Source organism: Carassius auratus, chromosome 22 (genome assembly GCF_003368295.1).
Source record: "Carassius auratus strain Wakin chromosome 22, ASM336829v1, whole genome shotgun sequence".
NCBI lineage: Eukaryota > Metazoa > Chordata > Actinopteri > Cypriniformes > Cyprinidae > Carassius > Carassius auratus.
In genome coordinates, this window is record NC_039264.1 from 13,277,322 (window position 1) to 13,349,410 (window position 72,089).

The following is a 72,089-nucleotide window of genomic DNA, read 5'->3' on the forward strand; positions in this document are numbered from 1 at the left end:
ATATATTACAGAGATGTGGAATTACAACTGATACACTCTTGATTGCACTTAGACTCACTCACTTGTGTATTTTTGCGCTTTATCGCTATATTTAACTGGTCCTTTATTGGTAAAATAGGAATTGAACTTTGATAATATATAAATATATATTTTTTTAATTTTAGAAAGTTGAAATCTAGTGCAACATTCTTTTTTTATATATAATTTGGTTTAGTGAATAAAATAAAAATGATTCAGCCTTAGGTTAACTGATTTATGACGACAGTATAACTTTGAAGACAAAACGATAATAGATATGGATGCAATTATATAAACACAACATTGCGCCAAACTCCTGAAGCACTTGGCCTCTCGAGCAGTTCAAATATCTACATTTGATCTGAGATACTCTTGCTTTTATTGGCAATCAGCATTTAGCTAAAACTAAACTCAACATTTGGTGTGAATCAAGGCTCTTTACTGTGTCCGTTTATATTTAGCCTTTATTTATACCTCAAAACAATATTATCTTCTAATATTCTCATGAGTAATGCATATTACACTGTAGTTACACTTAAACATGCTGCTACATATCTCTAGATAATTCTCTATTTTGGCCATACACTTTTTATGTTTAAATGCATCGAGAGTATTAATCATAAATGTCACAATATATTTAGCAAGAATAAAAGAAGTCCAGAAAGAGAAACTGAAACACTCATTAAAAAAACAACAACAATGCATTATGAGAATTACTTCAGAAAAGCTTTTTATTGTTTTAAAAACACTGTCAAAGTACATTGTCTCAGTTCCACTCACGAACACACAGATATCGATGCATGCCTTCATTACTAGCAGACTGAACGCCAGTGCTCCCCCGTACAGTTTTCTAACAAAAGACTAGACCACGCATTATTCGAACTGCTACAGCACAAATAACAGAGCGGGATCATGCATTATCATTTCAGCATTACTCCACAGACTTAAGAGAAATTATATAATCCCTCAATTCACTTTTACTGTATTTAATTATATAAACATTCAAAAGTCTGCATGTACAAATCTGCATGAACAAAACTAAATATATATTCTCTTTGATTGTGCTCTTTTTATTTAACTTGTGTTGTTTTTTGTTCATGCAAACCATTTTCTTTTTCTTTTTGATTGTACACATATTTTGATTGTACTCTAAGTACAATGGACATTTATGAATTTGAGGCATGTGATTCAAAGTTGGTTGCTAAACTAACACTGAAGATAAATAATATTTAAAATAAATATAAATAAATCAAGGGAGGAGAAATGAAGTTATAGTAATTTTATGTGTGAAAAACAATGCCTAGAATGTAAACCCACAGTAACAAATTAAATAACCATTCAGCTGTAGTAGCAGAAGTAATAACATTAGGCTACTAGTAATAACTAGTAATAAAATGTTACTACTGCATTATAAAACTTTAACAAAATACTGTTAATTAAAAGAACTCATTTACATCTGATACAGTTTATATGTTTAAAGGAGGCCTCAAAATCGCTATCTACTTCTCTTACCAGAAGTTAGAAAAGGCAGAGAAAAAGCGGTGGGATTTGAGTCTGTGAAAAAGAGATGAACAGAATTTTGATGCGCACAAGTAGCTACAACATATAGCCACTTCATGTAAAACACATTTTAACAGTAGTTTTAGTGCCATATCATCAATCAAAACACGCGCAAAGAAAAAAAAAAAAAAAAGGATCAGAAAGGCCAACGTGGCACATCTGAAGCGTTTCGCCAAACCTTTAACAATCCCCTCCTGTTTTCGGCTCCAGATTCAGGAACTGTACTTTTAGACATAATAAAACGATCACAGTGATTATTTAATGTAATATATTTGTGCGTGCAAGTATTAAGCTTTACTTATAGGCTACTGTGCTACAGCCTACTTTGTGATAAATCTCGCAATAAAGCTTAAGATATGCTTACTGTGGTAAAAGTGCAACTCTGATAATTATTAAAATAATACGCGTGTGCACATTATAACATGGAATGTTTGCAAAACAGCATAAACATTAGGTTTCTTGGTTTCCACGAGTCTGAAGACATGCACGCTCTCAGACCCGCAGAGCGGCGCTCTCACCCTGCCAACTGCGCCAGATCGCCAGGGGGCGTGGTCCGCGGAGTGACTGACAGCTGATTCTGAGCGGAAACTCCTCCCCCCACCGCCCCTCTCTCTCCCTCTTTCACTCTTTCCTTGATTTCAGAGCAGCCGGTTTTCATTGCAGCGCGCATGGAGAGGCAGAGGAGCAGGAACGGTCAGCGCTCGCGAGGTGAAACGCGCTCAGGGATTTTACGCGTAAAGCCGCTATAAGGTGATTATTATTATTATTATTTTTATTTTTTATTTTTTGTACGGGACGCGCTTTATTATTGGACTACAAAAGAATGCTATCTGAGGAGGAACGGACATTTAAACAACTGCTCTCCGTGTAGCGATACATCTAGAAACGGACACACACGCTCTCCAGTCATGAATGACACACACTGGAGGAGCGTTGACCCCCTGGATGAGTTTTAAAGAGCTTTAGATATTTCTCTGGATTATACAGAAACACGGCTGCAGTTGCGCTTTATGGAAACAGCTGAGAAGAAGACAAGTGAAGTTGGAGAAGAAGGTCTCTGAAGCTGGACTGAGGGTCTGAAGGATTTTACAATCCCCTCCTGGAGCTCCACTTTCATGTCCGAAGTCTCTGGTTTATGACAATGGATTATTTGCTGTTTTTATGCGGCTTTTTGCTGCCTCTAACCTCGGCTGTTGAAGGTAAGATTGTCTCTCTCTCTCTTTTTTTTTTTTTCTCGCAATGCTTATCAACCCAAGAGTCTGGGAGGCGAGTCACGGGTCGATCCTATCGATGCGCGTCTACAGGAGTTGCGCTTCGGACCCCGTCAATGATAACCGGGATTTAAGCGTTTAGTTTCTCCGTTCTAATCAATGCAGTAACACGCGCCCGCTCCGATGCTCTCTTGGGGATGAATGACACCAGTACACATGCGACCCCACTGCAGAACTCCTTCTCCCTCCTGATTGATGTTTATTTTCTTTCACAAACACAATAGTTTCTGTCTTTCCTAAAGGAAACGTCCCTACAGGGAGCCGCACTGTCAGACAGACGCAGATCCAGGGCTCCTCAAAAGACACATGGCGAATTTGGAGCGTTTTATTTTTCCATTAGACGTTCGCGCAACCCATAAATTGACCAAAACGGGCTTTTTATTAGCGCCTTTGTATCTGGAGGTTGCTCTCGTGTTGTGAATCAATTACGCGTTTCTTTTAATCACAATTAGGAGTCGTTTATTTGATATTAATGACTCGGATCGGTAGTGCAGTTGGCTTTTGATTCAGTTAATTCTTCGAAGTCTGGACCCCTGTTAGACCGAGGGACCTTTTGACACCAATAAAGATTTTCAGGGAGAACAACAATGTCGATCTATTCATTTCTTTATTGGTATTTTTAACCACACAATCGCCGACAAGCGTGAAATCGTGAACACTTGCTTATTTGTACCGCTGCTCAGACTCTTCTATTGTGAGTCAAACCTTTAAAACAGCATTTATTATTTAATAAAACTCGTATAACGATATTATTAATGCAGATATTATCAGATAGGCTATGACGACAGCCACTTTTGCCACAGTTAATCTTTTATTATTATTATTATTATTATTATTATTATTATTTTATTATTATTATTATTATTTTTTTTTTAGATGTAAATGCTTGCCTTGCGTTTTACTGCTCAGTGTTTATTATACTAGATTAGTAGCCTAGTATATTATTTCTAACTAACTGCGAGGATCTATCTCTCCCCTTGTTTATTTGATATTTATGAACGAGTGAAGTGGACGGATGTTGAGTTGTTTGGAGTTCATCCGGGTTTGTTTAGTTAAATGTATTTCTTTATTTTCTCCCGCCGCCTTGGTTTATATTTCTATATTAGCTTTGCAAAAGTCATTTACATAAACTTAGCTTACGTGACTTGTAATTTTGTCCGATAACATATCGGAGCAAAATGCGTGGATGTTTCTGTGAAAGGCACGCGGGCCTCGTAATGGCCTCTGATATACTACTGTTACTCGTTTAGCTCGTGAATCAAGCAGAATATTAACTGCCCGCTAATTGTTGTCAAGTATCATACTTATATTGTTTAATGAAAAGCATGATTAAACAAGTTGCGTGTAATAACAATAAATAATCCGAATGACTCGATGTTTTGTTTAGGGTTTACTCATCTAATGTGTCCGTTTATACTAATAGATTTTAGAAGTGGGTACGAATTTAATTTAGGCTGACCACAGTCATGCCATATTCCTGGTCCCTGGAGATCCTCTGATAAAAGGTCTCTTGTCAAAGCTGTCCAACACGCTTTAAATGTGATTATTAATGCACTTCTGATTTCTTCTATAGCCCAGTGCTATCTATAAAATTAAATACGCGTCACTTTGAATCTGAGATCACACGCGTTTTAGTCTTTTCTTGTCCAATTAAGTCAGGTCTGATTTTAATTGTAATTGTTATTTATCACATACGTGCTTGATAAACCTATTTTGTCTTGTAGACTAATTTAAGAGATGTGTAAAACTGTATTACGCGAGAGAAATGTAGACCATTTGACCTCAAATAAAGGTGCAGAAATACTGACTTTACTCTTGGTTATCTTTTCCCCCTCTTATACTGTATTTACAGTATTTTAGTCGTTAAAAGCAAGCGTCCTGCGCCTGTGGGAACATTTTCTGCTTTTTTCGGAGTGTATTTGCCCTCATGTCCCATTGAAGTGGCTATTGAGAGGTAAACGCAGTTAACGCAGACAGAGCCCTCACGAAACAACAGACTCATTATGGGGGTAAACAACATTAACATGAGAAACAGGAGAATAATAACAGGGCACATTCACTGCAGAAGAGCCGTAACGTGAGCTTGAAGAAAGGCCTGAGCGCGCAGCGTAAGCAAACCATTTATTTGTATTTTCAGAAAACGATTCAATCCACTCTCACACATTTTTCCACGCCAGGAGGTGTCCATTTGATTAAAAGCATTTTGCACGGACTGAGATTGTTTGCGCTTTTCAGAAGCGTCCATCAAAGCGCAGGACAGGCCCGTTTAAAATGGAGCTGCTGATGGCAAACGAGAAATGATAATTAATGTCAAATAAATAGTGACAGTGGAACATGCACTGTATCCTACTTTAAATTTAAAAACCATATAAAGTTTAGTCTAGTTTTAATTGTGTAATTTTATTTATTTTTTAATGTTTTTGACAAGTTACGCGTCAACGACAGTAATTTATAGACTATGCTATGTACCGCTGTTAGCAATTTTATTTCGCTGCTACTATTTTAATATCCTGTAAATACCATAACAAAGTAATAATAGTAATAATAATAATAATAATAAATATTATGATTAATAGCAGTATTAGTAATAGTATTATTGGTCTGCATGTGTTGAGCGCAACACCCGAATTCTGCAAATCGACGCGACTTCATCGATCTGTAAAATCTGCGGTCAAAAGGTTTAAAAAGAGGTCAAAGCATCGATCTGTTCTTCACACCGTACACAGGGCCTACACTCCTCCGAGAGGCCCTTTTCTCGACTGATTCAATTACAGTTTCAATCTAAACATGAGCACAGCTCGGTCCAGGAAAGTAAACAGACACAGTCACACGCAGATTTTGTATTTATTTTGTATTTTTTGCTAAACTGTTTTCACCTCTTATATAGGCTGAACAAAGCATGAATTTTAAAGTTTTGAGTTTGAATAATATCTATTCATATATTGCATCCAGCACTTGATCTAAAATATCAAATCATATATATATATATATATATATATATATATCCTCACCTACATACTGTACCCCCCAAAAAAATCTAAATTGGAGAAGACCAAATTTTAAAAGTTTAAGAACACCCCATTCTGATTATTGGGTGGGATGTTTTTCCTTGTTTTTCCACCAAACTTTAGTGTGCAGCCTTCTATTAATTCCCTTTGTGTAGTAGATTTAATTGCTTAATCTTTTATTTTCATAGATGTTCTATTAATTTTTGCTTTTATATATTAGTCTTGCGTGAGAGCTATGGAAAGGTCATATCTTAAACAGAGAATAGGGTGAACAGATGTCCACTGGCTTTGTTTCAGACTCTCGTAAGGAGCTCAAAGGGGTCTCAGACTCGGGCTTTAAGATGCTATGAAAACCAGGAAGAATCAGGAGTGGCTTGCTGTGACTGTGGTGGTCCGCGTAAGCTCGCACCGCTAGCCTATAAACATTAGTGCTGATAACCTTTTGAACACAGGAATGCTTTGGCTGTAAAATTCAGCGGCATTCTGCGTGGAACAATAACGTGCACTGAAGGCCAATATTTAACCAAGTGCTCTGTTAATTGATGAAGAAGTGGACGGGACGCTGACTGGAATGTAGAACTCGCTCCTTTTGGAGTGTCCACTCAAAAGGCCCATCCTGGCAGCTGACGCAAAGGCCTTTACAGAAAAAATAGGTCTTTGACACTCACGACAGTGTGAGGAGAGAATGTGTCTGGGCCCGAACACTGCCAAAATCCCCCCGGTGCTGTCTGCAGCTACTGAAGCGGAATGAGAGAGAGGGATCGAGAGCAAAAGAGAGGCCGAAAGAAAGAGGGACTGAGAGAAAAAGAGACATCGGAGCTTGGTTTCTGTCTTCGGTTGTCCAGGAGCGAGATGGGTGGCGCTGGCAGGGAATATATCTGCTACCAAACGCCCTCTGGAAAAGGGGGGCGGCAGCGCAGAATACCCAAACAAAGTCACATGATGACAGGCACAATAAAATTTCCTTTCCATCTGAATGGTTTTCCCTCTCCAACTCAGCCACAGGGATTTTTAAAAGTTTTCAAATTTTGCTTGCGTGCATTGGTTCAGTGAGTTTACAGTCAGAGCCAATTTGATTAGAAAAAAAAAAAAAAAAAGAAACAGAGCGGAGAGTTTTTTTTTTACATTTTTGGAATATATAAATTTTTTGAAATATATATATTTGAAGCTTTAAGTGATATAGTGTACTGAAACTCTTAGGGAGAGACAGTGTTAGTTCTCAACCCTAGTCCAGTGGGGGAATGTGTGATGTTAGAAGCCCTGGAGGAAACGGCTAATGCTAATGCTAGGTGCAAATGTCGGCTTTGATTAGCAATACGGGCATGTGCGAACAGGGTGGGGAGGGGGGGGTGTTAGGGCTAATGATGGCTTCTAAACTCCATGCTACGAATCAGCCCAGGCCTCTAGATGGTTAAAACATGCTCCCAATCTCCACATCAAACACAGAGAGCCTCGGGCAGGGGCCCAAAAGCAAGCTGGCCCTTCACCCTCTCTGTTAAATCTAGACTCGAATTTGCACTTTAGAGTCATGCTGTTCAATTACACATCTGTGGACTTTCTTAGCCATTCATTTTGGTAATCTACAGATTTGAGTTCTGACTGGTAACATTTTTGCCTTTTGGTATATCTGAGGAAGAGGAAAAGGCTGGAATCTTTAAGTGTTGTGATTTCTGTAAAAAAAGATCTGTAAAAAAAAACAACAACAACAAAAAAAAACACTGCTATTACTATTCTTACAATAAAATAATCATAAACTTAAATGGTAAAATCTTTAAAAAATTGCCAAAAAAATAAAGTTTCAAAGTTTTATTTTTACAACAATATCTGCAATAACTATATTGGTGGTGACACTTTCTTTTAAGGTGTCCTTGTTACAGTGTAATTATTCATTTAAAGACGGAGTAATATTAATTAACTACATGTACTTATGTATCTGGTTAGGATTAGGATGATGTTTTGGTTTAGGTTTATTGATAATTCTATAGTAAGTACATGTAACAAGGACACAGTGAAATGAAGCGTTACCAATTATTTATTCATTTATTATTAATATATATATATATATTTTTTTTTTACTGTGGCATGCTTGTGTGAGCGTAATTTGTTTTAGCTGACAACACAAAACGAACTGGTGTTAGACAGGAACTCTTTTAATGCTTACGTGATCTAACACCTCTCCATTTGGTGTTCGAGGTGAGAGCAATGGCACTTCGGCACGGTGCAAATGCAGGTACTTGTGAAAAAGGACGTGTTGTAAAAGTCCCTGAAGGCATTGCAAGTCTGTCTTTTTGAGCTGTACTTGGGAGTGTTTTGAAATTCAGCTTGCTGGAAGTGGATCAGACGGTTCATGTAAATGCGAAGCAAGTGCCACGTATGCCTGTACCACACTTTTATTTGGCGAATTCCTTCAAGACGTTGATGGCGATCTCACTGTGCAGATAACATTTTTGTTTGAATGCCATGCATGTTTGAGTTAATTGCACAGTAATTTATTAGTGATTTAGCTTATAGAAGTATAAGCATGCATGCTTTTCCCACACCACATCCAGTTTCAGCAGGGTCACCATCCCCATCCAATCAGGGATTCTGAATGAATATTTTGTGGCTGATTCATTTATGGCTCGTTGTCAGGCTTGATCGATCACACTTCCTTCTCACTTAGCCTTTCTGGCAACTGCCCTTTCGAAATGTGCCAAGCTTTCTAGAGCCTCTCATTACCAGCATTTTAAGACTGACAGGATTGAAGATCCAGTGAGTTGGAATATAGTATCTGTCCAGTGATCTTCACGTCAACTTCTTGTGTAGCTGGCATAGGCCAGAACTGCCATGGAAAAAGGGCGCTCGTCACGTCTCAAGAGCAACCTTGGAGATGAAATGACATGTTTCTGCAGAGACCTCAGAACTGCCCTTTTCTAGTTGTGTCCAAAGTCTAGAGAATATTAGATGCATTGGATATAAGGCAGGCAGTCATGCTCCTGGTGAACTACTTTTCAATTGAACCCTTAACTATACACCTAGCAGCTGAGCTAGATAATCAAAGATTGGAGTGTTGATTAAAAAATACAGTTGTGTTACAGTCTCCAAGAGGAGGACTGAATACCCCTTGATATAAGGTACGGCACGCACCCCCCAAGTCACTTGCGAGGCGCGACGAGTGGCTTATCTGTTATTAAAGTGCCCTCAACCTGAACGGGATAGATGAGGACATAGGCGAACAAAGGGACAGAGAAAGACTGAGAGAATTGTCCGGTATCCGAAAGGCACTTGGTACAGTATTGGTTGAGCAGTTCATCTGAAAAGGTGCTGAGAGGAGAGACAATGGAAATACACCGGAGCTGGTCGGATGGGGTTATGAATGCAGTGGGAATTTAGGCCGAGCACAGCGAGAGCAGAGAGTTTTCATCTTCTGTCTTGGACAGCTGCCACGGATCTATCTCTGCATCTTAAATTTGACTTGCTCGGCCTAGCTATGCCTGAGAGGAGATCATTGTTTCTGCCTTTTCTCTCTGTCCGTATTTCTACCTATCACTTTCTTATTCTGAGCTAGCCTAACAAACTCTTGATGGGCGAGGGGTATGCAAGGTGTTTTAATGAATCTGAAAAGCTGGCGAGCATCAATCAATGACGGCCTTGAGCCTGCACATGAGATCAGGTCCACCTGACGGCAGGAAAGTAGAAAAGAAGGATACAGTCTGCATACAGAATGAAGAAGCTCTCGAGGCTGGAAAAATAGCTTTCCAGTGTAACAGACAGATGTTATCTCTTATATCGCAACAGTTGGTGGCTTGAAACTGCCACCCCTTTCATTGGTATACTCATTTGTAACACCATCTAGATGAATGTCGAGCGTAAAAGGGATGACAACCTGGTGAAAACCCAGAGGACAAGTGTGGGTTGCATAGAGGCCTCTCCCCACAACAGGTGGGTTTTATCCAGACAGAGAAGCTAAAGACAATGCACCTCTTTCTCTGCTCTGTTTACTGTTCCCTGTTCCACATCCCTGTCACTTCTTTTCTACACTTTCCCTCCATCTTTTTACAGCCCTCCCTCTCCCCTACTCTCCCTGGGCACCTTATGTGACCGTTTCTTATCAGGGAGATAATTCTAATTGTTGCATTATTTCCCCCTATCTGTTATCTCACTCCTTCAGTGATATCAGAATCCCAGAACAGGTCTAGAAGCTTGGGGACAGGGCCTATTTACCCACCTTTGTTGTATCCAGTCAATGATAAGAGTTGTGACTATGTGTGTGTGTTCTTACAACTCTATCCTGTCATAGTTTCCTATGGGAGCTAAGGGCTATGTCTATAAGCAATGTAAGTCAAGCTCTTGCGGGATAGATTTGACAAGTTCAGTCTCTTGATACTTTGATGCCCGTGGCTTTTACGAAAATCTCAGCGCAGGTTCCCAGTCTTGACATCTTATGTAAAATAATGAAGGTGCGGAAGCCTCGTCATCAAACCATCGTCATCTCATACACGGCTTGGAGGAGAGTCAAGCAGAGGTCTCTAACTAAGAACAGGAGCAGAATCAGCATGCTGACATGACGCAAAGTCTCGTGGGGTGTGAAAGCAAGCATATTGACGAGAAATGGAGCTGGCACTAGAAACAAATTAAAATATCCCATGACCAGATGGGGATGGTGAACCGAGGGGCCATATTTGTATCATGAGTGTGAGACGCACCACAGTGAAACAGCTTCATTGCCACTTTTGCCCCGTTGTGTCCTCTGGGAAATGACCTAAAAGGATGCTGATGATTAGCGATTCAATTTAGCCAGCCGTCGGTCAATATAGCAGTCTGAGGGGAGATGGTTGTTGATACTGCCCTGCCATCAAAATAGGTGGCGATCGAAATGTCTAGGGACTACATTTGCCTTCCTTGGTTAATTAAGGAAGCAGTTTGTCACTGTTCTTACTTATTCATAAATCTTTCCATCAATTTGAGACAGCTTGGTTTGAAGGAGCTAGCTAAGTAAGAAAAGCACTTAAGAGTAATCTATAGAGTTCAACACCGGGCACAGCTTTGTGCCTGCTTAATTAATCAAGACACTGCAGTGGTGCCCTAAAACACGAAGACACTTTCATATATCAAGAGGGTAATATCTAGAGATTTGTTCTTTTAGCTTAAGCATTTTTGCCACTTGTATTGATTCAGAACAGGAAATGAGCCATGAGTGAATGTGTTGTACAATGTTTTGTCTAACTGCTATGTCACCACAGCAACTAGAAATGTCCCATCATCCATCCATCTATTCTCCAAACCGCTTAGACTTTGTAGGGAGCGGGGATGCTGGAGCCTATCCCAGTGTCTCAGGCCAAAGGCAGGGCACCACCCTGGACAGATGGTCAGTCACAGAGCGAGCAACTTGTTTGTTTAAAAGTTTGAGTGTTCCGGACTGCAGAAATGGTGGGGAAATACATATCCTACCACACTAGGTTTCTGAAAACCAAAAAATCTAAACATTTGCCGTCAGCCCACTACATAGATGTTTATCATTAAAGGATGAGCACTTTGTTGTCCGATCTCTCTGTTCTTTGTGTCATCTGTTTGCATCTTTGTTACTCACCTGGCCTCAGGTTATGAAGTTCAGACTCAGGGAAGCATGTACATTCATGAAACACTCGTAAGTACAGGGTTGTCACCAGTAAATATGGTCAGTCCTCCAGTGATGGAAGTCCTGTACAGCTGACTTGTTGTTATGAGTAAACTACGCCAAAGTTCAGTACACACCCTGTGGTTCTTTTGATGAGCACTTCCATGTCGACATCATCTTGCTCTGAGACCACCAAGAGATGTAACATACCTGAACTGCAGAAGTTCATGTGCAGGTTCCAGGCAGTCAAGGTGTGGTTAGCAGGCCTGTAATTAGAGTTGAGGCCGCAGAGTCTCCGTGACGGCATGTCTATCTTTGTGTGTGTGCTGGATTAAGTGCATCCATGTGTGTGTGTTCAAGTGTTCAAGTGAAAGAGATCAACGGCAGAAAATTCCCAGACTTCTCATTATCTCTCTACCTGTCAATTGCATCTCTTAGCACCTGCACTTCCTAAATTGAAGGGCGTTCTCACATAAAATATTCTTTCCCAGTCGTTGTCTTTGCCTTCTGCGCTTCTCAGGCACATCACATCACTGCAACAAACCAGCGCTTGTAGATTTATACCACAATACAGAGACTTTATTGGTTCAGTGTAGACACCGTTAAAGCCACCGTGTTTGATTTATCAGTCAATGATTGACTTTAGATTGCTTTTGCCTTTCATGTCCCCTGCACTGTAAATAGACGCCCAACTGCAGCCCTGCTGGTACACTCTTCCTGTTTATTCAACTCTGTTATCTCATGTGTCCACTGGCCTTAGTTCTTCCATCAGCGCCACTGTCTTCACAGTGTCATTTTAGTGCGATGGCTCCAGATACACCCACATTGGTCTTTATAGATTTGATTATACAGATTATGAGTGGGAAGTGTTTCATAACCCAATATGGGCCTAAAAGTGTTTTATATATTACATAACCTCATACTGAAAGCATATATTGGAATAAAGAATGAGACCCATCTCATGTCTAACTCAGACCTCTCTCCATCCTTCTCTGCCTCCCTCAGCCTTCTCACCAGGCCCTCTACTGAGACCCATAAATCAATGGAGCTCAGTAGCCTGTCGGGGGTTTACCGTCTGTGGGGGGTATTGGTGGCCCAGGCTCCCCAGCCGCTGGCTTTAGTTACACATCAATGAAGGGTGAATAATACATTAGTCAGCCCCTGACAGTACAGTTCTAGGCGGGCAGGCAGACGGAGCCTCCCCTGGCCCTTCATCAGTGCATCTGTGCCGTAATCAGCCTCTGGGGATATACCTCTTAGCTTTGGCCTACCTCTCTTCCACCTGATTTACTTACTGTCTATGCAAATATAGTGATGTTTAAACACCCGCTCTGGGGGTTAAAGGTACAGTTTTCTCTAAAATAAAAACTCTGTCATCCGTTGTTCACCCTCATGTTCATCCAGTCTAAATCGTTGTTAGGATGAACTATAACCCTATAGAATATGGAATGCAGATGGCAGTGAAGGTAAGGTAATAAATGCAAATAAATTGCACCATTCCTTTCGTTGAGGCGAGGAACTGCAAGTGACACCCATAAAGTCTAGGTTAATGATTTGAAGCAGGCAGGAAGTATTTCGCCTGACCCAGCATGGCCAGCAAAGACTGTGGAGATGGATTTTTTTTGGAATAAACGGCCCCAGAACTGTAGCCTACTCAGCACAGTTGCACTGTATACTGATTTATATCCGGAGGTTTACAAGTGGCACATATATATATATATATATATATATATATATATATATATATATATATATATATATATATATATAAACATTCACATGCATCAAGGCTCTTATTTAATTGTTCGGAGACATCTAAACCCATGGCCATATGGGGCACCCTAGAATTGGGTGTCAACAGGTTATCAACCTTCTCCAGCATAATTGCCCAGAAATGAACTTCCATCGCTAATACCTCCTGTCACAATCTGTGAATCACTTTGCTGTAAGTGAAACACTTAAGTGCATGAATGTGTGATCGCCAATGACCTAGACGCCCATGTGTCCTAATCAGGCAGTTGTTTCTTTTTGTCTCGGGGATGGAGTCCATGAATAAAGAACTCAGATGACCATCTTCCATACACTCCAGGCAGCCTGTGTCTGTGTGTTAAAGAGCTGAAAACCAATTAGAGAGGTCTAACGAGTCAAGTTATTACTGCAGCCAAGTGTGAGATTAATTAACTGAGCAGCAATTAAGAACATGCCTGAAAAGATCTAACAGATAAGCAGTAAGAGGGAGAATCACAACCAACATTTTTATAATTTTTTTGCTTTAGCCAACAGGGAGGGTACAAGATAAACAGAAATAACAAGCTATTACCTTCAATTAGAATCCAGGCGCATTGGAAAATCATGCCTGTGGTGACATTTCTGGAAAGTTATATTACGTTTTTTTTCGTTTGTTTCACGGCACGTTCATATTGAAGTATTCACGTAGTGGCGCTAAAAGCATGTGTTTAGTTTTTGCTGAAACAGGTGATATCAGGTAAGTGGTGCTTAAACGTTAATGCTTCATTGTATTTTGGATATATAACACCTCACCTACGCTAAACCTGACACTAAGTCTAACCAATAGTGTTTACAAAAGCAAGAGCGCCATTTTTTTTTTTGTTTGGATCTACACATTTTTGAGCTCATTACTCATGACTACTGTTTCAAAGGACATATCTGACCACTTCTACTAGAAAAGCAATACACATGGTGTTGGAATAAATACTGTTGGTTTTTCAGTCACTAGTGTTAATTTCAACTGGAAACTCCAGTGATTTTTGTAGTTAGAGGTATGTTTTTCCAGTGAGCTTATGTTGCCAAATTAGCAAATAATACAATTCTTGGTACATTATTATGATTCACCTAGTTAAGACATACCTGGATCAGTCCCTGAACAAAATTCCCACCGAATTATCAGTTTTCTGGCTTGAGTGGGAAAATGTTGATCGAGGCACATGCTTTATGGGGTAACATAACCCTGTGCTTGTGTATATACATGTAAATTCAGCTGTGGGAGCTTCTGAAATTTGCATAACTCTGCGCCCTACTTTCTTTTATTGACATATTTCCAAAGTGCCAGAGCTTGGTAGAAATTTCCAAAAAGAGTGTTCTCAAATATAGCATGAATGATGGTGTCCCTTCCACTTAGGACAGTTCCAAACCATGCTTTAGTCATTGAGCATATTCAGAGACTCCGTGTGGGTGTATATTTGTTTTTGTGCGACTATTTGTCGGCTCAGCAGTCATAAAGGCCCTACCCATCCACAGTTTTGCTTCGGTAACTGCCTAACCTTCCTTTGTTGCTGCAGTTCTGACCTGAATCAGATAATAAGTGGGCAGGTAAACATTAATGAGTGGCTCTGGGCTTAATGAGCTAACGTGAGAATAGCTAGTCAAAAGAAGCCTGAACTGCCTCAGGCTAATGTGTCATATGTAGCAAGAAATGTCAAAAAAAAGTCCAAAAAACTTAACATAATAACTCCTATTACGCTGTGGTTTAGTTGGAGCCATTAGACATGTTTTCTTTGTTCTGGCAGGTAAACCACAACATATCCTGATAATTAGCATGCAGCATGACAGCCGAAACTGAGCTACAGATTTGTTCCCATGTCTTCAGCAGTTGCTGCCAATGCTAATATGTGACAGCACTGGGAAGTTAGCAAGGTTCTTGTCCTCGCAGCTTGGGTTTTTTTCCCAAGAAATGAAAAGGAATCGCAACCTCCTTGGCTGCCCCAGATGGTATATTTGAAACATTACGAAGCGATCAAAAGCCACTGGAATGTTGGAAATGTGGACCACATCAGTCCAGTAGCTGCTAACAAACAGCTGCCCCGTGATGCAAAACAGAAATCTCATATTTGACAGCCATTAGAGGTTATTTGTATGTTTGCATAGTAAGATGAGACTGTATATTTTGCTGATGACTATATCAGGAGTAATTTACCCCAGACATATATCTCATTAGATAATTTGAAGCAGAACCATAAAAAAAAATACAAAAAATATATTCTAACCAAAGCCTTGATGTTTATACATACTACATTTTTAGATCCTTCCGGGAGACTGCAAGGATGAACCCTATATTTTTAAGCTTTCCTCATTTTTGGGCATGCTAGACTTGAACTATTTTTGCTATATTTTAATGTTTTTTTGTTTAGTTTTTTTATTTAAGGGTCGATCGATTATTGGCCTTGCTGATTATCGGTACCGATATTAAGCATTTTTATGCTTCATTTCATTTTCAAAACCAATTTGCCATCAGTGCCAAATTTTTAATTTCCATTTTTACACCACATATATATGATCAAAATGTTGATTATTGCTCTACTTGGTCTGTAGTAATCAGTATCAGCCTTAAAAAACACATATTGGTCAACCCCTATTTCAAATGTCTTTTATGTAGGCTATATTAGTATGTTTTACACCTGCCACTCAGTATAGAAAAGCTTTACTTCCACCTTTTTGTCTCTAAAAATAAAAATTGTCATAGGAAAAGAAACAGTGATTTTTATAATCCCCATTCACTCTTTCGCATTGTGTGCAAGCCATTATCGGTCAGATACCGAGATGTCAAGTCTGATGTCATCCACAGCATCCTTTCACAAACATCTTACCTCAAGGTAAAAGTGGTTGGAAAAAATGAGGGTTTGGGGGCATTTTAACTTCTGCCCTAGTCTGAAGTAGCTCCTTAGTGTTATAGCATGGCAAATGCCTTCCGGTGGTCCTGAGGGATCGTGCTATTACCATATATTTAGCCTAGATGTCTGTTGGCTGCCTCCGCAGTGGCATAATGAACGTGTCAAAGGGAGGCGAGTATGGCAAACGGGCTGTTGGAGGATGGAGATGAGTCCCTGGACAGCAGCTACAACAGACAGCTCCTCTCTGCAGCTGACAGGAAAGGCCAGTGGGCAGCGCGGTGCCAAAATACCTCCATAATGAACCTGGAATGGAGGTATGGGGAAGTCAGACATGCCTCCTGCCTCGTTCTTTGGCTTGGATTACAAAACACAGGAGGGGGATACAAAGATATCTCCAAAACCAACATATTCAGGATTTTGAGGAAGGGCGCAAGGCTCTCTGGAGACCGGGGCTAGTTGTCACATTCGTTTCTCCAGTGAAAATTTCTCAGGGTTGGTTTCTTTTCAAACTTCTGGTTGGGCATTTCTATAAACAAGATGTGTTGACCTTTCATGGCAACATGCCTCAATAGCACTATATGAATAATGCTAGTGCACTCAGGTTGTTTTTGATTTATGTAAAAACATCTCCATCAGTACCGTCTGCCAGATTTTGGGACAAAGCTTGACTGATAATATGAGTTGTGGGTAATGATGCATTGAGCTCTCTATTGAGCGTGGAGGCATATTTTAGAGTTTCAAAAAGATTTTTGATGTTTTTTTCTGTAGTATTGGCAGACTTGCATTCCTGGCAGTTTATTACAGCCAGAGTTGAATTTCAACCAGAACGAGAAAATCAATCAAAACATAGTTATCGTGATTATGGTCCTTTTATACTTTTCGCTTGAGGAGAGGGAGAGGTGTTTGACTGTTGGTTAAAATGTGCTTACGCTAGTCTCAGCCAATGGCATGATTCATCATGCTCAACGGATTGCAATTTTCTCCACTTATTTTGAAAATCATTTTTTTTTCTTGGAGGCTTTTGGTTTGTTTTTCATGAAGCTACATTACTGTTCAAACTATTTCCAACTCTTCCAATTCTGATGAGCAATGTTCAATGGCATCTTTTATTTATTTACAAGTATTCCATTTAATTATTTATTGAACATTTGTGTCTTTTTAGAAAGCTCTATTTTACATTTAAATGGAACATATAAAGGCAAAGTTATTAAATGCAAAGGTCTCTAAAAGTTACTCGTGTTTTTTTTTTTTTTTTTTTATATATTTCTGACTCCGAGTTATTTATTTATTTTAAATAATAGAGAGATGACACCATGGTGACCATTTTTGGACTGAATAGAAAGCATTTCTGTGTATAGAGCACAATAAAGCAAATTGGCACTTCTGCTGAGCTCTTTGCTTGTGTTGCATGACGGTGACCTTTTGTGACCTAAACATATGTTTTATTATTTTCTCAGTGCCATTTACAAAATGCTTTTGGAGTCAAGGTGTGCCTCCGCTTCTTCCGTAAACCTGTTTACTCTCACCGGCTTGCATTTTTCAACTGGCTAGTTGAGTCATCTATATTTATTTCAGCTGGCCCTGCTCCCCACTGACAGTAATGGAGACCTGGAGAGCATGATGGACAGGGAGAAAAGAGAGAAGGGGTTTCAGAGATATGGGGGGAATGAAAGAGAATGAAGTGGATGGAAAGGATGGCTGTGATCAGCGTCGGCCTGTCAAAACACTTCCCGTTGACTGATACACCCTCAGACACTTGGGAAAAGAAGACCGAGATAGAAAAGGTGTGAATGAAACATTAAAAAGGCAGAAAGAAAGAGCAGTTGAGATCCCAAAGAAAGAGCAGTTGAGATCCCAGCAAATGATGGCTAGTTTAAAGAACCTAAAAATGTAAGAGGTTGCTATATCATTCCATCATCACATTTCTTTTCTTTAAGTATTTGCTGACATTCTAAAAGGCAGACAATTCTAACATTATAGGATGATTCAAATATAGGGAATTTAATATCTGTAAATCCGTTGAAAAAGTGTTAGTGCTGTCAAACGATTAATCGCGATTAATCGCCTCCAAAATAAAAGTTTTTGAGTGCATACTATATGTGTGTGTTCGGTGTATATTTATTATGTTTATATAAACACACACACACAGTGTATATTCTGGAAATATTTCTGAAATATGTATGCAGTTAATCCTGATTGATCATTTAAAAGTACTAGATTGTGTTATGTCACAAAAGTTTGCATTTCCCAGAGAAACTTTGCACTTGTGCGCATTTGTGTTTGCGGAATGTTTTCAGAGTCGCAAAAGTCACAAAACATTTGCACTCAATGAAGAAACTTCGCGTTCCCCTGAGAAACTCGCAAAACGCGACAACTGAGTTTATAAGGTAAACACGCTATATTTGCGACAAAATACAAAAGCATTGAAATATAATTTCTCCTGTCATCTCATATTTTGTTCCATAACCACATCCCTTGTGTGTCTAAACTATCATTCTAGAGTTTTTAATTCTGTACAAACCCCCAAACAGAAGTCTTACTTAGGTGTCATAAACATGTGACCATTAATACGATACTGAAACATGACTGTGAGTAGAATCACATACTCTGACGCATGAATTACGTTCATGCTAGTGTTTCAGATGAGGAATCCACACATCATACATCATAAAAGTACAGCTGTGATCGGCAAACACTATCATTACAGTTGTGTAATAATGCCTGAAGAGTCAGTGGTAGCAAAGACGCAATACAGTAACTTTTTTAAGGAAGAACTACAGAACCAAAAAGTACACGAGCTTTTACATTTTGAAACCCTTGCTAGATGTTGATTAGTGGAGAACACATTTGTGTCATATCTAACCAAAAACACCAAACTAACATTATAAACACAGATGAGGCCTATGCTTTCCTGTTAACACAATAACTCGCCTCTAGAAGAAGAAACATGAACGCATTGATTAGTTGTACTCCTGCAGCAATGTGAGTCTAACAGACAGCTCCCATTTAGTGTGAAATCTGTAATCGGATCAGCGTTCGGTATCGGAATACGCCAGCGTGTTAGCTTAAGTGCTCATTAATAGCTGATCGTGCTTTATCTCCATCTCAACGCATCTTGTGTCCTATCTAGCCACAACAGAGTAACTGATGTGCAGTATCGTAACTCTTTCACTAAGTGCTTTAGGGGACACATGCCCAATTCATGGTGATTGACCACAATGGGCGAAGGTGGTCAGGGCATTTTATACCATGACTTACGGTTTATATACACTTTCAGAAAAGCTCTCATTGGGGCTGTAGCATTTCAAAAGGTACTTATATGTACTTTTAGTTCTTAATATATACCTTTAAGGTACTAATATGCATCTTTAGGGGTAAATAACTTGAGTTATTCACAGGGAGAAGGGGACATTGGAAAAGGTCTCACTGGGTATGCCAGTAATAAGGACATGTATTTAGACACTGTGTACGCATAGTTGTGAGCACACCTGGTTAGCAGACAGTCACCCCAGGGGCTGCCTGTTCATCAGATTGACTGCCCTCTGTAATTACAGGCCTTGGAAAAGGGAAGAAACGAGAACGAATGTGCGTAAGGAGGGGTGCAGTGCCCATTTCTAGAGCTGAAGCTGGAACTGGAACGCACTACGGGGTTCATGCAAACTGGAACAGGGCTTGAATATTCATCTCGGTCGTGGCTCGTCTTTTGCTCACCATATGAACCCGGCATGCTCGTCTTTGTGCTGTCTGTGAGCGTCAACGACATGTCTGACTCGGTTTGATCAAAGCAAACGGGCTCGTTTTCAACAACCCCATTTCCCTTGATGATGTCAACTTCAAAATCAGACCCCCCTAAGACCTCGCGCCGATCCCAACGTCTTCTAATGTCAGCTGAAGAACTAATTAACACAACAAACAAGAATGTAGCAGACGCACTTATGCTCTTTGTCACCTTCCTGTCAAATGCTGTCATCGTAACCAGTGTTGTGACAGTTAAAAGAGTCTTTGAGATTTCCACGACGACCACATGCAATGCCAAAAAAGAGAAAGAAAAAACAATTAATGAAATCAGTCAGATCAGTCCTCTGTGGAAAAGTACACATTAGCATATTTTTTTTAAAATGGTACTTATTATGTGAAATAATATGCTTTAAAAAATACACTTAAGTGCGAATTGAATGTATTTTTTTGGACACTTAATTGAAAAATTATTACAGTGTAAATGTATTTAAAATGCAATTATATGAATTTTTGTCTGACCCACTTAAGTAGGATTTTAAGTAAACTTTATTTGAATATACTATACTTTTTGGTAAGCCAATTTTTTTTTTTTTTTTTTGGGGGGGGGGGGGGGGGGGTTAAAGGGTTAGTTAAAGGGTAACTAACCCAGTTAAAGGGTAAGTTCATCCAAAAATTTAAATTATGTCATTAATAACTCACCCTCATGTCGTTCCAAACCCGTAAGACCTCAGTTCTTCTTCCGAACACAGTTTAAGATATTTTAGATTTAGTCCGAGAGCTTTGGACAGTAGACCGTACACACAGCTTCAATGGAGGGACAGAAAGCTCTCGGACTAAATCTAAAATATCTTAAACTGTGTTCCGAAGATGATTATTGCAAATTTATGATAGTTTAAATTCATTTTAAATGCAATTAGCTGAACTATAGAGTGTTTTCTGACCCACTTAAGTCGGACTTTTAATGTACGTCTATTATCTTTGAAATATGGTTAAAATTTAATATTGAATATACTGGTAAGCATTTTTGGTAAACCTATTTTATTTTTTTTATTTTTTGGACACTTAACTGCATGTTTCAGATTAATTATAGCTTAAATGTTTTAAAAATGCAATTAGCTGAACTTTGAAATTAGTGTGCAAAATATGAATAAAACAATGACTTAAAATGTACTTTTAAGTGTACTTAAGTATCCTCTTTAAGTACACTTAATTTACCTTTTATTTGATTAATATTTGATATCTACAAGTGTACAAGAAAAAATTGGGTTAGGGTACACTACAAGTGCGCTTTAAATACAATTAAGCATACTTTCCTCACAAGTAAATTCTCAAATCTTTGAATAAATCGATAGCTTGAATACAAGTAAAAGATATATAGTGCACAAATTTTAAATGTTTTACATGACAACGATAGTCAAGTGGCAGAAAGCTGCGATTTCCTAAAATTTTCAACGATACAATTACAAATTCAGCAAAGACTTTTCAGGCAATTTTATTAGATAAAAATGAAGGTAAATCCACCATGAAATGAGCACTACATCTGCAGCATTGACAGTGTGCCTTGTTAGTACGTAAATGACTGGGAGAGTGACAAGCATTGTGCCGTGACTGACAGCAAGTGGACGGATGGGGATGAGCAGGCTTCTTTCATGGCTTTCCCATGGAGGATTCAGGGTGTTGGAGATCCAGTCACCTACATCAAGAAGCGTCGACCAATTAGAGGTTGCACGCCAGCTCGCCAAAAGCAGCCTTCTCCTCTAATCACCACACTCCAGTGTGGCACAAAAGCCCGGGCCGCTCACCACATTTCAATTTAAATAGGATCCCCCCTTTCCCCCTCCATCCTCTTTCAACGACTTTCCCCCTTCTCCCATACCCCCCCCCCCCCCACACTTTCTGCTGCTTCACCTAACCCCCCAAGAGCTAATAAAAGCAGCAACAAAAGCCCACACAAAGCAGTCCGTCTAATAGCTTTAATAAGTCTAATGCAGTGTTGTCCTCTCTCTGTTGACACATCTCAGTGTTGGGTGGCAAAACAGAGCTCAAGAGTTTGGAAACAGAGAGGGACATTCTTTTTTCGGTCGCTGGGCCTGTCGTTCGGTCCGATTTCACAACGGCACAGCGGGAGACGAAACTAGCAAACCTTTAGACGCAAGAGGGAATGCACAGATCTGAGAATCCCAGAGAGTTAATGAATTATTCCTGAAAATTAATGTCTATACACATGGGAATGCAATGAATACATTATGTGTTGAATACTTTTATGTGCGTGTGTGTGTGTGTGTGTGTGTGTGTGTGTGTATATATATATTATTGCTGTCAAACGATTAAGCATGATTAATCGCATCCAAAATAAAAGTTTTTGTCTAATTAATAAATATACACAGTATACAAAGATACAAACACATGAATGCATATATTTAAGAAAATTATGTGGTGTTTATACATTAATAACAAAATATATGCTGTATCTGAGTGTATGTATATGTACATAATAAATATACACAGTACACATACATATTATGTTATTATACTATGTAAAGAAAAACTTTTATTTTGGATCTGATTTATCTATATATATATATATATATATATATATATATATATATATATATATATATATATATAGAGAGATAGATAGATAGATCTATAATTCCATTTTAAAGAATTCTGTTTTAGTTTAAACTGTCACATTATATTCTTCCAATACCTCAACCAGCTCATCACAAAAACATTGGATCAACCAAATAGCATGATTTTGGGGGCGGGGCTTTTTGGTTCGACTGACCAATAGGGAAGAGGAGAAAACTGGTTTAACAACATTTTTTATATATATTTATACTTGTAGCTCCATTTGGTGATGGTAATGGTGCAGAAAGTACACACTTGGCCTTTAATTTTCATGAAATGCAAAATTCTATGCAAAAGCAGTTTTTTCAGCCCTCAATCTGCAAAGTTTGTCTTACTCTCCAAATCTTCTAATCTCCAAACGACACGAACAGAATAGGAGCGAGTAAAGCTGAGAGCAGAAATGATGCCGTAATCTCTCACCTGTCTGCCCACACGCCACTGACTCGGTTTCTAAATCCACCGAACATTCTTTGTATCAATAGAGCTGGTTTTGTTCACATACCCCTCTACAAAACCATTGCTTACTGGAACAAAGAAATATTTGAAGGCGCTCGTAAACCCACAGAATGTGTGTGAGTGTGTGTGTTGACTCAAGTGTTTCTCTGTCTTCCTCTGTTATTAGCACTGCTCTGTCATTAGAGGATTAGAATGGAAGAGCTGACCTTTCTTACATCAATATACGTGTGTGTGTGTGTGTGTGTGTTTTAACATGCAACTCTGAGAATGGGAATTTGCCTTCGAATGTGTGCAAGTCATGCAACATGTACCTTTAGTGTTTAAACCAAAAACACTGACTTATCATTTTATGATTGTCACAGATTTCCGTATTTACTTCTAAACATCCGGCTACACATTCATGTTCCTTCAGTGATGGTGTTTGGACATTATATTTAAATGTTTATGCTATAATATGTTTGAAAAAAAAAAAAAAATACTGAAAGAAAAATGACTGAATATAACAATAAAAAAATAGCAAAAAGTAATAAAAATTAACATATTTAGAACTATAATAAATATGTGTGTATGTACGGTTTTTATAGTTAAAATAATTGTTTTTAATGACTGTTAAATCAACATGAGGTGGGATAAGTAAACCTGCGTTCATTCATGTGTCGGGCCTGTTCTCTCAAGTTTCATAAATGTTCTGCCTCACCGACTGAAGTTAATGGCGTGTGCTTTATGTCATCGAGTTTATAGCCTAAAGTTTGCCCAAGCTTCACACTGAAACATTCAGGTTTAGCAAGGGCGAGTTTTTGTCCCTGCACTCGTCAGTCAGGTTCCCGTCCTGCCAGAAAGGCCCATATTCTTAGCTTTTTCCTCAGAACTGAGAGTAACAGGAAACAAACTGTCGTCTCCCGGCCGGCCAAACAAAACTTTCCCTGTGTGGAGCCATTTTAACAGTAGCGCGGCGTAATGGAGGCTCGGTGCCGCTGCTGGAGCGTGAATGAATCGTCGCATTGAGGGCATGGCCTCTTGCCCCCCTGACTGCGGCGGGATGGGGTGCGTTCGCTCTCTCATTGAGCTTGGACTTGCCTCCTCATCTAAACGCGCGCTCAGCTGACACAATGCTCGGCTTACAAAACGCAAACAAAACAGAAGCTGGCTCCCGAACGTTCACGGTTCGCTCGCGCTACGCTGCTTCTCTCTGGGGTTGTCTTGCGTTTTATTTGCGCTAGCTTTATCTCATCTGGCAGCTGACTTGTGCGTTTCTTTTAAACGGGTTTGAATATGGTTAGACCTGTCAGTCAGTGACACAATATGACGCACCGCGTGACATCCTGACAGGAAATCAATGGCCGGTTCTGTCTGAAGTATAAACAGCTGCCTCAGACTCGGTGTCTACTTATCGTACAAACACCTACATGCTAGAAACTTCTCAACTTCAGCTTCATATTTCCTGTATATATATCTATTTATTTATTTTTCTTCTGTGGTGCATCACACAAGTGAACAAAGATGAGTAGAGAAGATAAAAATGTAAACTTGGTATTAACATGTGTCTTGAGTGATATGATCTCAGTCAAATCAGACTGAGTGCTATGTGTGATTTTGATTGACAGGTGAGTGGGCGGTGCTTCGCTGTCTTCTGGGAAGCATCAGGATGAATTGGCAATGCTAATAATAATGTAAAGTGGTCTGCACAATGAATCAAATCAAAATCGCGATATATGGTCAAAGTACTGTAAGATGGTTTAATTTAAAGCTTAATTTTATTTCCCTGCCAAAATGAAAGCTTTATGGTTTAATGTTTGAAAATCAGACAGCCATTTGTATTCATGATGTAATTTTACAGTTAAGTGAAAAAACATTGTTATTTTTTAAATGCAATTTTCTTTTAATGTTTTTATTTTTAATGTCATAATTATAATGAAAATAATGGATATTGTTATTACATATTATTATAGTTGTTATTGAAAATAAATACTCAAGTAAACATTTTACATTTTACAATAAATACAATTTTATTTTAGATTATATTTAAACAAACAAATTATAAAAAAATGTGCAGCAGGGTTAATATATATATATATATATATATATATATATATATATATATATATATATATATAGTTAGGTGAAATAAAATAATAATAATAATAATAATAATAATAATAATAATTAAAAATGAAAATAAAATATGAAAACTTTTATTTTATTTGTTTATTTTATAAATTATTTTATTTCAGATCTAGTTTCTAAGGCAATATTTCTCATTTTTATTTTTATTTTTTTATTTAATTTACTAAAACTTAAATAAAAATGTATATAAAAAACTATATACATATTTAAAAACAACAGAAATAAAAAAAACCCTAATAAAAATGGCAAAGACACCGTAAAATTACTAAAACTTTACCTTAAATTAGCCCGAAAACACAAAAACTAAAAAACATCCAAAATTTTAACACAAACTATAATAATTATCTCCATGACTCTTAAAAAACAATGATGTGCAGATACTATTTACAAGCAAGCCAATCATAAAATCTTCTTATTTTTAAACCTAGAGCAAATTTAGAGCTGTTTGGGGGTATAAATAATAATAATAATAATAATAAAAAAAACACACAATTCTACATGTAGTCACAACCATTTCAACTATTTACACCCTGAATGAATGTTAATATCGCCTAACCTGATTTTACCAAGTGAGACATGTTCCTGGGACAACATCGTAGTTGACCTTGGAACAACATTGTGATTAACCAATCAGATTTGAAGAACCAGTTTATAGATTTTGTGAAGTTTATGCTTAAAATCAGTGTTTGGTGCTTGTACATCAGTGTCATTCATCTATCATTTCATCTGATTTTAGGGATTACTCATGGTTAAGGTTAGGTTTAGGTGTAGGGATATGGTCAAGAATATATTTTTGGAGTAAAATGTTGTTCCAGGGTCAACAAAATATGTTGACCTAGGAACACATCGGACTTGGCAAAATCAGGACGTGCTGTTAATATCAGGCGTAGCAGTGTTTTTATCCCTCACTTTAGAGGAAGCGTCCTCTGATATTTATTTTCAGTGCACCGATTCATCTAATGCAGTAAACACAGTCTCAGCGTTCAGTCGTAACTGCAGCGATGGATAAACAGCCGAAGCAGGTGGCGGAAGGTAAAATGGTTGACTCAATATGTTGGTAGTCTAGGCTGAGTGAGTGTGCTTTCATTATAATAAAAACAGAGAGCTGCACATATGGCTGGTGGGATAAAAACTGAAAAAAAAAAACAGACAGGCAGAGCATATTGGGCAGTGAGGAAATGGTGAAGATCTTCCTTTTGTGAGTTTTATGGAGCTATTCAAGAGCTCCTTTGCTCTGTTATATATCCTCTTGAGTTTTACAGCTGCTAGCTCAAGGGTGCGAGTGTGTGTACGTGTGGGAAGGGGAGCGGGTTGTCTTTCAGAAACACTTAGCTTTTCTTTCCCACCCAGCAAATACACGGCTAATTAAATCTAATTAGAGGAGGGCTGTCATAAATCTTTGACAATGCCTTCTGGATCACCCACAAAGCTGTTTCGCCTTTCTGCCGTCTCTTCACTGTTGATTAGCATGATAGCGTTTCTCCATTCCTGCACCCGTGAATTTCCCGCAATGCATTAATAACTATTAACAATATGGACAGAGACAGTTGTTTGTCGCTCTTCTCGTCCTGCACAGTGTGAAATCGCCTCCTCTCAAGGTTTTCGGTTTAATTCTCTTATTTTGTTGTTGTTGCGTGTTGTTTAGGCTAATCTTGTTCCTCAAACTGAGTGGATCTTGCTTTTTTTTGTTTTGCAGAAACACTGATGGACACCAAATGGGCCACCACTGAGCTGGCATGGACCGCACATCCTGAAACTGGGGTGAGTTATTACGTTTGTGTGTTTGACTATGGGTGACCCGAGCCCGTCACGCTTAATATAACCCACTCCTTCAGTCAAAATAAAGTCTACAGGGGGAATCTACTAAAACAATTAATTCTCTCCAGAACACATTTGACCTCAACATTATAAAAAGACCAATATTTCATAATATTTATTCTGCAATTTTAGTTTTATTTTATTTTGTTTTCTTAGTTTTAACTTTTTTTGTTTTGACTATTTTATTTTGGTTTCTTTGTTCCCTCTTTTTGTTTTGATTTGTTGTTTTGTTTTATTTTGAATTTATTTTTTTTGTCATTATTTTGTTTCCTTTTTCTTTTTTTGTTGCAACATTTTGTTTTGCTTTTCATTTTGTTTCATCTTTTTGTTTTGCCTAATTTTGTTTTCACTTTATTTTACTATATATCCTCTTGAGTTTTTTCAGCTGCTAGCTTTATTTTGTTTCAGAATTTCTTCCATTTTTGTTGTGGGCATTTTCCCATTATTTCCATGTCAGATAAGCACTTTTCCTCCAAAAAATTAACTAATAAAAATATAAGAATACATGTTTTTTGAATTACAGAAATGGGTTACACCTGCCCCCCACCCCCTTTACAATAGTGACACTTAAAAGTTGTCTTAACTGTCATAAAAATTAATTAAAAAAAATTACAAACTTATAAAATAGGCCTTGATTTCTTTAAGACAAATTACATTTTTTATTCTTTCCAATTAAATATTTAATTGGAGGGGTAAAAATTTTGCATGTCCAGGACCGGTTTCGTGCGATTTTCTCATAAATGTCATAGTTAGCGAACCTTTAACTCAAGAGGTATTATAAGAGGTCCAGTTACAGTCTTGTTCAAATATAGTGTGTTAAACACAGGAAGCTCTACGCTTCATCAGATAAAGGCAATGCCCAGATCAGATTTCATCCTAGCCGTGTTACATTCATTCTCCAAAAGTCAAATCTGTGTCCCCAAGCTTTTGGCAGAGACAGCAGAAGTATCCTTCCCTCCGTATATCTTTCACAATACCCAGACACTGCTGCCTTTTCTTACTTCTTTTGTTGGGATTTGTCTAATTCTTTGGGTCTCCACCTCTCCTCCTTATATCCTGTTCTTCGGGGTCCTGCATGTGTCCACTGTCCCCTTCTTGCCCCCAGCTACACCATCTCAGCTGTTGCAGTCACCCCTCCCCAAAACCTTTACTTCCGAGTAACTTAGCACCAATGCACCGAGGCACAGGAGCAGCCCCAAAGACACAAATCAACTGGCATTTCACCTTCCCCGTCCATATATTATTCTTGCAAATATCCCTCCTGCCCTCATTCATGCACTAAAACTCACCAGCACAATAGGCCCAAGAACAACCCCTTTACACCCCAACAGATGCCTCTTTTCAGAATATACATTGCCCAGTGCTTTCCCTTCTGCTCTCTGTCATGCACACAGCTTTACACTTCACCCACACCAGCCCACTGTATTTTAGGACAGACAGGGGAAATGTGGGAGCAGTGTCTCCTTGCCTTAAATTTCCTAGTGTTCTTTCCACTTTTTACTTAAATTAAATTAAATTCATGCATTTAGCAGATGCTTTTATCCAAAGCGACTTACAGTTCATTCAGGCACGATTTCAGTCCTCCTTCTGAAATGAATCCCAAAACAAATGTTAATTCAGATCAAAACAGGATATTTTGTGAAAAAAATAAAATACATATATCAGCATATTTTCCCTTCAGATTTTCATTTTTGTAATGCATTCAGACATTTTACTTTCTCATTAATTTCTCATGACTGTAAAACACTATGTATTTTAGTTTTTGTTTAAATCTGCAAAAAAAAAAAAAAAAAAGGCTATACATGAAAAGCTAGCATGTTTGATAAATTCTGTTGAATTTGAATCATATTTATTTAATCGTTTGTATATAGCAGTAATTCGGGTGAAGTGGGGGAGTGTGTTGCCTGCTTGTCATAATTAATTGTCTAAAAAAAAATTTTTGTAAAATATAATTTATTATTTCTGTTGGGGTGAAATGCAATTTTGACTTCTTTTTTTTCAGCCTATGGCTTAATTGGCACCCTCCATATCTCTCTTTCCTACGGCACACTCGTTTTTAATTTTGTGTGACACTAAGTTCAATGGTATGTCGCACCCAGAAAACCGAAATGGGAACTGTGCCCAGATAATAAAAACAGGGGCAAAAATTTGGAATAAATCCCAGTGTGACACAGCAGATCTTTTTCTCTTTTCATTTAATCTGCCTAAAATTAAAAAAAAGAAAGAAAAACCTCTATAAGTCATTAGTCTGACACCTGTAACCCGAGAAATAAACACCGATAAATACAGACTGTAACACCATTAAGGAAAAATAAATATAATGACCTGCTGTCGCTTAAACCTGACCTGTTAATTCTTCAAAGATAAACCATCTGAGTAAAGAAAAGCTTTAATGCACTTATATATTTATAAATAAACCACAGCATTCCAGAGCAGCATATGTGTCTAAAATACATGAATTCATCTAAAAAAAATATATATATATATAAATCAAAGAGATGCAGCGCGGAAAAAGGAATGTGCATAACTTTTTACATTGAATCTGAAGTATGTACTTTCTCATATCAACGTTTAATATGCAAATATAGCTTAAAAGCCTTCATAGGCATATTTCTCAAAAAAAAAAAAAAAAAAAAAAAACAAGTTGAAAAGAAATTGATCGGGCATCTTACATGTGTTTGGTGCTCTACTATGCCAAAAGGAGTGCGATGTGTGGGCCACTTCCTCATTCCCATATTCACTCTCTCTAAATGCCCATTTATAGCTCATTCTTTCTCCTGTCACATTGACCTGATGCTTATTATTGATCTCAGCACCATTGGCTCAGAAAGGCAGTGATAAAGCAGAGACTTCTGGAAGCCCTGTCTACCTCAGGTCCCCTGAGCCCATGGGGATGAATGGCCTGTCCGTGCAACATCCATATCTCCGTGTTAATTAAAGACTTCACCTCTACACAAACACTACGCTCTCAAAACATTTTTCGATGCCGTGCAAGTTTTCATTTTTGCCTTTTTTGGCTACATCTCATTCTAATTCTCTCATTTAGGATCGCTTTTCTTGAACGTGCTGTAATCAAAAGAAGTGGGACGGTTTTCCAAGGTTGAATCTAATTGTTCCTTTACTGAAATGCATATGAATCATTCCTTGTTGATATAGTATGCTGTTTGTTTAAACAAGCCGATGTTGATGTACAAACCTTCGTTAGCTGCCAAGATTGCTAGTAGGCGTTCTTACTCACTGTTTAGCAGTTGTCGTGTCACATGGTTTGACCTTAAATGCAATCAACCTCTCTCACCCGACTTTTCAAAAGATTCATGTTCGTAATTTCGGTAGATGAGTAGGAAATTATTTTGGTAGGGCGTTGGATGCAGCTTGTTGATCTGCATGAATACAATGTAATCATGATGGTTTAATTGAAAGGTAATTGATTGTGAAGTGATGCAGAGAGTACTCCACACTCGAGGTATACGGTAAACATCCACTCATCGCTTTATTCAATGGGGTTCTGACACTCCACGGTAATTTTGATGAATTTGCCAGGCGGGTTTCCGCACTGAACCGGCGAGCGCAGATGAAAGACCAACGTGCGGCTCCCCACTTAATGACACCACGCACAATGTGTAATTGAAAAGGCACAAACCAAAAAGCATAAAATGTAATTTCCCCTCTCTTTCATCCACCCCATTCACTCTTTTCTCTGATATATTGTTTCTTAGCTATGGTGTGTGGGGCTGGAGCTAAGAAGCAGCTATTTATTGCCAGACGTACCTCTGTAGCATAACACCTCAGATTTCTAAAGCCCTGGATAACATCAAAATGAGAATGGTTTCATTTGTAATACTGACAATAAAGCGTATTTTACTGTACTTTAGATAAAGCATTTGTTATTGCTATTGTTCTGTAGGAGAATCCTCCAATGCAGTGCATATAAAGTGTTAGCTCATTCTGAAGGTGAACTTGTGTGACTCTATTTTCCATTTTTTTCTCAGTGGGAGGAAGTTAGCGGTTACGACGATGCCATGAACCCTATCCGAACGTACCAAGTGTGCAACGTTCGTGAGCTTAACCAGAACAACTGGCTTCGCAGCGACTTCATCCCTCGAAAGGACGTTCTCCGTGTTTATGTGGAGATGAAGTTCACCGTACGAGATTGCAACAGTATTCCCAACATCCCAGGATCATGTAAAGAGACCTTCAATCTATTCTACTATGAGTCCGACTCGGATTCGGCCACCGCCACCAGTCCTTTTTGGATGGAGAACCCTTATGTTAAGGTGGACACCATTGCTCCGGACGAGAGCTTCTCTATGTTGGAGTCTGGCCGGGTCAATACCAAGATTCGCAGTTTTGGTCCACTTTCCAAGGCTGGCTTCTATCTGGCTTTCCAGGACCTGGGCGCCTGCATGTCTTTAATCTCCGTCCGAGTTTTCTACAAGAAGTGTTCCACAACCATTGCCTATTTCGCCGTCTTCCCAGAGACGGCCACAGGAGCTGAGGCTACGTCACTAGTCATTGCCCCTGGAACTTGTGTGCCGAATGCTCTGGAGGTGTCTGTCCCTCTTAAGCTCTACTGCAATGGAGACGGAGAGTGGATGGTACCTGTAGGTTCCTGCACTTGCATGGCTGGGTTCGAGCCTGCAGTTAAGGATACTCAGTGTCAAGGTGAGTGCTGATATATGTGTTTTTCTCACTGTGCAATTTGTCTTTTCTCTTGGTATCACGTTAAGCAAAATGGACGTATCATCCTGTTTTTTTATTGAGGTGTTTAGCCTAACAGCAAATTTGGTTATTCGACCTCGATTTAAGCAGAGCAAAGCAATGCATAAGTCCGTATGTCTATCAGAGTGGAACATTTTGCTGAGAGAAAGGAGCGGTCTTGATGAAAAACATATCAGGTTCAGGCTGAGGTAAATTAAGCCAGCGTGTAACATAGCCGCAGTGAAAGTGAGCAGAGCAGACAGCGGGAGGTCAAGGGTCAAATGGAGAGCTGGGAGTGAGAGGAGACCGGAATCGATTTGCGGACCAAGGGCAAGGGCTGCAGTGAAACATTAATGAAGAGCGCGAGATGGAGAAAGAAAAGTAACCCTGACAGTCAAGGCACCAGAAGTGAAAGGTCGCAAAGAGACAGCTGGTTCCAGCACATTAAAAGAACTACAAAGACAGAGCCACTGAGCAGTGAACCTCTGGAGTAAAGAATTGAACTGAACGGCAAATCATCTGTGTATAGAGAGAAGAAGATTATTTGTGGTGTATGAGGTCATCATAACTGTTATGATTGTTCATACAGAGGGTTAGAGATTTACACAAATGCTTAACCCTAAGTATTATGTATTTCACCCTAAACAGCATAAATGCTGCTTTAAACTGTATACTACTAATTACTATAAGCAATTTACTTAAAATTTTCAGCTGTTAGGGTTAAGGTTAAAATTAGGGTTAGGGTTAGGGATGATAATCTTAAAATATCACTTGGGGTAGCCACATAGATGGTAAGAAACCAGCTAGCAACCATACAATTTGCAAAAAGAACAAGAAAGAATGCCTTATAAATAGTATTGCAACTCCTTGACAATCTACCACAAAACCCTATTAACCGCATTGTACCCTAACAAGTTAGGAATCACATAGCAATGCCATACCACATTTAAAACATCTTTGCATAAAGAAAGCAAATTTTGCATCACTCACATACTTATTTTTTTCTTCTTCAGAGAATATATGTAGTTGTCAATGTAATGAAGGACTTTTTATACTACTGCCATGTTGATAACAAACGTGCGTATACCTGTAGGGGGAAGTGGACAGTCCTTTGGAAATCTGCTGCTTGATGTACTGTTAAAATGCATTTGTTTGCTTGTGGTGGCTCAAGGTGAAAGCCCTGGCGGCTGTGCCCTGACAAAATGTTCTCTAATCAAGCCAACCGGAATCTAAAGGAGGGATGAATCTCTCTGTCACCTCTCTATTGCCCGCCTTCATCTGAAGGACGTTGGTCTAATTAATACCCTGCCAGAGCACAGTTAGGACATTCACATTAATATAAATTGACAAGACCCTTTTTTTTCCATAGCGCTCCATATTTCCCTTATCCGTTCTTTCTCCTCGCTTTCAATTTCACCACACATTCTAATCACTCCCTTAAGTCCTATGTTCTGCTCTCATTGAGAGAGGGAGAGAGCAAAGAAGGTTTGGGCAATAGAGTGTGAGCAATAGACTGTACTGGAGAGAGTGTACGAGTAAGAGAAAAAGAAATCCACAGGATTTGCATTTGCTTTGCTTTCTTTCACCTCTCCTCTCTCTCTCGCTCTGTCAGGAGAGCTGCTAGAGGAAGGATGAGGATGAAAGGAAAGGGCTGACTTCTTACCTTTTTGGAAGCGATTAATCAGCACTTTAAACCCTTCAGAAAACAGCCTGAGTTTTTTGAAGGGGGATTTCAAGCAGCCTTTCATGGGGTCTAGAGCTAGATGGTCTCATTTGTCTCCTGAAGATTATGGTTGATTTATGTACATCTGAAATGCGAGGCAAAACACTGAGGACTCATTAATCTCCAAACAGATACGTTATGTGCGATAACCCCAAACTCACAAGGCCTACCCTAGCCTTCATGAACTGTTTTCTGTGTTCCTTCTTCTATCTCCGGCCTCCCCTTAATAATAGTTTAACCAATAAGCTCCCAAGTTAACAGTATCCCTGCACTTATGAACCCTTTTGTCAATATTGCACATTTTGAGGTAGGAAACTTGGAAGGTGACCTCAGGAACATCATCAGTGTTGTCCAGAAACCAGAAACGACAGAACGTTATTTACCATTTCTTAGCCTTACTGTCAAAACATCTTGGTAGGTTGGGAACTATTGTCGTACTCCTTTCCTTGTTTGTTATAAACATAAACTGACTACTTGATCAGTTGAGTGACATTTTGAGCAGAAATATCACACTGACATTGTGTGCCAGGAGAGCACCTCTGCATTTATCATAGATGCGTAAATGTGTACACAATCTCCGCAAATGGTGTCAGAGCTCCACAAAGGCCGAAGACCTTTAAATGACATGCTAATGTTTGTCTTCATAAGATAACAGCTTACACTTTCCCTTGTAGTCTTTAATATGCTTTGTTTGTCTTAGAGGAACACTTCCTGCAGTACAACATTGACATTCCCTGTGTTTGAGTATTGATTGAAAGAGTTCATTTTGAAAAGTGCTCTTGTTTTGAGACTAACGGGCATGTGTTTGTAATTGAAGTTGACGGTTAGCATATGCACATGGGGTTTTTTCAAGGCCAGGGTATGTTGTTGGAACTCGTCTAGTCATGAGGGGGTTATTTCCCTGGAGGAAAACAACAGCAAATTAACGGTGCCAAACAAATACGTAAGCAAGAACCTGTGCGCCTTCATATTTTACAATGCCAAGATGGAAAGGATTAGACTGCATACTGTGGGCGAGGAAAACAAAAGTAAGAAACTAAATTAAGGCAAGCAGGGCTCACAAAATGCAAATTGTAAAAAGGAAATTGCTATTGATTTTGCTGCTGAATGCAATGAAAAGATACCTAGATGGAAGCATACACCAAAAATGAGTAGCAGAAAAGTAAATATGCTGTTATAGCTATGAGTCTGTAGATCTGGCAGTTGAAGTAAACAACCCTTTTCTCTCTTTAGCTTGCAGTCCGGGCACATTTAAGTCGAAACAGGGTGAAGGGTTCTGCTCCCCGTGCCCACCCAACAGCCGGACAAGTTCTGGTGCCGCCAGCATCTGTTCCTGCAGGACCGGCTACTATCGGGCGGACAATGATTCACCTGACTCAGGATGCACCAGTGAGTAATGTCCTCAAATAACTGCCGTTTCACCCACCGTGAACTTATCTAAACATAAGGAGTGTTGTTTATGTTCTCTGCTCTCAAAAGCCACATTGATCCATATAACACCATATTTATGTCCATATGTTCATCCATATGTAAAGCAATCCCTCTGTCCAACACGCAGAAGACTACTGGGATTGTTTCAAAACGTTTCCCTTTCTCCTGTTTTATATTAGCTCCTTTCCGCTTGTTTTCATTGTCAGCACTCTGAACAGATACATCCAAAAAAATAAAACAATTTCCCAAGTGAACACCACAGCTATTTCTAGCCATTTTTGATGTTAAAATGAACAGCACAAGTGGGAAAAAGACAAGGTTTCGCTTAATTTTAGTTACACGAAAGCACTTGCTCTGCATTAAGTGTATGTGAAGCCCCATTTAACCAGTTTTATTCAAATTTCCTGCTTAAAAAACATTTTAAACTAGACTAATTCGGTCTGTTGGTCCTACCTGCTTACCAGGTTGGTTTCCCCTGCTCAGGCGCTGCTTATTTGGATGTTTTGTTGGGGTTTAGGGAACTGAATTCAATTGGTCAGCCAAACCAGCATTGTGGCTTCAACTAGCTGAACACCGGCTTTGCTAAGGGACCTGCTGGGAAAGCTACTAACCAAGGTTAAACCTGCTAATAAAACTAAAATATTTTGTTTTTGCAGCCGTGCCCTCAGCTCCACGCAGCGTCATCTCCAGTGTAAATGAGACGTCACTTGTACTTGAGTGGAGCGAGCCACGTGACCAAGGTGGAAGGGAGGACCTTCTCTACAACGTCATCTGTAAGAAATGTTTGCCTGACCGTGGTACCTGCACACGATGTGATGACAACGTGGATATCTCTCCTCGCCACCTTGGGCTGACTGAGAGACATGTGACGGTCAGAAACCTCCAGGCTCACACCCAGTACAGCTTTGAGATTCAGGCCGTCAATGGAGTCTCCAACAAGAGTCCATATACACCCCACTTTGCCTCTGTTAACATCACCACCAACCAGGCTGGTGAGTTCAGTGATTTCTTTCCATTTGTCATGGTCCATAAACTACCTTAACTGTTTTAGTTCTAGAGACGCCAACAGTTTACAAATGTTATCTTCCATGTGTGTCTTTGAAGGTTACAAAAAAGTTTTTCTTCACATGTTCTAGTTTGAAATAATGAAGTGTAATGGCCTCTCTTAAGAGATTTCCCAACCCACGGCACTCTACCCAAAGAGCTCAGCCCACAGAATCCATCGATGCCAGAGAGCTGTGCTATGAGGCTCGGTAGCAAAGCTAAGCTACTCTAGGCTAGAGTGTGCTGGGTTAGAGAGAAGAGGAGATGCATTAACCTTGTGAAAAAAGCCACTTATTGTGTGATTTCAAGTTTTGAATTGACACTGGACTTCTCAGGAGAGTTATGCATATGCATAACCCTCTCTTTAGCAGTCTATGCCAGCACCCAGGTCCACGAATGCCTCTGTTTGCTTTAAGGGATTGACCGCAGGCATTGTCATATAACCCGGGCAGTTGTTGCACATGAGTCAATCCCGGGGTGACATGCACACACACACAGCAGCCCACCCCCATGGTTAAAAAAATTCAGGAGGGTGTGTGATCACATTATCTCCCAGGACTTTGCTTGAATATTCATCCGCCTTTTAAGACGAAAAATAAATATGGGCCATAAGCTCAAGGGGCGTCATGGTTACTTCCACTGTCTTCTAAAGATGAGGCCCCTTAATCCTGGGGTGAAAGTAAGCAAGCAGGCTGCCCAGGGAGCATTGTCTTCAGGGTGAGGCTTTTCTGAGCAAGGCCTGGGTTAGGAGGTTGATGGTGTTGGGTTGGGGGAGAGTGAGCTTTTGGGGAGGTGGACAAAGAGACAGACAGAATTATAAAGAGCTACTAGGGAAAGGATCAAAGAACCGGACCTGGGGATTAAAACGCTTTTAACAAAGAATGAGTAAGGGAGAAAGAGACAGAGGCAAGAAAGTAGGGGATGCTGAGTGCTACTGTAGTGTGTGAACAGAACTTGATAACATCAGAAACCGGAGACGGCAACATCAGGTCTGAGGACAAACGGGGACGGTACAGATTATGTAAAGCTGGGTGCGAAGATAAGGAAGGAGCTATGGAAAAAGTTGTGTTAACACGCAGGTTGCGTTTATTCCTAAAAAAAAAAAAAAAAAAAACTACTTTAAAATTTCAATAATAAATATTTTATACAACAACAGTAATTTGACAAAGAAAGAGCATAATTGTCCAAAAAAAAGAGAGAGAGAGAGAGACATTATGGAAGACAGACAGTGAGAAGTTGTCATGGGTCATAACAAAGAACATAGCGAGTGGACAAATGGGGTGTGCACCCATACATAAATTTGCATGTCTTTATAGGTTGTGTGGACTGGATATGACAGATACTAAGCCTTTCCGGTTTTTCTGTCATGGTAGTTTTCACAAGAGACTTTAGGATCCATTCTGTCTGAGCAGTTTGAGTGGCTGGGGCCCCGAAAGGGCCCAAGACTAATAGCTGTCTGATGCTTACACATCAAAGCAGCTTGTTGATAATCCTGAATGTGAGCATGCTCTACATGTGAGAAAAAAGAAAGAAAAAAAATCAGCTTTCATTAAAATAGGATTTCTCCCATTTTCCCCACACAGCTCCATCTGCAGTTCCTACCGTCCACCTGATGGGGGCCTCAGCCAACACCATGAGTCTTTCCTGGCTCGCCCCTGAAAAACCAAATGGCATCATCTTGGATTACGAGATTAAATACCATGAGAAGGTAAGAGCCAGTGTAAATCAATGAAGCGAAGGGCATTCAATCACAATTCCACCACTGTCATCCTCTGCTCTATACATAATCGTTCATCCTGACAACAGCATCAACCCTTCCTCTCTCTCTCTCTCTCTCTATCGTATCCTAACACTCCTCCCTAACTCCTTCCATGATTCATCCCTTATTTTGAACCCTGATACTGCAAGGAAGTTGGAGCTTGGCAGGGATGGAGGCAGGAGGATTTGCATAGAGGAGAAGAAAGAGCCAGACATATCTGCTTCGTGTTTGATGTGTTGTACTGACAGATTAAACCAGAGCTGCCAGACGCTTGCTTTTGGGTGCTGGCTGGTTTTATATGGCTTGTTTTATCACTGTTCCCACAGGACCAGGGAGAAGCTATTGCCCACACCATGACAGCCCAGCGTAGCTCGGCACGCATTGAGGGTTTGAAGCCGGGCACACCGTATGTTGTGCAGGTTCGAGCCCGAACGGTGGCAGGCTATGGCCGCTACAGCAGCCCTACTGACTTCAGCACCAACCACCAGCGTATGTAAAACAGCCTATGTTATCACATAAAAACAATTTCCTTTCATAGCATATCAAGGAATTGTGTGAATCTAAGAGTAAAAATACCTATTCTAGAAAAAGAGCAGGTATAAATAGATCTGAGAAATACAATTCTCTTGAATGCATCCGATGATATCTCTCTTTGTGCCTCTCCTTTGTGCACAGCCGATGCAGACAAGACAATACAGGAGCAGTTACCTCTCATTGTGGGGTCTCTGACAGCAGGGCTGGTCTTCATCATTGTTGTTGTGGTTATTGCCATCGTCTGCCTCAGGTAAATGGTTACATTTTCACTTACCTTAATGACATTCACAAAGAGTAGAAGAAAAAAATAGAACTCAAAGTATACCGAATGTTTCGAGTGCATATATTATTTAGTTGCCCACAATGCTTCCTTAGATCCTTTCTGACAATTAATGAAAGCAGTTAATGAAAGTAGTTTGAGAAACAGATTCATTCTAGGTTGTCAGTTATTTTAGATATTGTAGTTGGTAAATTGTAGCCAGTGGTCTCAAATGTGCATGTGTCCTACATTGGAATTCTGCAGCGGCCCAATGATCGTTGGCACTGGCACTTTCCATCTTGTGGCCACCTTCCCATTTCCACCGTTGAGCGTAAGGCAGCTGTGTATTTAAAGCCTCATCAAGCCAAAAGTCTAAATTTGCACTCTTTTTGGTTCTAATCAGCACAGTGTGTCTTAGTATCTTAACTTGTCTGTGACTGAAAAAAAATGTAGGCCTTGGCATATTCCGGAACTGAATTTGAATTGGAAATGAGATACAAATCACCAGCGGGTATTATTGGCCCGGTTACTAGTTAGACAACAAAGGGATTGCATTAATATGTACTAGATGGGGGTTGGGTTTGTTGAAATTGCATTGCATTTAATGGACTGATAGTGGAAAACGTGTGAAGGAAGGATTTAAGCGACAGGAGATAATTAAACAATGTTAAGTAAAGATCAGTAAAGATCCCTTAATACGTAACAGAATCAAGACAACCAGTGTTGTTACTGTTGTTCCTAGTGGTGTTTATGCAGATTTGACTTCCGATCGTGAAATGACAAGGGTCTCTTGAGGCTGATTCTGTTGTTCTCTTAATTTTCATATTATTCTCCGTTCTTTAATTGACCTCAATTTATATTCCTAAAGGGACTGGCAGGGAAAAAACAGGTCCTTTTCAAAATACATATTTTCCTACATTAAGATAGAAACCTTTTGTAACTGACTGTATTATCTTTGGATCACAGGAAGCAACGCAATGGCTCAGAATCAGAGTACACAGAAAAACTGCAACAATACAGTAAGTCTCTACAAAATTTACTTGCCATCTGATGACTAACAGTGCTATAAATATTGTGTATTATAACAGTGTGATTCATACGGCTATTCGCGCTATTGAATCCCCTATAGTCACTCCAGGGATGAAGGTCTACATTGACCCATTCACCTACGAGGACCCGAATGAGGCCATCCGCGAGTTTGCCAAAGAGATTGACGTTTCCTGTGTGAAAATCGAGGAAGTCATTGGCGCAGGTAACCAACAGCACAAGCTCCTGAGCAACAGGGGGAAGACAGCTAGGCACACCCAGGCCATACCTTTAGAGGACTTCACACCAAGCGGTACTTCAATCAACTCATCCCACTCCAAAATCCAATCCTTAGCACCTTACCAACGTCTCTAACAGCTTTACTTACAAAACAGAGCTTCTGAGGTTATCTTCAGAGCTAACTATAGAGCTACCATTCCTGCTAACTTACCAAGCCTGTCCTGAACCTGGTGATACCTGTTGGACAATTAAATGTCCGCTTGACCCTGTGACCTGTCAACTTCTCCGTCCATGGTGCTCCTTCCTGCCCTTGAGACCACTCCCCTTTGTTTTGAAAAATGTTCTACATCTTAACATTAGCAGTTTAGCTTCTAAAAACCAAAACCAAAAAGAAGTAGGATTCTGATTCAGTATGACTTGTAGCCATTTTGTAATGAGTTGAAGAGGCCCATCTCAGACTCCAACAAATAAGGCTTTTAACATCTAACGCTGCGCTACTACCTGAACCTGTTGTTTCCTAGCATTTTCTAAAGTGATGAACCCCTACCATGTCCTCCCTTGACCCCTTTGTTTCTCTTGCACTTGCTTACACATTGGCCTAGACTGCAGACGCAAATCATCCAATCCTCCCAAGCTTCTGTCCCCACCTGCTTCCCATGTTTCTACCCTCACCCCCTCCAGACCCTAGCATTCTCTGATTGTACCCTTTACCCCTTCCTCTGTTACCTTACTTTTCCCATTTCCTCTTTGGTACTCCAACCCCCAACAACCCTCCAATACCTTTTCCAATTGAAGCATTGCTGATCTCACCCTACCCCTTCCCTCGCCCCCTGGATATACTCCAATATCATCACCTTTAGCCCTGGCTTCTCTTGCTGTCTCCCCCCGCTTCCCCTTGGCTCCTTGATTCAAACCAGTAACTTTCCCTCTCCCCTTTCTCTCCCACACTCCTCCACTCTTCCCTCTCCTCTCTCCACTCCACCCTATCTTCCTCTCTCTCTCGTCTGTCCACTACCTATGTAGGAGAGTTTGGGGAGGTGTGCCGTGGCCGTCTGAAACTCCCTGGACGGCGTGAGATCATTGTGGCCATCAAGACTCTGAAGGCAGGCTACACGGAGCGCCAAAGAAGAGACTTCCTGAGTGAGGCCAGCATCATGGGCCAGTTCGATCATCCTAATATTATCCGCCTGGAAGGGGTGGTGACAAAGAGTCGGCCAGTCATGATTGTCACTGAATTCATGGAGAATGGAGCACTGGATTCCTTTCTCCGGGTTAGATATGCTTACCACAATAAAATTAATTCTTAATGTCTTTTTTTGGGGGGGGGGGGGGGGGTGGTGCACGGATTCTTGTTGTGGGATATGTATGGAAATGCAAGTAATACTTTATGCCCTGGGGCCCGTTCTACGTACGTCGCTTATTACATCCGAGATCAATTTACACATCCAGGTGACATCAAATGACGTATCTTATATTAGCAGTCATCACTCAAAATTATGCATGACTCTATTATCTGTATAGCATGTGTGTAAGACTCTAATACAATTATGAAGTAATAATTTTATGACAAATAAATATTTCAGTAAAACTGGCTGTCTATAGTAGGCTGTTATGGACTACACGGCATTTTTATAATATTTTTGAATACATTTTTAAATGATTATTACTTTAAACTATTGTCCCTGGATCAGTACGATACTCTTGTAATAAAGTAGCGGTGGTAGAAGACATATTTTGAGTATCAGTTCTGGTTGAAAAGATGCAATCTAATCCTGTTTACATTAAATAAGCCTGCTTATGGACCTGTTGCTCTGACAGCAATGTCGGAATGAGCTTCGAAGAACCAAATGATCCAAGATCATACCAAATCGTCAACATTCAAATCCAGCTAACTGGAGTTACCGACGTACGAAGAACGGCCCCTGGTCTCAAACTCAATTCCTGAAGGGCTACAGCTGATCCAGCTAATCAAGGTCAAACACACCTGATTCAGCTAATCAACGTCTTCAGGATCACTAGAAACTTCCAAGCAGGTGTGAGTTGAAACAAAACTCTGCAGAGCCTTGGCCTCTTTAGGAATTGAGTTTGAGACCACTCACCCATAATACCATCATTGTTGCAGTCTAGCATACACTTTATCCCCCCATTAGTTTTCTAAAATATATATTCTTTCTAAAAAGAGATGTTCTCAACTGTCCCCTTGAAAAACATCCTAAACTTTCTAAACAGCGATGACAAATAGCGTAGCTGCTGGCTGTGACTTTGAGAGATGAATCATCTGGCTGATGAGTCACATCCTGGAAAGTTAAAAACACTTAGACAGCGGACATTTTTGTTATGAATGGATCTGTGATTTTTCCCACTCTCTCCAACAGCTAAATGATGGACAGTTCACAGTCATCCAGCTCGTTGGTATGTTGAGAGGCATTGCAGCTGGCATGAAATATCTGTCTGACATGAACTACGTGCACCGTGATTTGGCTGCCCGTAACATTCTGGTCAACAGCAACCTGGTGTGTAAAGTGTCCGATTTTGGTCTTTCTCGTTTCTTGGAGGATGATCCCACCGACCCCACCTACACCAGCTCATTGGTCAGCATTCAAGTCTTGATCCTTTTAATATTTATATAACAATGCCCAGCTCCCATTTGATTATTAAAAAACACTGTTTGCTCTCGCATCTGTAGGGAGGAAAGATCCCTATTCGCTGGACAGCACCAGAGGCTATTGCTTACAGGAAGTTCACCTCAGCCAGTGATGTTTGGAGCTACGGCATTGTGATGTGGGAGGTGATGTCATATGGCGAGCGCCCATACTGGGACATGAGCAACCAAGATGTAAGTTTCCTCTCTACTTAACCTCTTTTCAACTTATTTTGAGGGTAAACTAACACACAATTATAATTATTAAAAAATATATTTTTTTTTCATCAACAGGTGATAAATGCAGTCGAGCAGGACTACCGACTGCCCCCACCTATGGACTGCCCTACTGCCTTGCATCAGCTCATGCTAGACTGCTGGGTTAAAGAAAGAAACTTGCGACCCAAGTTCTCCCAGATCGTCAATACTTTGGACAAACTAATTCGCAATGCCGCCAGCCTTAAGGTGGTCACCAGCACACATTCTGGGTAAGGGCATATATGGACATATCAGTGTGTTAGTTAACGTATTTGCATCTCCTCAACTAACCAATCAAACTTGTCCACTCATTTTAAATTCAGAATTAGGCCAAAGTTACATAGGCATTTGAATTAAGAGGCTATTGATTCCAGATCATTTTCAATTGACATACAATTTTGTAAGCTGAGGAACGTTATGGAAATTAAGATGACCTTCAGTCAATAAAACATTCAGTTTAATTGCACCAAGGGCTAGTGATTGTTTAACTTGAGATGCTTGTTCTGGTCCACACTTACTAGAGCCTATTCTTTTTGAGATATTTAATAACATCCGCTGCCTTCCAGATGAAGTCACTCACTATATAACCAAATTTTGCTCATTGATCAGCATTTTTGACTGTTTCAGTTAATTGTTAGCCAAAAGCTTCAGGAAGATTTTGACCCACCTTGGGGTGCCTGCCTCTAGGCTCTAGATCCTGGGGGAGGGCCTCTAACAACCAGGAAACAGTGGGAGACACTTTGTCTACTCCGCAATGATCAGAGGATAAGGAAAGACTCATTAGTTCAAAGATGGGAATGATTTTAATTAGCAAGTAACAAGACTTTAAAAGGGTCAATTGAGAGGTGGCTTGCCTGCTGAGTCTAATGAAAGACTGAGAGATGGGCTCCTGTTGTTGCAACATTTGTGCTCTGTGCACGATCTTCAGTAATCAATTCCTTAACTAAACTAATGAGAGTTTAATTAGTTAATAGTTGCGCTCAATACTGAGTTAAGTGGTAGTTTAGTTATGCATTTGTTCTTTTAGTTTCCTCATACAGTTTCCCTGTCTCACACTTAAAGTCAACGTCCTTAAGATAGTCAGACCAGCTCTAACAATGCCCCATTAAGAAAAGCTGCCTTCCAGGTTAATGACCACAAAACTTCAGCCCTACAGGCAGGAGCTTATTAAAAATCACTCTTCCCATCCATCTACAGACCCTGTCCTCAATAGAGCCTCTGTTCCTTTCTTATTAACTTCTTTTTTTCTCATGCTTTTAATTGTTAATTAATCTAATGCCATCAAAAGAAAGCTAAGTTCAGCAGAGCAGAGAGCTTGCAGACAGAAGTGTCTTTGCTCTCAAACTTTACCTCCTTATCCCCACTGCCCAGACCTCACTGTTAGTTATTAAGACCCCAATCTACTCATAGATCAAGTCTGGTCTCTGCTGGTTTTCTCTGATTTAATTTAAGCTGCCTGCCTTTATGCATGACATTAAATTTAGTTGCGTTTATAAGAAGGATCTTTTTGGGTGTATGCAGGCAAAGGTGTTTTAACTAAAAGAAATGTTTCTTTTGGACCAATAAAGGAGGTGGTAAACCTACTTTGCAGAAATCAAGTCATGCATAAGCATTATCTTTGTAGAATTAATGTCGAATTGGAGCATGGCAAGTATCGATACATCTTAAGTCCAGACATTTGCTGCTTCATGTGGACCCACACCCACAGCATCATTGCCGTTCTCTCTGGCGGGCCCCTGAACGTCTCCAGCCAGTAAGCCACAGTGGCAGGTTCAGGCCCTACAGGCCAGGAGAGGTGGTGGGGGTTTGGGGGTGAGGTTTCGGTGGTGGAGGCCTGGCGTGACCTAACCCTCTCTCTCTCTCTTTTTATCTCCACTCCTCTCTTTCTCTGTAGGGCCTCCCAGCCGCTCCTCGACCGCTGTGTGCCTGACTACACCACCTTCACCACTGTGGGCGACTGGCTGGACGCCATCAAGATGAGCCGCTACCGAGATAACTTCCTTAATGCAGGCTTTGCTTCTTTTGACTTGGTGGCCCAGATGACTGCAGAGTGAGTGTCCGGTTCTTTTGTTGGATTGCACGTCTTTGTTTTGGTGGTCCCACATTAGTTCGAAGTTAAGGCACCGTACATTTGTGTAACTCCTAACTGGGAAATTGTAAAAAGTAAGGGTAGTTTCATAATGATGCTTGTGGTGTGGACCAATAGTGTAGAATCGAACTCTGGTTCGGACCAAGCAAACTAAAACAGGGAATCAAAGAGACAATAAAGGCTATTGATAGAGTTTTTGCGCATGCGATTATTCCCTTATCTTGCTGTAATTTATTTCAACATTTCACCATCAGAAAATGTCATGAACAAAGTATTTTACATAGGTCACAATAGATTTGTCGCTATTTTAAATGTCTAGACAGATGTGAAGAGAGCAGTCGGGATCAAATAAACTAATAAAGAAAAGAATTATAAATTCATCACGCCCATTAAAGTGTAATAAAGGATGGAGGCAGGGGTAATTTGTTTCAATTTGGCAACTTGACAGGTGGACCAGTCGGTGGTTTTCTCGTGCTCTTAATGACTAGTTATTCTCCTAATGGGCTCCATTTATTATCATTTTATCCAACACTGTTGGCTTGATGGGGAACAACAGAGGAAAAAGAGAGAAAACACTTTTACATTGTGTGAAATTGCTCTGCTAATGTCATGCGATTGTAGAGATGAGAAGGGCAGACAGACTGGGGGCCGCCACGGGGCGCTTGCTCCCTGACAACGTCCTCTTTGCTTATCAGAAGGTGAAAAAAAACAAAAAAACAGAGTAAACGACAAGAGTCTGCGCTAGCTTTTAGCTACATGTGTTGCTGTGTAAACTAAAACCTCATGAAGGGATTAGGTTACCTCAGCCAGTGAAACAACAGGAAGCATTTTTATCACAAAGCCTGTGCTAACCTTTACACTACGCTCATTCTAAAGTATAATGACTGTTGTGCAGGGAAATATTATTCCAAGTCACGTCTGTAGTTACTCTAATAGCACTTTCTTTGCGTGAAATCTGACATCTGGTAGCTTTAGGTGCAAACCCTTGCAGATCATTGACCAGCGTTTTGACCTATCTCCAGTTTGAGAACCGGCTTTGCGCCACAAACTTGTCTCAGCTCAGTAGCCAAAGGGTGGGGTTGTTTTATTTGCTCAACCTAGCGACAATTTTGCTCACCTGGCTACATTCCCATGGGATTTTATCGCTTCAATAACATCAGTTTTGTCCTCTCTTTTAGAAACCACTGCATTATTTATTGTATAACAGTAGCAATAAGATTTTTCCTCTTGTTGTTTTCTACAGAGACCTGTTACGGATAGGTGTAACATTAGCCGGCCACCAAAAGAAGATTCTCGGCAGCATTCAAGACATGAGACTGCAAATGAACCAAACGCTGCCCGTCCAGGTCTGAGATCGGGGCAGGACTGTCCTAAAGCGAACTAACAGACGACCCCAGATCATCTCCACTAATCAGATGAAACTGGCTTCGCAGTGCCTCGGACAACTTTTTCTTTTCCATTTTCCTGTTTTCCTGTAAAGACTGCATTATTTTACACCCGACAGGATTAGATAAGATTGTTTTGTACTTATTTTTAAGAACGGAGAGGAAAGCCTATATCCCATGCATTCCTCACGAGGCTCGAGTGTGGGGTTGGCAATTGCATGCGTGCGTGTGGTATTTTCTTTCGTGAGGCTGGCTGGGAAGCCTCCCATAATGCATTTCTCGCTGAAACTGACTCTTGAGGGATGGACTCTCCCAGATGGACATTGCTTATGGAAGAGATACTCCACTAATAGTACACATAACTTGAATATAAAAGACAAAAACTAGACGTGAATATAAATTCACGAAGCGTTTTGCGCTGAAATCCCTCCAATTCTAGCAGATGTTCTATTGTGCGTGTGATGTCGTGCTTATATCCCCATCTTCATATTGAAGGTGTTTTATTTAAAGGCACATGCCTCAAACGGACAGAGGGGAGAGGCTCAGCCGAGGGCGAAAGATCACGCATGTCGCAGGACCGGATTTGAGGAAGTTGCATTTGTCCACCAGGTTTAAACTGACATAAGGACTTCTTAGAATATACCTGGTGAACTCAGGATGCTTTCATAGTTTCAAATAATGGATTCTCAGCCGTGTTTTCACGATTTCAATCGATGTTTCCTTTTATTCTCTTCTGTTGTTTTCCCTCAACCTGTTTAGTTTCTGTTCTACGATGAGTTGACATTTAGCTGGTCATCGGTCACTATATCAGGATTCTTTAGCAGTTTGAAAAGTAAAGGACTGTGATAACCTGTACTACACTGCAAGAAATCTTTTTTTTAATTATTATTATGACTATCTTTAAATCAGTAAATTAGTCTTTTTCCAGGGACAAGTATCGCAACATTCTTGAAACAAGATAATTTTGAGAAATAAAAGTGCACAATGTTGTAAGCCTTGTTTTCAGAGATAAACAAGGTTTACAATATTGTGCAATTTTCTAACAAAATTCACAGTTTTTGACATAAAATGAGTCAGATTGATGCAGTTTTGCTTAATACATTTCCATCTTGTTTTAAGAATGTTGACAAAATACTGATTTTACACACATGCACACACACACACATACATAATTATCTTTTTATTTAATTTTAAGTTTTCAGTGTAAAAATCACTGGCCATCTCTACAATGAGTGAGTGAGCGTGTGTAATGTCAGTATGACTTTGTTGTAGTGTGTGTGCTTCTGTGTGTGTGTATGTGTATAAAGCAAAGGCAGAGTATAAGGATTATGCACACATTCTGTACATGAACGTTTCAGTTGTGTTCCCCAGTGGAGCACCAATGCATGAAAGGATTTGTGACCAGGAGCTCCAGTTACATGTGAATCAATAATATTATATGGAGAGATAGCGATTTATTGTTTATTTTAGGATTTTATTTTAACATATCCCTAGAGGCCAAAAGGAACGATTCATTTATTTAAAGATCTGATAGGAATTCGAATGCTGACATTCAAAACAGATGGTAAGGAAAGTTTTGGAATGCCATCATGATGAAAAGAGAAAGACAAAATGCAGAGGAAGTGTATTGAAATAGGTTTAAGAGAAATGAATAGAAGTGTTGAACATCTCATCAATGTTGGGCAGATCCCTAGTAAATCTTTTCAATGCTGAAGCTAAGCCTTTCCGTCACCACCACAAAGAGGAACTGTTAGTACCAATTATAAAGCTCACTCACCAGCCGTTGTGTTCGTTTCTCGCAATCATATTTCGGAATTACAGGATTTTTGGGGGCGTTTTCAAATGAGCTCTTGAACCACAATAGTACTTTACGATAATGCTATGCAGGATGCGTTGTACTTCCTGAAACTGTTGGGTCGTCTTCCATATTATTTATCCTTCACCTCTTTTTCTTGTGTGTAGGCTTGATAAAACACTGCACCGCCGACTCCATGGGCTCGGGCCCGTCATCAGTGACTGCCAGTCTGATTAACACTAGGCTAATCCTGTGGGCAAATGTTTACAGCCTGGCAGAAACAGATGATTATTTGCCTTCAGTTCTTGAATAGGTTCTGTTCCGGTCTGCTCTGATTAGTTTCCCCCTCGCCAAACACGAAAGACATAGAATATGCAAAAGCAATAGCATGTTTGATGGGTTAAGAAGCCAGTACAAGGATGTTCTTTTAACCAAACTCTCTATATAGACTAGTTTCAGTGCTTATATACCGCACTATGGGAAACGGTACTGCATATATTCTGCACAGTACTTCTCTGTTTGTGGTTTTGTTTCATTGCTAATCTGACAATTACAAGAGCTCCATGTAATATAAGACGCTAAAGCGATTTATCCTTTTTGTTAAATGACAGATCTTGATGTATATGAACCCTGTTCCTGAAAAGTTCCTAACTTACAGAGTCGTTCGGGAACTAATCGTAGCTGCTTTTGTCACATTCAACATGTCTGATGGTATATTCTCTCATAACTGGATTTTAGTGTGTGTGTGTTTGTATGTATGACTGTATTTGGTGCTATTGTCATTGTTTTTAAATCAAAGCAGTTTCAGAACATAACTTGCATGATTTTGGTTCAATAACTGTGCCAATGGTCTCTCTCTCTCTCTCTCTCTCTCTCTTTCTCTCTCTTTCCTCGACTCCTCTCTGTGATAGTTTTCCTGAGTTTTGAAGTTACTCTTTTTATAGTAAGAATCAAGCAAAAAAATGTTTTTTTTTTTCTTTTCTTTCCGAGCAGTCTTCTCATCACATCACAAATCACTTACGTGCAAAAGCAAAATGTCTGCTGAGTGCTGTACTTATATTGAGAGAAGCAAGATACATTTCAAGACTTTTTATTTTCCTTGTTCTTTTTGTTTTGGAAAGCATTGAGATGTATTTAACGGTGAAGACAAAAAAAAAAAATGCGATTAAATAATGCATTCTTGTAGAAATATTTTTAAAAAAACCCTTTTGCAATTAAATTATTTAAGAAATACCTGTGTTTGCTGTCTGATTTCTTTTGTGTATCGACATGTTCAGTTTCAGTTTTCAATAGATGTGCTTTCTCAGACATGCTGGGGCCACAGATTCTTGCTTAATTGAAAAGCCTGAGGATTTTTAAGATCTATAAAACATTCTGGCCTGTATTTGAGTTGGGAAAGCTTTGATCTTTACAGGTCAGGGCACCTGCCTTGCAGATACGGACTGTGAGAAAGTATGTGGAGTTCAGACTGATCTGGACTTTACAAAATGGAGGATCTTCATGGTCAGGCTTAACTGGAGATATGTTGGCCTTGATGTTTTATTACGTATGTTTTATTGTTTATCTATGCAATATGTGGTTTTACAGTCTTCATATGCTTAACACTCGTAACTATAGGGGGGTATATTATAAACATTTTAAAATGTGAAATGGCCTCCAGATATATATATATATATATATATATATATATATATATATATATATATATATATGTATATATATATATATATATATATATATATATATATATATATATATGTTGTGTTTTTTTTCAGTTCGTTTCACTTCATTTTGTGTTTTGTTTCTATTTCTGCATGTTAGTTTTGTCATTTTTGTTTTGTGCTTTATTTATGCATTTAATTTAGTGCTTGCATTTTATTTTTTTATTATGTTTTCATATTTCTGCATGTTGGTTTTGTGTTTTTTTTTCTATTTCTATTAGTTTTTTTATGTTTTTATTTATTTATTTTTATTTTGTTTATAGTTATGCGTGTTGGTGTTATTTTTTGTTGTTGTTGTAGTTTTGTTTTTGTTTTATTTATTCTGCATATTCTCTGCATATTGTTTTGTAATTGTTTTGTTTTGTTTTTCTGCATGTTGGTTTTGTTTTTTCCTGTTGTTTTGTTTTATTTTGTTTTATATCTCTGCCTGTTGGTTGAACTCTACAATTTAACAGACGCAAATGTGACTGTAAAACATTGAGCATTAAGCAAATGTTAAAATACAGAAATGAACGCATTTTTTTTCTTTCTTTCAAAGCCATGCCATTGATTTAGATTCCAAACGCTACAACAATTATGACAATGATTGGTTTATGCAGACAAATTATAATGCAAGTTTGATTTTAGCTCTTGGGAAAAGAAAATTAGGAAAATATACAAACAATTTCTTTAGTTTTGCATACATAAGCCTGTGCATGAGCCCTTCTCTCATTCTCTTGTTGCCAAGCATCTGTGTGCTGTTGCATGCTTCCTTCAAGACGGCAGCGATACGCTCCGAGGTCCTTAAAAGGAGGATTACTCGTCTGTTGCCTGCACAGAATGGAGAGAGGGAGAGATAGAATACAAAGGAAATGTTACCACACCAAACCACGTCTGCAACCATTCCTTGGCTGTGCCAGATAATAGATTGAGTTAAGCAAGCCCTGACAGATATTATGGGGCAGGAATGTGATGACACAGTGCTTGTATTGTGTGCTATCTCTTGATTTGCAATGTCAACCGGTCGCTGTCAGTCTCCGCGGTGAGAGCCGCGACATTACAGTGGCTAGCGTGCACACAAGAGCGGTCGTCAGATTGGAAAGGGAAACAGAGGTGCTTCTAGATGGGACAACCGCACATCCTATTTGGCAAAATGTTTTGACAACAGCAGACGTGAAAACCTCTTTTGACAAAGAGATAGTGTTCGGACAGATTTGCATTTGCATCGTTTCAACAGGCCTCACTATTATTATCATAAGCGATCGCACATGTTCGTTTTATGAAATGCTGTGTTGGTCCAAAAGTCTTGTGACAAATCAAGATCATTTTTTGCCAAATGTGAGATGAGCCTTTGTGTTCTTTTTGGTCAGTATTTGGTTTTGCCCTGGAGCTCTCCCATGGGTGCCGTTTTTGCCCAGTCTCTTTCATATCGTTGAATCATGAACACTGATCTTAATTGAGGCGAGGGAGTCCTGCAGTTCTTTAGATGTTGTTCTGGGTTCTTTTATGACCTCCTGGATGAGTCATCATGCTGCTCTTTGACTCATTTTGGGAAGGTTCACCGCTGTTCAGAGTTTTCTCCATTTGTGGATAATGGCTCAGACCGTGGTTCGCATGAGTCCCAAAGCTTTAGAAATGACTTTATAACCCTTTCCAGACTAGGACATGTCAACTATTTTGTTTCTCATCTGCTCTTGAGTTTCTTTAGATCGCGGCATGATGTGTTGCTCTTTAAGCAATTTTATTTATTTGTCAGACAGATTCTGTTTAAGTGCTTTCTTGATTCAAAAGGCAGTAATCATGTCTCAGTGTGGCTATTGAAATTGAACTCAGCTTTCTAAAATAACGTGGTTCTTTCATGATTTAACAGGAAGGGGCAATTCATTTTTCACATAGGTCCAGGTAAGTTTGGACAGCTTTTTTCTCTTAATAAATGAAATCATCATTTAAATACTGCATTTGCATTAACTTGCATTAAATCTGTGTAATATTAAAATTTGTTTGCTGATCTGAACCTTTTAAGTGTGACAATTATAAAAACAATAAAAAATTCAAAAACAGGAAGGGGGCAAAAACCTTTTCACAGCACTGTACACACACACACACACACACACATTATTATTATTTAAATAATAATAATTTAAGAGGAGCTTCATTGTATTTATATAAATATTATATGCGGACAACAATCCCAGAATCTTCTGTGACAATCTCAGTGGAAAAAAATAAAATAAAATACAAATAAAATGGAAAATATTCATTGTAATGATATATTTATTTTGCGTATTTCATTTAATACTGATAAGTATCGTTAAACTAACTTTTAAAGTGACTCTACTTGTGTTTGCTGGTTTAATGCTAATTATAGTACTGCGTTATCTTAGCAGCATGCTAACATCAAACTATCTCGTGCACATTACGATATTTTTGCACGAGAGCCTACAAAATGATTATAAGATGTATTAAAATGCTTTTTCGAATACATGGTGATGCATTACATCAACCTCCATAATGCATTATACATGCAGGCTTCACTGACTATTTTAATAGACCGAGCTTTACCCAGCATGCTTTGATGAATACTGTGCCCCTGTTTTGGTTAAAGAAATGATCAGTACAGCCTCAGAACATACAGAGAGTACAGAGAGAGAGCGCAGCCTTGCACCTCCCTCCCGGCGAAGCCTTTCTATGTGTTCTTTTCTCTTATTCCCATTAGTTTCGGCTCGTTCTCCACCCACTCCTCTCCCTCTCACCCTGTTTCCATCCTCGCCCATCTCCTCCGCACTAATCCCTTTTTTCTTTCTCTCGCGCGGTGCAGAGGTTCGGCTAATTGGTCACGTCTGTGGCGTGACACGGGGACCTGACATAATTGTTGGACAAATAGTGTGCCGTTCAGCATCAGGCCTGTCTGGGCTATGCAACATGCAGACAGCAACTGACTGGAAACGCTAATTACAGGCCCAGCGCCACAATGTTTAATTGGAAGAGGGTTCCCACAAGAATGGGGGTGTTTGTGCGCTCATGTGTGCAGTTCAGAGGAGCTGACAGCGGACTGTGTTCACAGCTGAGGCCGATGCCAAGACTGGGCAGAAAATACATGCTGCTGAATTTAATACACAAGCGTGACATATCTGTCTCAGTAGTGTTTTACGTTTTTTTTTTTCTTCAGTGGTCATCTGTTGGATGGTCACAAATCACAGGCCTTATTATGTTGTGCTTTGTGTTGTGCTTTACATGATTCATTTTTTTGTGTGTGTGTGTTGGGTTTGTTTTACTTCTTTGGTGCTGTGTTTTTGTTTTATTCTTTGTCTTGTTTTTTTTGTAGTTTGTTTTACTTTTTATTAATATTATTATTTTTATTTTTTGTGTGTTTTGTTTTACTTGTTTTTTTTTTTTGTGAGGTTTATTTTGTTTAGTGTTGTGTTTGGTTTCAATGGATTGTGTTTTATTTGATGTATTTTTGTATGTTTTGTTATAATGATTTAGTTTAATTTGTTGTATTATGCTGTTCAGGTTTGTGCTTTATATGACTTATTTTTTGTTTGTTTTTTGTTTGTTTGCTTGTGTTAGATTTGGTGTGTTTTGTTTTGATCTGCTTGTTTGGTGTTTTTTTATTTGATGTGTTATGCTTTGTTTGACTTGCTTTTTGTTTCATTTTCATTTTCAGTTTATATATATATATATATATATATATATATATATATATATATATATATATATATATATATATATATATATATATATTGTAATATGTAATATTGTAATATATTGTAATATGTTTTTGTTTAATTTGTTGTGTTGTTTTGTTTATCTTTTTTTGATTGTTGTGCTGTTTTGCTTTAATTGTCTTGTTTTTACTTATACTGTGTGTGTGTGTGTGTGTGTGTGTTGTGGCTCTTGTTGAAGACAATAATGTGTTAAAAAGTTAAAACATCATAATATTGTTTAAATTTATCTTAGAATTGAGACAAAAATTTAACAAACAAACAAATAAAGTGGGATGCCAATTGCATTAAATATCAAAACAATTGGTGCAACCAAACAAAGTAGGCAAGAGCCAGCAATAAACTTGCTCTTATAAGAAAACTAGGCAAAAACAAAAATTATTTCTTTGTCTTTACATAACATTGCTTGTGTCTGCAGAGGCCAAGAACTGGCAGAAAAAATACACACTATTTCCATAAGGGAAATTAATACACAAGTATGACATATCTGTGCCATTAAAGGTTTTAATTGTTTTTCCAGCGGTCATCTGTTTGAACAGTCACAAATCACAGGTCTTATTATGCACCGTTTCATATAGTGTTTCATTATGATTTCTGACTGCATCCTGATACAACAACCGCGATCTCACCAGGGGACTCATAAAACCTGTTTTATTAATTCTCGTCATGTCTTCAGTTCTGTATTTACAGTGATTAATGAGCTCAAATATGTATTTCGGAGTACTGCACGCTTCCTGTTGATTCAGTCGAAGTTAAATTGCAGAAGGTGTTGGTGACGTTACATTGTCTTCTGGTTTCCCATGAGTGTACAAAGTCGAAAAACAGGGCTTTAGCTGAGAAGGGCTTGCTAGAAGCGAGGCTTTTCTCCATTTTGACTCCACCGTACTTTCCCAACCACGTCAAGACGGATTATCCCATTCCAACCTCCAGCAGCCCCCCAAAGAAATGCTGTTGGCCTTGACTGATCCATCCAAAATGGCAGCCTGCAATGACAGCGGTCCAACAAGCAGGTCTTTGTTGAGATCTTTGAGCGCAGCCGCGCACGCCAGACTGGATTAGTTCACCATACACTGTCTGTGTCATGACTCAAACAATACTTGAATTATCATCCACCGTCAAGTCTCACGTTTGTCGAGCAGCCCGTGTTGCGGTATTAAGAAGTGCAAGAGTACACACGAGGATGGATTTGTCACTGGTGAGATAACAATTATAAACGTGTTGTTATTTCACTATTTTAGCCTCCCATGCTTTAGAGGTTTTAGTTTTAAGCAAACAAGTACATCGAAACACTACAAGCTACTAACAAAGTGTAATCAACTACAAAAAATAAAATAAAATGTGTGCACAGAGTATTTAATAGGGAAATTTAAAGTACTTTTTTTGACACATTTCTTGAGTACTGGTTGTGGTGTGATCATTTTTAAGACGAGCTCAGTTCCTTTGATGTCCATGTGAGGAATTCATTTATTACTCAATACCTTGAACTTGTGATCGTGATGTTCTTCTCAGCTATGAAGAGCTCCATCTTCGCTTCCTGGGTGGTGTTTTTCTCAGATCAGACCAGCGCAGTCAAAGATGACCTTGAGATATGTAGGAACGCGCCGTCTTGTTTTTGTTTTTTTGCGGGTGGAAAAGGTTAGGCTGAGAAAGTCCAGCTAGCGTCTGACATCTCATTAACCGAGCGTTGATTTTTATCAGTCTCTATCAAATTTGCGGCAGACATGCTGAGATTATTTCCTAGCATTCCCTCACCCGTCCTTGACGCCAGAGACCATCAACCCTGAAGTATATTAAAATACTGAAATGTAAAGGGTAAATATACAGCTAAAGTAGTCCTTAAAAAACAACAACAACAACATATAATTGTTAAAATGTGTCACATTTAAAAGTCATAAAAAAAAAAAATCATATTAAATATAATAAAAATGACATATTTTACAAAAGTTACAAATTTATAGCATCGTAACATTTAAAATATAAATATAAATATGATAAGGACCCCTGTATTTTTCCTTATATACATTTCTTCTTCTCCTTCTTCTTCTTCTTAACAACAACAACAACATACAACAAGTGTTATTATTATTATTATTATTCACACTTATTCTGAAGGGTTTATATTTTTATGTCAAGTTGTAAAATATTTGTAACAATATTTATTTTTAATTTTATTCATTTTTTTTACTCCCTGTGAGACATTGGTTTTTGTTTTGTTTTAATAAAAAAAAATTAATAACATTTTTAATAAACTATTCAGTTAAAACTAATAATGATTTATACTAGTATAACTATTTTTCTCTTACATCTTGTTTTAATGTATTATTATTATATTATGTCATATTTTACATTGTCATATATGTTTGTTTGATTTATTATTATTATTATTATTATTAATATTCTGCTATTATTATTCAGCTTTTTCTCCCATTATTTATAAACAAAACCAGTTACTTCAATACTGTACATATGACAACATGGATGTAATAATAATAATAATAATAATAATAATAATAATAATAAATCGTATTGTATTCTAATATCTACAATATTATTTTACTTTCAAAATTACACCTGCAAGAAAAAAGTACACATATTGTAATTTTTTTCTAAAAGCAGGTTGCCCCCCAACCTTCTTTTAGAAAAAAATGTGCAATTTGTGTACTTTTTTCTTGCAGGTGTAATTTTGAAAGTAAATAATATATTATTATATAATAAATGAGGATATTGAACAGTAAAGCTCAAAGCCAGTTGCCTTGAAATCGTAACATATCAATGGAAAACATCAATTATTAGCTAAAATTATTTTATTAGCTACAAACTAATCAGCAAGTTGTGGTATTTTAGAACCGTGTATCAAGTATAATTATTAATAAGTGATAAACAGACCTGCTGTGACCAGGTGGTCTGACTAGCACAGCCTCCGGAGATTTTAGTTTGTCTAATGCTAGCTGACAGGGAGACAAAGGCGCTAACAGTGGGGTGTTCAGGGTTGTGTGCTAACATTTCTGCAGCTGTGTGAATTAGAGTAGAAGGTGTTTTTACGTTCAACACCGTGTCGCCTCATTGCGCCTCAAACTTTATCTTGCTCTGCTGTCGCTGACCTGTAAACACCATGGGCTGTCAGGAGAACAAAGAGCGGGACAGGAAGATGACACCGAAAACCACTCGACCTTCGCAGGAAATCGACATGCTCGCTGCTAACGATGGGACACGCTGTATGTTGGCAAATATATGAGTGCATTGTGTGAATGACGTTAATATTAAGCGATAGGTCGCTTCGCTTACGTGACGTGGGGCGGGGTCTGTCTGAACACATCTGATTGGTCCATGCTGGTTGAGATGTGACTCCGCCCGTGGCTAGACTGTGACATCATTGAAAGCAGGGTCATAGAAAGGACAACGAGAGAATGTTGCATTATGGGAAAACATTGGAGGGATGGGTGGGGGGTTGCGCATTTGAGAAAAAAATACTTTCATACCGTTTTTATCATTAACTAATTACAGAAATTTGCATATATGCTAATGTGTCAAGATTTTATATTTGTCAAGATCTATCTATCCATCCATCCATCCATCCATCTATCACACACACACACACACACACACACACCTCCAGCACTGGATTTCTCCTGTACACTCAGGTAATGAGGTTCTTCTGCATGAATGGATTGATTTGACGGTGCAGTCCAATGCCGATTATGTTAATGTTTCTTTGTGCCAGGGAAAATTGGGCCTTATTTTTTTTCTTTGTGCCCCAACTGCTTCGTTTACATCTATCTGTCTGTCTCTTGCCCTATGGGTGTCTCTCTCTCTTTGATCTACTGTGACGATAACTGTTTAATCCAAATGGCCACCAGCGCCGGCCGCGAGGTCATGGATGGGTCAAATTTTCCAGAAATAGTTTAATTGGTGCGAAATGCTAATGCAGTGTGTGTGTATTTGCCTCTGATATCAAGCAGTCCCGTCTCTCGCATTCTAAAGCAATCAAACGCATAACTGAGGGAATTAAACATGCGATCGCCTGCACTTGCGCTTTTCTTTCTGTTCTCTCTGCTGCTCACCAGAGTCTAAATCCGCCGTTCGGACGCAATGTGTGGGTTGTGTTGGATGTGTAGAGTTCTGGAGAACATTGCAATGGCATTTGCTTTTATCAAATTTGTATTCATCGATATTTCCCTCATGACAAAACGGTGCCTGTAAACAATGACTTCTGAGCTGATTTTATGATCTGAACACTCGTGCTGACAAAACACTCTAATAATCATGTTGATTTCATAAAGCCAAACTTAGAGAAATTGTTTATTTGGTTCTTTTATTTAAGCCACATCAATCCATCAGAATGTTTGCCTATCCATCCATCCATTCATCAGAATATTTGCCCATCTTCCATCCGTCCATCCATCCATCCATCCACCCAAATATTTGCCCTTCCATCCATCCATCCATGCTGTACATCCAAATATTTGCCCATCCATATATTTGCCCATTCATGCATCCATCCATAAATCCATCTGAATATTTGCCTATCCATCATCCATCATTCATCTATCATCTTATCGGTCCATCCAACAGAACACCATCCAAATATTTGCCCTTCCATCCATCCATCCATATTTTACATCCAAATATTTGCCCATGCATATATTTGTCCATCCATGCATCCATCCATAATTCCATCAGAATATTTTCCTACCCATCATCCATCATTCATATATCAGTCCATCCAACAGAAAACCATGCAAATATTCGCCCATCCATCCATTTATCAATGCATCTGAATATTTCTCTATACATCATCCATCCATCCAAATATTTGCCCATCCATCCATCTGTCCATCCAAATATTTGCCCATCAATGCATCCACTCATATATATATTCATTTGAAAATTTGCCTATCCATCATCCATCCATTTATTCAAATATTTGTCCATCCATCTGTTAATCCACCCATCTGAATACCATTCAAATATTTGTACATCCATCCATTTATCAGTGCATCTGAATATTTGCCCATCCATCCATCCATCCATCCAAATATTTTACATACATTATGTACATTATTTATTTGTTTCTATAGCACATTTACAAACAGAAGTAGAAGGTACCACAGCTTTAACAGGAAGTATTATTGTGTATTTAACATGAAGTATTAACTCCAAGTATCTATCAATCTATCTATCTATCTATCTATCTATCTATATATATATATATATATATATATATATATATATATATACTATAGGTTGAGTTTACAAGGTCTGCTACAGAAGAGGACAAATATTCCAGAGTATTTATTATAAATTGTAAAAGAAAGAAAATTAAATAATAAATGAATGAATGAATGAATAAATAAATAAAGCAACACAAAATATAAATAAAAACAAATGCTGTTACTTTGAAATGTGTTCTGTGGGCAGTAGGCACACAACAATCCTATCAGTGCGGTGCAGAGCTCTTGTGGTGATGAATAGGTTTCAGTCAAGACTAAAATGGGTTTGGCCATGTAATTGCTCTGAACGAACCCCAGGCAGTTTTCTAAAAGATTGGAAACTAAGAACTTAATTTGCATGAATAAAATAAAAATAAAAATCATTTAACCTTGATAAAAGTGAATTTTATTTTCAGACGCGTTTATATTTAATCTGCATCCACTTAAATGGAGCCGGTGGAGGTTGTGAGTTGGTGTGTGTGCTGGGCTGCTCGATCTGAAGCCAGAACTTTAGCCTGCATACACTGAAGCAAAACTAAAATATTCATAACCTGGGAGACTAACCCTCAGAGCTAACCAGCTTTACTTAGCAAACACCTTGACCGGTCGCACCTGTAAACAGATTTAAAAAAAAGAACCAAAAACCCCACAGTTTGACAAAACAGAACCAAATTCCACAAGTCTAAAATTCACATGCATGGTAAATACTACTACTACTACTACTAAAAATATTTATTCATTTCTGTAGTGCAATTAAAAGCACACAGCCAAATTATAAATGGTCAAAGTGTTTGTTATTAAATGTTCATCAAGCCTCAAGTGCTCATTCAGCTTTATTTCTTGCAGAATCTGATAATTTAAATCAAAGTCTGTTCATTAATAACATCTGCAGTGGAAATAATAGTCAATAATAGTTCATATTTCTTATACAGTCTCTCAGATCTTGTGCTGTTCCTGGTTGCGTGTAGCACCTACAGCTCTGCTGATTCTTCTTAATAATGCTAAAACAATGACAGAAAAAGTACTGTAACTCCTTATTATTATTATTTATTTTATTAATTATAATTAATTGCGATTAGGAAATACTGCAGGTCTGTCAAACCGCATGCAGTTCCTGGCTAGGTGTGTAGCACCTACAGCCCAGCAGATTCTTCCGAACAATGTTAAAAATGACTAAATAAATGACTATATAAAATGAATGAATGAATGAATAAATAAATACTCTCCATCAAGCATTTTATTTTATTTTATTTTATATTTTTAGGTCACACAGAATGTCTAAAGAAGACTTGGGAGGAAGAGCTCAAATAGAGTTTGGGAATTTAAATCAAAGACTTTTCCTTAATGGAATCTGCAATGGTGGAAAGATGCGTGGGTCATATTTCTGAAATTATATATATATATTGGCCCAAAATGGGTGTATGGGATGAACATATTTTGGCCAGAATCCATTGGCTAGACTTGCAGCGTTGAGCCACAGAGGCCAACGCCACCACAATCACGGTTCAGTCTGAAAGCAGCAGGCGGACAGGACAGGTCACAGCCCAACAGAGGAGGTGTCAGTGGGTCACCCTCCAGAGGACGACACTTTAACCTCCACTGAGGAGAGGCCGTCTGAATGGTGCTATCACACGGCGGGACGTCATGTTCCCCCTCTTGCCAACAGCCGAGTCCCGCTGTGGCCCAACACAACCTCTGCCTTCTCTGCTGACACGCACTAACACCCTGCTTAACACTGCTCCCAGTGCATGTCCAGACAAGACCTCCTGTCAGCCCGCAGCTGCTCATTGTATTGGAAATGCAACAAACACACTCACAAACTCCATTATATTGTGATGCAATAATTCGCAGGTGTGTGTGTGTGTGTGAATATCTCTAAGGTTTTTATTCTATTGAATGTTTTTGGAAATGGACTGTTACAATGACTTGTGCATTACTCATCTTTACACCTTTTGTTTCTTTTAACTTCTGATGTAAAATAGATAAATGCACCGGCTCATGCTCGTCCACGTGTACACACTGAAAGCCTATTGAGTGTTCAGAAACTTGCCTGACCAGTCACTATGGGGAGCTATGGAGGAAGTAGGATGTCTATATATACTTTAAATTAATTAATAATAATAACAATAATAATAAACATCAGTTCCTGGCTGTGTGAGGCACCTATGCTTCTCACCTAAACTCTGCAGATGCTTCTGAACAATAGCTGTGTTTACATGGACCCTAATAATCTGATCGTAATAGGACTTGAAACACAATAAGAAAAGAGACACATGTAAACACGTCCATTGGATTGAATTAGCCAGATCCGACAAAAAATTTTTAACGAATTGTACGGGGTGGTTTGTAATCCAAACGAGAGGACATGTAAACACTTGATTGGATTGAAAACCGAAGCGGAGTACTGCACATGCGCGGTGACGTAGAAATAGCGTAACGAGCTGTGAATAAAAGGTGCGTTCCATTCGACCGTAAGTGTACTGCGAAGTGGACTTCACAGGGTATTCCGCCATCTTAAGTGAGATTCCAATCCGAAGGGAGCGAACATGTTCAGTTCGAAGGTCACTGCGCACGGCACAGGGAATAAGGGAACATCCATAGACAGTAAAAGAAATGGACACAGCGACCCCATTGGAACTCAATTGAGACAAGTGAAGCCCATTTTTAGCGTTTTTTAGCACTTCCGTTTCTGACGCGCAGACTCAAACTAAGCTTGACGACATCATCAACCTGTCTGACAGATGTAAATCTTCTAGTAGCTGTGCGTGCAAACTGCCATCGTTAATCTTGCAGAGACGGCGAGCTTGAGCGGGGAGTTCTTTGTCGTGAGTGAGCAGGAATAAGTATTCTGATTAATTATTTTGTATAGTATTTTAAAATGTAACGCCAGTACACCATATTAAGTTAATTGCCTGCGAGCTTCTCCTCCTGTCTGTACGGTAATGCGACAGAGAGTCGAGTGGTTATGACGCAATCGTTAGCCTATTTTTACAAAAACTGTTTCTACGGGGCCATAATGTAACATAGAAGGTAATGGAGCCCTTTATACATTGTTGTGTATCTTTAGAAATAAATCATGGACAAATTGAGTCTTTAAACGCCTCAGATGTAAAGTTATTCGCTGTCAAAGTGACGCCAAAATGAATGGGAGTCAATGGGAATGCTAACGCAAGTGAAGTTCTGCCACAAGATGGCGGCACGCGGCCGACTTCAACTTCTGGTCGACTTCCTTGCCGCCTGTGTAATCCGAGCGAGAGGATTGAAAACCAGAACGGGAAAGTTCTGCGCATGCGCGGTGACGTAGAAATAGCGTAACGACATATGACGCACGGAACGAGCTGTTCTTCCTGGTGAATAAAGTGTCATAAATAAGTATCCCGTAACTATAAAACTCCCCTTTCAATCAGCATCTGTGAAGTGGAGCAGGACAACATTACACCAGAGTCCTCGTGTAAGACTCTCATCAACAAACGACTGGTTTTGAGTGCTTTTTAAAACAGCACGCGACAACAGCGCAAAACTCATGCAGTTATGCGGATGTCAGAAGAGTAAATCCGATCAGAAGCTCGTGACGTATAAACAGGCATATCAGCCCGATCACTTTATTCAGTGTTCATGCAAACCCTACGTTCAGATTCGTCAATTCCAATGAAAGCAATAAGTGTCCATGTAAGTGTATCTAGTGTTAACAACTACTAAATACATTAAAATAATACTACTAATAATAATAATAATACATTAATTAATTAATTAATTATGAAGTCAAAAATTACCATAAACAATGAAATAAATTGTTTATTTATTTTAATAAAGTATAATAATGGTCTTCTGAAGATTATTTTAACAAGGTCCCAAACTAACAAACAAACAAAAAATGAATGAATGAGGATATATATTATTTTATATAGTAATACTGTATACAACACAACAACAACAACAAAAGGTCCTGGATTTGTGTAGTACAGTACATTAAGCTCTGCAGATCCTTCTGAACAATGTTAACAATTATATTTAAATGACTGACTAACTAACTAACTATCTCCAATTTGACCCAAACAAAGATGATTTACTGAAGCTGCTTCTTGGAATGAAATAGGATTAAAGCTTTCAGTTACAGAGGCAGTGGCCTTCCAAGGACTTTTATAACAGCAGTGATTCAGTACAGATGGAGAGAAAGTGCAGATCACTGTCTGCATCTTTCTGCTTTCTGTGCTATCTCTGCAGCCCTTGGACACACACACACACACACACACACACACACACACACACACACACACACACACACAGAGAGAGAGAGAGAGAGGACTCTTCTCTTTGCAGTCCTAAGGCATTCTCTGTCTTCTGAAGTTTCTGGGCTCAGAGGAGATGCAGAGATGCAATAATTGGGTTATATGTGGGTCTACATTGGGAAAAATAATCTAGCAGACTTTTGACAGGCTTATTTGTTAATTATTTTTAGTCATTCATGCAACCCATTTAAAGTACAGTACAAAATTTACTGAAGGATTTGTTTTTAAATGAAAGTGGCCCTAACATATGTCATACTAACGAAATAAGAGCATGCATATTCAAAAACATTTTTTTTTCTTTTTGTAAGCATTACTTTCAGGACTATTAAACATATTTTTTTTGACCATGGTTAAATTAAAATTCCATAACTATTTCAGAATAAAATAAAATACAATAAAATAAAAATTCAAGCATTAAATAAAACAATTATTTTTAAATACAATATGAAATAACTTTATTAAAATAATAAAATAAAATTTGTTAAAACTTTAATAAAATGAACTTAAAGACTGTACAAAAAATACTATCACAATTTCTTATGTACATTACAATATTTAAATAATGTTTTCATATTGCGTGTTTTACACATAAATTATAAAATTTTCAGACCAGTTTTAATTTAACACAATTGGAAAGAAAAATAAATGAATCTAATGAACAAAATCGGAAAACTAAATGGAATACATATCAGGCTTGTAAATATAACAAAAAAGTGCATTATTGGTATAATAATAATAATAATAATAATAATAATAATAATAATAATAATAATAGTAGTAGTAGTATTAGTAGTAGTAATAATAATGATGATATTTATTATTATTATTATTATTATTATTATGTGTATTCATATTACTGGGAAAATTACACAATATGCACATATATTACAACATAATATTTCATAATACTGTAGGCGTTTTGCACTGGAGTTTACGAAAATTGGCCAAAAGAAACTGGCCTTGTTTTCTTTAGGCAAAAGATACTTTAAACATTGATTTGGATTTTAAGATGAAGTATGAGCCATGTGTGTCACTGCGGGGTTTCATACAATTGCGTTTACCACAAAGAAAATAAAACTGCAACTCCCCTACACAGATTGTGTTCAGTTGCCAATAACGTACTTTCTTGGTGCTTCATCTTTTGGGTCTGTTTTTATCCCTGTTCTTTCCAACTATCTGCTTTCGTCTGTTCTGTCTGTTCTCAAACAGTGTGTGTTTCTCATTTGTGTTATTGAATGACTGCCTTTGTTACTTTGTGTGCTTTTAAGCAAAGTTTTTTATTGTCTTACCTGCCAACTCCTCATCTGAGCACTTGTTGGATGACTAAGCATATTTGTATTGCTGAAGCCCAAACCCGAAAGCAGGTTTGAAAAGACGCTATTGAATTTGAAAGTTCCTGACTGCAGAATAAATACTCTGTGGGTAACAGCAGTTTGCTTTGATGGCTAGTCACTAAAACTAGCTAGATATCAGCCTTGGTATAGTCGACTCGCCGACGCAACGCCTTCACGCTATCATTCAGCGAAGTTTTAAATGTGAACAATCATTGCAGCTGAAAAGCAGGTGTCTCGTCTTCTGTCTTACTTCAAAGTCCATAACTAGCCTTTGATGTGACGCCGCTTATGCTGCATGTTCAATTGTATGTGATGTTTGTTCAAAACAAGAAAAAAGCAAAAAAAGAGCAGGTGCAAAATTGGGTAAGGTGGATTCTTTCATTGTTTATAATCTTTCAAGCTAGCAGACTAAACAAAACCATTTGATCTGGACTTGTTTTGTTTGTAGTGCTGGAACGTAGCTAATTACCTGATTATAGCTATAGTGCTACTAACTCACAAAGCGTAAAAGTGGCAGACATTTTTTGCCTTCGTATTCGTGCAGACAGCCAACAATAAATAAATAAATAATAAAGAAATAAAAAGGATGTTATAATAAATAATAACTTGCATTACTCACATTTTTTATTATGTGCATATATGTATATAACATGACCAAATTATCTGACAGTTTAAATGTAATTAATTAAATGTAAATATTTAATTTTTTTAGCTCGTTTACAGCTTTATGTTTTCTTTGTTTTTAGTTTTTCATCATAGCATTATTTAAGAACAAATCAAGCTCATTTTCTCACCAAATGTGACAAACAAATAAATAAATGGATGAACTGATGGACAGATGGAAGAATGAATGAATGAATGAATGAATAGGTGGATTGGTGGATGGATGGATTAAACAAATACATAAATGGATGAACTGATGGACAGATGGAAGAATGAATGAATGAATAGGTGGATTGGTGGATGGATGGATGGATGGATGGATGGATGAATGACTAAGTAAATACGATTTATGATTTTCTTTCTTTCTTTTTGGACAGTACAGGGAATGCTAAAAAAACAAAAAACAAAGCTGAAAATGAAAAGCTGACATTTCAAATTCCTGGCGGTATCTGTTTCTACTGTCGTCCAAGATCTACTGTCACTTTTTTCTCACAAGCACTCAACGGCTGTCAGAAGACAGAGTCGTCTGCTAAGCATCTGCTTTGAGCCGCAGCTCACAGTGTCCAAATCCAGCACAGCTCGCTCTCGCAGGAACGCTAAAGCAGATCATTGGGCTGCCGGCTTCACATACCGCCTTTGTTCCTCGTTTTGTTTCTCGAATCAAAGTTCCCCCTCATTTATTGCATCTGAAATGACACATTGGCATTTCTGCTTAGGAGAGCGACTGGATCAGACACAAGAAGAGGCCGAGGCCTTTGTTTTCATCAAAATATGGCAATCCAGTGTTGGGAAAACTACTTCAAAAGTTTACTTAGAAAATACAAGCTGCTTATACTGTAAAGTAGTTAAACAAGAACAAAAGAAATGTATGCAAGATAATAAGACTAATTAAAAAAACAACAAATTATTATCATTTTAAACGTGTTGATTTAATAAAAATAAATATAATAATTTATTATTTTTAACAATTTGCCAGCAAGTAGTAGTAGTGGTAGTAGAAGTAGTAGAAGAAGTAGTAGTAATAAAAACAATAATAATAATAATAATAATGTATAAATGAGTTAGAAAAAGAATAACACATTTTAATAATATTTTATAAGTAAATTGTGTAACTGATTAATTTCTTTTGTAATTTGCACAAAGGTTGATAAATAAACAATGCATATTTGATGTAATAATAATAATTCATGTTGTAGTAAGCGTTTTGTATGATGATGATGAGTATTATTAGCAGTAGTAGTAGTATATAGATATTTAAATGAATATAGACCAAAACAGAAGAAAAATAATTCAGCTAATACAGTGCAGTGTGAAATCTGCATTAGTTTGCATAATCATCAGTTAGCGGGGGCATGAACTTTCAAAAAAGGAATAGATAAAGCAAAAGAACCCAAACCTAGTGAAGCGTCTTCTTTCCACCAATCAGCAGTCAAAGCGAAAGAAAAATAAAGCATTTTCCTTTCAGGCCTGGATCCTTCTCCTTTTAGCCAGGAAAAACAAAAGAGCGGGAGGGAAAGGGGTGGGAAAAGGCCATTCAGGGTTCGAAGAGTGTTGCTAAACAGGATTAAGAATTTACAGAATGAAATCAACAGTGTGTGTGTGAATGGTGAGCGGGCGAGTGACGGAGACAAAGGCCAGATTAACCATCTGTGGGGTTCGGTGTGCTGTTGCGATTAACAGGCTTAGGATTCATCGGCGACTGTTTGCACAGAATCAGGCCACAGGGGATGAATGGAGCGAGCCTGTGCTGGAGAAACTGACCCGGCCAAAACACGGCCCATCCAGCTCACTCCAACAGATGCATGAAACATTCATATACACACACAGCTCACATTTATACACAGCTTCAAGGCCATTTTTACTAAAATAAATACTTGTACTCTCAAAAATGGTGAGAATTGGTTTTGAAAGAAGTGCTCATCAATGCTGCTTTTGTTGAATCTATTGAAAATTTTGAAATGTTGTAGATCTATCTATCTATCTATCTATCTATCTGTCTGTCTGTCTGTCTATCTATCTATCTACGAAACTTGAAATTCACTATAGCATCTATAAAGATAGCCTTTGTGCTTTCAGTGTGGAACTAGACACAGCTAGACAGAGTTTCTTCTCAAATCTTATAAACAGTAACTTAAACAAGACTCACACTCTTTTTGCTACTATTGAGAGACTAACAACCCCCCCCCCCCCCCCGAAGTCAGATTCCCAGTGAAATGCTCTCTGACAGCAAATGCACAGAAATCGATAGCAACATTTGAGAAGGAATAGTACAGCACCTTACATCGTCAGCTTGTTATCTTGACACACTTCCCGAGCCTGTCCTCCAACAAAAAATGACCATATAGGTTGTTTGTGCAAGCAAACTAGCGAGCGTAAAAATAATGACAGTATCACATTGCGTCTGTTGTCATGAAATGACGTATAACGTCATTACCAATCAAAACGCATGTTTATTTAAATGCAACGTGTGGGCTTTTTACACCGATCTCACAGTATTCCCTACATATTTTACTAGGTGGCTTATTCGTTCGAATGACCACATCTAACCCCACCCCTAAACCTAACCCTCAGAGAAATCATGTTAAATTATGATTTATTGAGCATATACATTTTCGTGCACGTCAGTTTCCTGGGATCGAACCCATGATAGCATGATTACAAATCAAGGTATAATGCAACAATCTACCAACTGAGCTACACGAAACGCAAATCAGAGTGCAAATAAAAGAGTACAAAACATTAATATGAAAACAACCCTTGGCCGATAGGGGCGCAATTGTAGTATGCGCTCTGATGGATTGTATTTCAGGGATTTGGACAAACGACCTATACGAGCGTATTGGTTGGAGGACAGGTTGGAGCGAAGTGGTGAGCGCCTCACTTTTTCTGGGACTTTTCCAAACTCCTGAAAACTGCAATTGTTAAACCTCTTCTGAAAAAGAGCAATCTACATAACATCATTTTGAGCAATTATAGACCAATATTAAATCTTCCTTTTATTTTGCAAGATTATTGAAATGGTAGTCTTTAATCAGCTGAACAAATACTTAAACTCAAATGGATGCCTGGACAATTTTCAATCTGGATGTCCGATCGCATCAGAGAGACAACGCTCATTAAGATAAATTAAATTAGTTTAAATTCTGATTCTGATATCAGTGCTGGTATTACTAGATCTAAGTGCTGCATTTGACACTGTCGATCATAACATACTTCTACAGAGACTGGAAAACTGGGTCTGGCTTTCTGGGATGGTACTCAGATGGTTCAGGCAATAGTTAGAAGGGAGAGGCTATTATGTGAGTCTAGGAGAGCATAAGTCTAAGTGGACATCCATGACATGCGGAGTCCCACAAGGGTCAATTCTTGCACCTCTCTTGTTTAGGCTGTATAGGCTCCCACTAAATCAAATAATGAGAAAGAACCAAAATGCCTATCACAGCTATGCTGATGATAACCAGATTTACCTAGCCTTATCTCCAAAGGTCACAGCCCTATATATATATATATATATATATATATATATATATATATATATATATATATATACCTACAGCACGGAATACAGTCCTTTAAATCCAAGCTCTGTACATATATACGTATACACAAAACGTCCTGCTAGTGGGCTGAAGTAAGAGCTGCCTAATACAGACTCTGACTGTAGCTAATCTAAAAATAATTCCTCCATCTGAAAGCATTTCCTGACACCCACGTAATGTGCTGAATGTCAGGTCCTATACTCCAACCATTCAATACACATTCCAGCAGAATCAGCCTCATTAACTGAAACGAGTAACATAATGACTGAGCTAATTTCAGCATTTTGCAGTCAATTAACATTGTACGGAAACAAAGTTTAGACCTAAGCACCGGTCTCAAGGCTGTGTTCACTCAATATCATAAGTATAATTGTGATGGATGAAATCATAGCAAAACCATTTTCTTCTTCAGTGGATGTTAGAGGAGGAAAAACAGGTCACATCCTTGCCCCGCTTTTATTCAAAACTGATCACAATTCATCTGAAAATATGTGCTTGCTGTCTCACTCGTCACATTTCACTGACTGAATCGATTATAGTTTGGCAGATATAATTTTTTTTAATTTTTTTTATGAAATTCAGAAATAAATGTGTTATTTTTGGCACTACTGCTTTAAGAATTCTATGTGCAAATTAGCTCTGATCTGATGGGTTAATCTCGCTGTAGCAGTGTAATGTGTGGTGTTCTTCATTAAGTTGCAGACTACTTTAACTTTCATGACAAGGCAAGATTAATTCATGCTGCTAGATGTCATGCGGTGCGACTCCCAACACTGTATCACGGCTAATTTGTACATATTTTATGGAGGGTACAAAATCATATGAGTTTGTACATTTTCTGTGGTGGGGGGTGTTGTAGGTTTAGGGATCGTCGTTCGTACCTACAAAAAAACCTACAAATGCAAAAAATACGTTTGTATGAATTAGCTACCTTGTAAAATATGTATGCATTATCATGAGATCGGGTTACGACTCCAAAAAAACCAATGATTATTTTGTTTTTTTTTACATTTAATAATAATAATAATAATAATAATCTGCATTTTAATGTCTATTTTTAATGTGTATATACATTTTAAAGAGTTAAGGGAAATATGTTATTATCTTTCACTTGGTGATAACTATATGACATTTCTACAGTCATTAAATTATAATATTTTTTAAAATTGTGTAAGTAAAAATTACTATAACTAAAACATAATAAAAAAAAAAATCATTAATGATCTCTTGTAATACCAATGAACGGAATATCAAATGAAAATTTTGTAACATTTCTCATTTTATTTTAGTTTAATATGAAGTACGAAATATACGAACACAAATACTAACAACTTAAAAATAAATTTTTCCTATTCCTTTAATTCAGTTAACTCCTAATTGCATTTACTACATTACAAGGACATTTTATTTTCTTTACAATAAAAAGAGGAATTGACCCCCCCCCCCACACAAAAAAAAAATTATAATAAAAAAATATATATTAATAAAAAATACAAAAAAAATAATAAAATAAAATAATAAAAATTAATACAATAATAGTAAATTTTTGTTCCCAAAGAAAGCTGAAGAAACACATAGATGCAGCAATGACCCGTGAACTCGGCTGTTGTTTTCCAACACAATCTCGTTGCGTCTGCACTAATCCTCTCAGCCTGATCTTCGTCAAGCGGCGTTTGTCCGCGGGACTCAAATTAGGCCTTTGGCAACTTCTAGACTTTTTCTCATTAGTTTGCTGCTCTTGTAAATTTGCCAGCAGACTAAGTGTGGTTTGCTCAGGCTGATTAGTCTGCTGTTGCTGTGAGGAGGATCAACGCTGGAGAAGATCCTCCTGACCGGCCATTAGTGGATGGCGTCTCGTTTAATTAATCAGCCACACTGCGAACACATGGTTTAACTCGGCTGTGAGCACATTAAAGATATTTTCAGAGTGCAATGTTAAATTGGCCTGCTACGAGCTTCTCAGATAGAGAGTCTCCGCCTGAGGTAAATATTTTACAATTGATTGCGGAAGAAACTGCAAACTCTGCAATTCCTGTCCTGCAGTATGCAGTGCTTCTGTGCTGTATATAACACAAACAGCAGCACGCGCTCAGACCGAACATAACACTGTCTGCTCAGTTATTAACAGCCCATATCACAGTGAGAGAAACAAAGCTCTTGATTCACTCACTATCACTATTTATTTCACATCGTTGTATATTCATGCCATGCTTTATGATGGTAAGTGTTACATGGCCTTAAGCACATTTTCCTTCCAATGCCAAGTACTGTAATACACACTCACACTAACTAACAAACAAAAAAATAAATTAACAATAAATGAATATCATAGTACTGTATTGTAGCAATGTTGTTAAAACTAAAACAATAAAAAAAATCGGAATCAAAATAAAGCTGGAAAATGTGAGTGAATGAATGGATAGATGGATGGATGGATGAAAAGATGAATTAATCAATCAACCAATCAATCAATGAATGGACGAATGAATGAATGGAGAGATGGATGGATGGATGGATGGATGATTAAATTAATTAATCAATTAATCAATGGATGGATAAATGAATGAATGGATGAATCAATGAATCCATGGATGGATGAATGATTGGATAAATGAATGAATGGATGAATCAATCAGTCAACCAATGAATCAATGGATGGATGAATGAATGGATAGATGGATGAAAAGATTAATTAATTAAATAATCGATGAATTGATGGATGGATAGATGAACGAATCAATCAATCAGTCAACCAATGAATCAATGGATGAATGTATGATTGGTTAAATGAATGAATTAATTGTAAATAAATGGATGGTCGATGGATTAATGAATAAAGTGAAAATCAATGGAAAAATTTAAACGTTAATCATTTTAATGTAAAATAATAAATGTTGCCTTGGCAAATGACTGAAATAAACAGTTTATGTAAAATTAAAACTGAAATGCAATGTAAAATTATAACTAATTTATATAACACATTTATTTATATATGTCAGGTTTATTTTTAGTAGTGCTGGCAAACGATTATTCGCGATTAATTGCATCCAAAATAAGTTGTTGTTTACAAATAAGTTGTTGTTGTTGTATGTGTACTGTGCATATTTATTATACATATATAAATACATACACATGTATATATTTAAGAAAAACATTTGATTATATTTAAACATATTTATATATCATATAAATTACATGAATATAAATATATACATGTAAATATTTGAAATATATACTGTATGTCTGTGCATTTATATGTACATAATATACACAGTACACACATATATTATATAAATAAAACTTTAATTGAACTTTAATCAGGATTAATCATTAGACAGCACACATTTTGACATAAACTTTTTCAAAATTATTAATATTACAAATTGTAAAATTTTATAGTATATATTACTAAAATAAGCATACTAAATCAGACAATTTTGTACAAAGAGTACATTTTCCTCCATACAAAAAAGTAGTTGAAATAAAGCTTAAATAATAAATAAATGAATACAAATAAAAATATTAGACAGAATAATTTAAAAATGTATTTATTTATTTGATTTGTTTATGTTTGCTTGTCCTCTATAGTTTCAGAAAGAACTGTCAACAACCATACTACAGGACTGAAAAAAAATAAAAATAAAAATACATACGTAATGTACAAAGTAACTGGTGAACAAAACATACGTAATGTACAAAGTAACTGGTGAACAAAACATACGTAATGTACAAAGTAACTGGTGACCAATTAACATCAACGACCAGAAATATCCATTTTATGAGCGTTTCTGTCTGTTTCAGCCAAGGGTTTTTGGGCGCAGTCTTTCTCTCAAGCCATAATGAGGACTTTCTTTGAAGCCACACTGTGATATTAGGCTCTCTTTATTGTAGTGTCCTGC

At 38.3% G+C, this 72,089-nt stretch overlaps 1 protein-coding gene across 6 annotated transcripts; it reads left to right on the forward strand.

Annotated features, from left to right (window-relative positions):
• Nucleotides 1-2,208: 2,208 nt before the first annotated feature.
• Nucleotides 2,209-48,963, forward strand: ephb3b (eph receptor B3b). 6 transcript variants are annotated; one of them, XM_026197838.1, is made up of 16 exons: nt 2,210-2,777; nt 26,727-26,791; nt 30,838-31,510; nt 34,503-34,658; nt 35,357-35,692; nt 37,328-37,452; nt 37,830-37,992; nt 38,179-38,287; nt 39,263-39,315; nt 39,414-39,635; nt 40,586-40,833; nt 41,938-42,153; nt 42,249-42,398; nt 42,498-42,691; nt 44,356-44,511; nt 45,794-48,963. In XM_026197838.1, the coding sequence occupies exons 1-16, from the start codon at nt 2,714-2,716 to the stop codon at nt 45,900-45,902; spliced, it is 3,039 nt and encodes a 1,012-aa protein (XP_026053623.1). In that variant the 5' UTR covers nt 2,210-2,713; the 3' UTR covers nt 45,903-48,963. The 6 variants fall into 6 exon arrangements, with proteins under 6 accessions (XP_026053627.1, XP_026053623.1, XP_026053624.1 ...); XM_026197839.1 differs by having other exon boundaries at nt 39,426-39,635; XM_026197841.1 differs by having other exon boundaries at nt 2,211-2,777; nt 39,426-39,548.
• Nucleotides 48,964-72,089: the final 23,126 nt, after the last annotated feature.

What these genes read in the sequence shown, in the direction of transcription:
- ephb3b (XM_026197838.1), top strand. Translation starts at nt 2,714, where the DNA reads ATGACAATGGATTATTTGCTGTTTTTATGCGGCTTTTTGCTGCCTCTA. An exon ending in TCTAACCTCGGCTGTTGAAG is followed by an intron (nt 2,778 to 26,726) that starts GTAAGATTGTCT and finishes TTTGTTTTGCAG; the next exon opens with AAACACTGATGGACACCAAA. An exon ending in AGAAAAACTGCAACAATACA is followed by an intron (nt 39,316 to 39,413) that starts GTAAGTCTCTAC and finishes TTCGCGCTATTG; the next exon opens with AATCCCCTATAGTCACTCCA.